Below are 55,524 nucleotides of genomic sequence, written 5' to 3'. Positions count from 1 at the left end.
GTGTGAGCGTGAGCGTGATCTGTTTCTGTGTGGCCCCGCGATGAGCTGGCGTCTCATCCGGGGTGTACCCCACCTCGCACCCGTATTCAGCTGGGACAGGCTCCAGCAACACCCACAAGAAGGATAAAGCGGCTATAGATGAGATCATTTAGGTACTGTCATTTTCATAAGGATGAATGAATGAATGAATGAATGAATCACTAGACTGAATCACTAGAAGTGCATTTTGATGGCATTCTTATGGCTTCGTTTAGGCTATATTTTTATTGTCATGCTTTTACTGAAAGTCTGCAGTCTGGTATAGTCTTGTTTTGTGAAGTATGCGATTTGATTACTGTCGGAACAATAAAGTGAATGGCAAATGGTCAGGACTGTGATGTTAGAGGGGGGGCAAGGATCACTGTCATACTGAACTGCTGCACCCTGGAGATGATGAAAGAGCTTAAACCAGATCACAATTACTGGTGATGCAATGGCGCACAATGGCCTGATCACGCACACGCGGTTGTATTATTAACAGAATCATTGGTGATAAGGTCGGACATAAAGTCTGCCTTTGATTTCATTTGCATCATCCCTCCTATTCAACCCCTCTTGAACCTGTTGAACCAGATGTTTTATGCACGTTAACGCTTGTTATTGCATCTTAATAACACAAATATAGTCAATAGGAACCGTCTTAATGCACGGCGCTGATGCCTTAACCATGCATCATGTGAAGCTGTCTTTCTCTTGTCTGTGTTTATCTTTGTGAGGCTTTTCTGGCCAGGAAGGGGAGGAAACAGCAGACAAAGCAAATACAATTACTGAGAATCAAATCAGCCACTAACACATGCGGTTTCCTGTCTCAGCTGCATCATTCTGCTGCACAGAAACACCTGGCTATACTTCCTGCACCCCAGCTTATGGTAAAGGTGGTTATTAAATGTCATTACAGTCAGACTCTATGCATTGAGGGAGACCTTACCATCTGATTTCACTGTAATCTGTCAGTAAACCACAGGAAAGAGCGTTAATATGTAACGTGTGCACATGTTAGAGGCAGATATGGGAGCGGCCAATCAGCAAAACATATCATTAAGTTTCAACTTATTTATTCCAGTTTAACTAGATGCTAGTAAATGCACATAACTTTCATGATTTTTTTCTTTTCATATTGCCAATATATAAACAATTGGAAGGTCTTGAAACAAGAGGAACGTCTTAGTTCACATAACTTCATCGAACATAGTCCTGTTATGAATTTTTATTTTTGTAATTTAAGCTGAGTGAAGTAGGAATGACTTTTCCAGATCCCTCTTCAGGGATGTGAAGATGGATACAAGTGGAACCCTGAGTGAATGTGTTAACACATCATTGCAGCCTGTATGAATCGTTTGCTGTATGAAGAACCGCTTGGAACCAAAAACACAGACAGATGTCTGTCAGATTGTTTTTGTGAATGTTGTGCAGAAGTAATGAGGCGGATGCTGTCCAGATTATGCCTCTGCAGTTTTCATGTTGTAATTGTGGACATCCCCAAAATGCCTAGGATTAGCCTTTGTATTAGGAACTGTTGGCCAGCTGGACGGATCGCTGCAGTTTACCCTTGTGTTTTTCATTCAACGTTTTACTGAGTCATCTTTAAACTGTCACTTTTTATTTCCAAATGCTTGAGTTGATTGATTATGTTTTTCTGCCCTGGATCATCTGATCGGGAACAATGAAAGTCATTTGAATTGAGTTGAAATGTAAATTCTAAAGTATGTTTGACGCACTGTAGAAAAGAAACCTCCGCTATATGAGCAGTAGAGAAAAAATACCAGTTTGCCTTCAGCTATCAAGAGGCTGACATCATTACATTGGCAAGTGAGCGTGAGAACGAAAATATTTGTCAGATGAAGAGAAAGCTCCAGCTGTTCAGTAATATGAACACGAGAACACAAGAAAGGATAATTTTTAGAAGCGGTGAGTGAAAGGGCACAAAGGTCAAAGTAAAAAGTGACATGGGAGCGTGAGGTGAACGTGCACCGAGGCATCCCATCCTGACCATACAGCCTCTCCGATTAGGAATAATACACTCTGCCTCCAATGAATGAACTCTGGGTGGTTTGTTTCTGCTGCGGGTTCACACACTTAAGAACCCTTCCCAAACTTAACAATTCCACTGGCAGAACACAGTTTGATCACTGGCAAAGGAAAATCTTAACAAGAGCCACATTTCCTCCCGTGAGGTACTTTTATGAAGCCATAATTGTTGTTTGGACCCCGAACAGAACACACACACACACTAAAGAGCCGAGAGGAGTCCGGACTTCTAGCACCTTCAGCACCAGCAGAGGGAACGGGTGTGTTTGGGTTCCTGAGGGACAAGGAGCTTCCAAGCCTACCGTAACATACATACATGACTGCCTCACTCTTCTGCGCTCTCTCTCTCTCTCTCTCCTGTAATTCCACACATGACCTTTCCCCAGCCCCCCAAATCAATGGGCCCTTTCACCAATCACTCTTCATAATGACCCACTGATTGAGCCCACGGATATTTGGGGAGGTGGAAAAAGAGAGCGCTTTAAGCTGCAGCTTTTTCTGTCTTGCCATTCTAGAGAAAGCTGCTGAGCATGAGATTGATCATAATAGACCAAGTCGAGGAAGCCTTGAACATGTCCTGGGGGGAACCCCTTAACGGCTTAACCCAACAAATGAATGCATCCGCTGGGACGATGATGATCCTCATTTTCTTTTTTGCTAGCAACTGATTGCTAATTGTATTTTGTCATTTTCTGTGACTTGTTTCTAAGTGCACCTTATTTTATCATTTGCCATCTTTTTTACCGCTATACCTGCAAACTTGGCCATTTTTCTTCTTCTGCATATTGTGACTGAAAACGTGTTGGACAACAAATGTTAGGAGATTAGATCACTGTTTTCACAAAATAGTTTAACAGGGAGCTATACTAAGTAACTACTCATTCGGTATTAATAATATTAATAACATTTAATTTTTCTAATCCCTGAAAGCTGAATCTGAAGCGACTGAACTTCTGTTTAGGGTTTAAAGACGTTTCACCTATCATCCAAGTAGCGTCTCCTGTTCTAACCGACTGGATATTTCAGATATTTAAACACACTGACAGCCATTAAGGTCACATATTAGACTTGACTCAAAAGCACTATTACTATTGTAACAACCCATTAAGTTCAAGGTTCAAGGTTCAAGGTTACTTTATTTGTACCTGAAGGTAGATTTGTTTTGCTGTGAGGTAAAGTTAAAACATCCAATATCCATTTAAAACCAGCAAACATACATATAAAATTTAAATTTAAACAAACCGTTAAAAGTGCTCAAATAATATTTCATTAGCGGCAGTAAACCAAGATGTCATAATAAAATTAATTAGAAAAAAAAAGTTTGCAAACCACAATGAAAGAAGTTACAAACCAAGATTTAAGACTATGATTAAAATAAAACCCGATAAAAAGATGAAGGATTAAAATACAGACTAATGCTTATTCAGCAAACCCACCGCAGTCGGGGCAAAGCTATTTTTGTACCACTGAGTTCGGCACCTTGGCACTAGTAACCTCCGCCCAGAGGCCAGAGAGACAAAATGACCGTACAGGGGGTGCAGGTCATCCCGTAACACGGAGGAGGCGACTGTACAAGGATGCAGGGCTGGTCTGAGCTTCACCAAGCAGACGGCTTGACCATTTAACAATTACATTCAACCCCTTTTTCTGTTTCAGAGTAGCCTGGCCAAACCATGACACCAGTGTTAGTGTTTTCTGACTCCACCCACCTGCCAGTCAGAAATCAAGCAGCCTCTTGGGCGAGAGGTGAAACCTCTACAGAGCCTAAACAGATTCAGCCTTCAAGAATTACCATCAGCTGATGGATCTCTAGACAGAGGGAAGAAATGATCAGCTATCAGCTCAAACAACAAGCACATCATGACTGTTTTCCCTGAAGCAAAACAAGCTTAAACTTGCATTGGACAAAAACTGCATAGAGGCATCAAAGTGTCACGAATGTGCTGCGTTAAAATCACGGAGGAAGACGGTTGATGCTCGGAGCGCCTGCTTCCCATCATCTAGAAGAAACTGGCCTTAATGACAAGTACTGTCTAGTGGAGACCATGAGTAATGCTAGCAAGCTCGGATGATTGACTTGTTAGTTTACAGAGTGTCGAGTTGCCCTATTTTAGCTTTTGGAGGGTATACAGGGGTATTAGTTGACACATTCAGCAGCACTCATGCACAAACTGGCAAGGGTGCGTTCAGGCAGTGTCATGGGGCTTCATGGGAAGTGCACGCCCAGAGAAGTGTTAAGCACCATGTTGAATTAGCTCACCTTTAAAGTAAAAGCAAAAAAGAAATCTTTCCACAATAACCTTGAACATTAGAGCGTGTTATTCTGTTACTGGGCGCGTCGACCAGCGCACATTAACATGTGGATTTGTTTTGGCTCTTTTTTTGTGACGACTGTACCAACAAAACGAGGTGTGGTTCTGAACCCATTATAGCTAAGGCTTCTTGAAAAGGTCAGATTGTCCAAGCAGAAGAAAACCGTTGAATGTCAGCGAGCAGAGACATGAACCAGAGAGACGGGGGGGATCTCTAGTCAGATCGCTAAATGACACTTGGCAGAATGAGCCAATGAGGCTTCATCATTACACTCCAACAAAAAACCTTTCTTCTCCAGAAAAGAGGACAGAGATTAGTGGGTTAACCTCGTCACACAGTATGTTTATGTAACCGCTTTAACCCTGCAGAACATGTCAGTCTCTCTGTATTTCCACAGGCAAACACACAGAGACGTTTCCGCGTTCCATGCTGCGTTCATATTGTATGAAATCAGTCCAAACCTGGGAATATTTGTTTGCGTATATATATTCGTGTCTGCTTCACAAGGCTAGTTTTCAAAAAGAAAAAGAAAAAACCCACACGTGTGTACATGTCAGTTTGTTTTATTATATTTTCAGGTGATGAATTCTTATGTGCGTTTTTCCATAACTTATATCTGTCGAATAAAAGCGCTTTATAAATACCTTTTTTTGTACAGTATATGTAGCCATCCTTCATTTCACGTGCCTCGGGCTCCTGGCAGTGCATTGTGAAATGAAAACGCCTCATCTTTCCAAGTCCTCGCTGTAAACAAGAGCTCTGTCAGGGGATAAATGTCGCATATGACAGTGTTTGTCTCGGCGTGTCTAAACAGTTTCGTCTTAGTGTGGACACATCGCAGGACTCTAAGCCTTCAGCTTGATAACAGACCTGAATTGTTGCTTACGCTTTCCTCCTTGTTGCCAAATGAGCCTCACTGATGGTGCATCCACATTATAATCTGCTAAATATATGTTTGCTGTTAAAGTTATTGTGTGGACGAACTGATTTTTCCTCAGTGAGCAGCTTATGCAAGCTTTTGTTTAACGCCAAGCCCAGTCTCGTGTCAAACCATCTTTATAATGGGGAGAGCGCAGCGTTTTGGTGTTTGCTTTGCGTCCTCTTTTAAAGCCAACACTTGTTGTGTTGTGCCACAGCGGGATGGATGGAAGGAAGGAAGACATTTTTAAACACCAACAAAAATCAATTCGGTGTGCTCTGAGATATCTTTATTTGCTGGAGAGGTCAGTGAAAGAACACAGATGAGTCTCAAATGTGTGAGTCTTCTTTTAAAAACAGGCTCAAAGCCTTGAGAAAAACAGTTTCTTCCCTGATGCTGTGAGGGTTGTGAACAGAGGATAACTCGGAGGCCAAATGCACTGCTTCCGTGTTGGACCCAAACGGGGATCGTGCAATCACTGTCACTTTGTGCAATCACTGTCACTTTGCCACTTGTCACTTTTTAATTTTGTGTATATATTTACTTTTAGTTGAATGAATGTGTGTTGCGCGCCTCGAGCTGGGACCTGAGTGCTGTTTTTCGTTTGTGCATGAGAGTGTATGAATGACATTAAAGATTTCTTGATTCTTGATTCTTGATTCTTGATTCTTGATGTCACTTCCTCGAATACTTTGGCGCTTCTGATCAAACCATTACTCTACTGGAGCATTATTGCAAGGTCATCAGTCATGCTTTAATGTGGTCAGAATCTATCCCATCCATTCAAAAAGCAGCCACTCATTGCAGCTTTGTATACCTTTAGAGCAGGGGAGGGCAAACATTTTGACTCGCGGGCCACACAATAGGTTCTAAAATTTGACAGAGGGGCCGGACCAAGAACAGATGGATGGAGTATTTGTGTGAGATAATATAAATGACACATGAAAGCTATTGCATAAAAGGATTTGGCCTTTTACAGGTAGCATTACAGGGAAAAGGTCAAATGCATGTGGTTTAATTATAATACAATTTCATTTAATGATATAATTTGGACAAGTTTGGCGGGCCGGATTAAAAAGACCAACGGGCCGCATATGGCCCCCGGGCCTGGGTTTGCCCATGTCTGCTTTAGAGTGTATGACAGAGGGGACATGCAGGCGTGTGATGTGGAATGATATTTTACTGTTTTTTATTGCAGGAAAGGATTATGGGCGGTCTGTGTCAACATGAGGCCACACAGAGAGAGTCACAGATGATTGCATGGAAATCATGGTCTGCATTGAAGGACAGGCTCAGTCCAGCTAATCCACATATCAAAGCGCTGCATATTAAATCAAGCAAGGAACTTGATTTATATGTTTACTGGCTTGTTTGCAAGAGGAAAATGTCCATAATCTGCGACCAGATTTTAATGAAATTTAGTGCAAGGATATCCTCTACATGCTGCGGATGCACGGTGTTTGATTTCCAACTTTAGCCACGTCAGCATTGTGGCTCTGGAAATAGAGTGTCAGCCTACAGGTTGGTTCTCTGGTCTAACCTCTTGGTCAAGACTGATTGTTAGATGACAAATGCCTGTTGAATTGACATAAAAACTGGTTCAGATGCCCCCGGGCCGCAGAGATGTATCCTAGCAACAGTGGCGATGCTCTGGCCTTTTCTCTGGCACCACCAGCATGTTAATATTTGTGATTTGCAGTTAAACAGAGCGGTTTGTGGCAACAGGTGGAAGAACTCCGTAGATGAACGCTGGGTGCTCAGACTCAGTTCCCTGACCGTGACAGTTCAGCACGACATCCACATTCATCCTGAGGCTGCGTGGACGATCTCCCGATTCTTTGACTGCATCAGTCAGGACAGTAACTCACTTTCAGCCCCAAAACTCTATATTCCAGCAGCATTTCAATTTCTTTTGTGTCAACAATATGAAAAAAAAAGAGTTGTTGTTATTAGCTGAAAAGTAAAGTTTCTTCTTTAAGCTTGTGGCGGTTCTGTGACGCCTGTATTAGCAGCAGGACTGTAGCTGCCTGTTCATTTGGACATAAGATTCAAAGGAGCACGTGTGACTTCAGTCAGCCTTTTATCACACACAGCCCTGTTTCTGAAAGCTGGCATGCTGACCATTTACCCAAATATTTACCATCAAAAGAGGCTGCATATGGATCCAAGTGAGAACTTGAGCTAACTGTCTTCTTAGGGTTTATAGATCTATTTACTATATACTGTATTAATGTTTGTGTATGCGTGAGAGTCCTATCAGATCAATGGTCATCTGTTTAGGGGGCAGCAGAGCTGAGAGACCATTCAGTTGTCAAAATAAAGCCCAGGGAAGTGAAGTGTGGGTCACTGCAGCCCTCTGACGTGGTTTATTCGTGTGGTCTGAGCAGACGAGGCAGCGTTAATGTATACGGCTATACAGTATACCATACAGCAAACAGGGCTCCGGGGCCACCGGGGATATTTCTGACAGAGCTGGTTTTTTTAATTTAAGAGAAAACAAATCATGGATCGGGCAGCATCATATAGATGAATCCCAAATAGGGAGCATTTTGAGACTTTGCGAGTCAGGGCAGATGACAGCTCAAGGATGAAAGCAGGCCTGGAGGCGAGACTCCCCAGAACTCCTTTCAGACTTCCATTTGGATCCATTTGCTGCTTTACTGCTGAAAAGGTGGGAAAGGTGTCATCCCATGCACCCAAACACAACTAATGAAATTCCTGGATCTTGGCTCCCAGCAATAAGCACCCATCTGCCACAGCACAGCTAAGGGACCACTTCCCCTGAGGGTGTGACGCCAGGCACAAAAGCCCCTCTATCCTGTCCTCGCAGCCCTGACCCCAACCAGAAATATCACTCACTGCTTTTCTATTTGGTAGCCACGGGGCAAGGAGCACAGGCAGCGCTCTCTCTCTCTCCTCTGTGACCGTTGACCTTGAACCGCCCTGAAAACAGGAACTTCTGCTGTGTTTCTGTCTGCATCTGTGATTGTTGTGATAACAGGAGTCACAGTTCATTATGGCGTTGGGATGCTGAGTGGCTTCCGACAGGAGGGGAGCATGTTGTTAAGGATCCAGTAATAATGCAACAGGATTCTCTTGTTGAGTCTGCCCCCCCTGGTCAGTGCATTTCTCACAGGAGGGAGAGAAGCAAAATCACCTGTTTCCATGACTTCCTCCAGAAAGTTTCCAACTGTATTCAAGAATTTCCTAAAAAAAAAAAAAAGAAGAGAGGAAAAATTAATTTGTGACACAGATCTGGCTCCTGGTGCGTCTCTCTAACAGCAGGCGGGCTCCTTGGTACGGAGAGTTTATTGGAACTGAAGGTGTCTGGACAAACATTTTCAACTGACATCTCCTTTTCCTTTTCTTCTGACATAAATATAAGTTTTGACAGCTCTAACTATAATCCGATCCATTATTGTGTTGAGTTGTCAGTTATGAGCTCATTGCTGAGTTCTTCATTATTTGTCCCCTTATGTAAATAAAGAGTGTTAGCATACTGGCTTCAAAGTTATTTTGTGTTCATGCACATTGGCTTTTTTTTCCAAACACTTGAAACAAAAGCAAATTGTTCCAAATTCAGTTACTTCATCATGTAATAGTTTAGAGCTTATTGTGGCCTTGTTTTTATTCCAACCACAATCTTGTCGTAAAATGCATTTATTTAGGAGGCTTCAGTAATTTGACAAAGATGGTTGTGAGTATTGAACCTACCTTCATCTTCTAAATGTCAGCTGTGTGTGATTTCACACGCGTTACATTTCCCCACTCTTCTAATATGACGGGGTAAAATTCAGACTCTGAGAATGTTGGTCTTGTCTCTCTCTCTGTCTCTCTCTCGCTCACACACACACCTGGTGCAGGTGAATGTGACAGATAAATTCCACAAATATAACTCATTGCAACTTCCTCCAGATGTGCGTCGTCACATTCCCTCTCTCAGTCTGTTCCTTTCTCTGCCTCATTACGCATATTTTCTCTTTCTGGTCTTGCCTCATTGGGGCTCCAGCCTGTAATAATGGCTTCCTTCCAGTGTGGCCCAGAGGCCCTGCTTCTCTCTCCTGCAGGTCTGACCGTGCATTAAACTATATGAAGTGGTGGACAATGAGCAGGACTCTTGATTTTGACAACATTGGTCTGTCTATATTAGCTGTCTATTAGCAGGATTGCTCAAAATGTCATTAAGACATTGTGATATGAATTGGAATGATCCCTCATATGGTTGTGATCCAGGTCTGGATCCAGAGAAATCTTCATCCCTGCATGACAGCTTAACCCCTTTGACCTAATATGGAAACTGAGCTGGCAGACTTTGGATTCTCTGAATCTGTGCAATTTAATCTTCTGCATGCAAACTTATCTTTACTTTATTGGTTATTGCACATTGTGATAGATAATAGCTCCATGATTAATGAGCAGCTGCAATAAAATCTTTCTTGTAAAATGAGTCACTGTGCATATGACTATAGGCCTGATTAACTTTTAAAGCATACTCTCCACTGCATTTAGACATCTTTGTTGTGCTGCTGAGATATTTATATATTTGTGGAACTAAGCTTTTGAGGCAATGTCTGAAATCTGACCTCGAGTTATTCACTTAAGTCGGTGTTGTTTGGGTAAATGATGGCTGCAGGTGTCCTAAGGAGAACCTCAGCATTTCATCTCTGCCACTTCTTGCTCCGCCTTCTGTCTTTTCCTAAGAGCCAATGCATATTATACAATATATATATATAGCAATAAGCTTCCATAGATACCCATCTGTATATATATATATATATATATATATATATATATATATATATATTAAAGCCTCAATTATAAGTAAATGGGAAAATCCGGATTTTATTTTAATTTTTTTGTATCCAGATGGGTATCTATGGACGCTTATTGCATTCACGGACGAAAAAAAAGTTTTGGTTTTCCTGAATTTCTGAATTAATGAGATAAATCATTTCTTTCCTGTTTTTAGAGGTATTTTTTCTGTTTTTCTGAAATAATGAGATACATTTATGATAAATATATTTTTTAATGTTATTAGAGGTATTTTTTTCTGTTTTTAGAGGTAATATTTTTCTGTTTTTAGAGGTAATTTCTTTTCAGTTTTTTCTTAAAGTTATCTCATAAATTCAGGGAAACCAATTTTTTTTTTCTTCAGTGAATGCAATAAGTTTCCGTAGTATCCAGATCGCTCTCAAAATTTGGATCTAAATTTGACCACGACTCATCTTCAGACTCATCAAGATCCATCCAGACGTATTTCCATAACCTCCTTGGCGGAGGTAATGAGCATGATCACTGCTGTCTGTTCTTTCATGGTGAATAGGTGCATTTGCTGGAACCTATAGGAGACATCCGGAGTGTGCGGGTTCAGATCCTGCAGGCTGCGGTTCACACGGAGCTCAGAGCCCGCTGTCGAAAGCAGCGGGACTCATTTCCTCGCAGGTCGTCTGAACGGCCCATTGATGGAGGCGCTCCTCTTGCTGCCTGCTGGAGGCTGGCTTCACCCTCCCCAGCTTTATCGGCCTCTCTGGTCCCACCCATATGCGAACAGCTTTTGTCACCAGAGAAAAAAAAAAGTCCTTTTCAGACTTTTCCCCGTCCCCTCCCTCCATCCCTCCCTCCATCCCTCCTTCCCTCCTTCCCTCCACCCCTCCCCTTGCCTCAGCATCAAGTGCAGTCTGAGCGTCCCGGCTGCGACTTTCTCTCAGCCTCCTGGAAGAGGCCATGAGGAGACGGGAGTCGTCGCCCTGCTGACCGCGTGGGATGCGCTGACAGCCGTTTGTGTTCTCGTCGGATCATATTTGTGTATCTGTTGGGGAAACAATAGGCTACACTGCGGATTTGTCATATCCATCAATCGGATGCAAGCAGGTAGGGCGGCTTGGTGGATTTGCGCAGCTCAAACGCGCTCTTGGTGCTAATTTCTTTTTTTTTTTTTTTTTGCAAGACTTTACGAACAATTTGATAATCTAATTTTTGCTAGATTTATTCCAGAGTGAATTATGAACCATAGATTCGTTTTTGTGTGTTTATTGCCAGACGTGTGATTGCATTTAGTTGTAATTTACGCACAGCTTTCCACTCATGTTGGAATTTTAAACAGTTTAATTGTTTTCAGGTGCGTTTTTTCAAACGGTGATCTTAAATGTATTACTTTTTCTTCATTTTTTGCTTTATTATTTTCTTTATGTATTAGAAATAAACAATTCAATCAATCAATAGACATGGTTATTGCTGACTCTCCATATACGCATTTTTCTTTTTTTTTACTTTATGTTCTTTGATTTGGTAATAAAGTTAAATACATTTCTGACAGCGACATCAAGTCATTTTTATGAAAGAGAAATTACACTTTTTAGACTTTTGCTAAACCTATTAAAATTTATCAGAATTAATATTTTAACCAGAAACACTATCGGTGTCTGTTTCTGTGGTTGTTTTTTTAACAAATGCGATGAAATTCCGAGATGTAAAAGGCTGAAAAAAGGTCAAAACTGATGAAAGCGCCTCTTTGAGTAAACTTCTAGATTCGAGAAGACAATGTGGACTCTTGCCTGGCAAGTCACAGCAGCTCAGCTGCACCACAGCGCCATCTCCTGGTCTCGCGTCTTCAGGCCGCCTTTGTCGGCTCCTGTGGCTCTGCCTCCTCTGAGGGATGGAGAGGCCACATCTTCTTGTTCAGCTGACTGCAGTGGAAAATATTTAAAATGACGACCGACAGCCACCGTGGCTACGTATCAGTTTCCACTCTGTGAATAATTGCAGGTTTTCTGGAGTTGCGTTGTCTGCGAGTGTGACGCCGAACAGAATCTAAAGGTCAATTCTGTGTTCTCATTTATTGAGACTGTTTTACAGCTGCTGTGGGCTTCTATTTTATTGCTGTCTGTGTCGGTGCTGGTTAGATGTTGACCACTGGGTATGTTTTATGGGTTCCGTGTGGTAAACTCAGGCCACGCTGTCTCCAATGCAGTTGGACTCAGCTTGGAGGACGAGCTGGAGCAGTTTCAACTGAAAGATGGGCAGTCAGCATCTCTGCAAATTGCAGGAAAGATGATGCGTGTAGGTGATGTAGGCTGTACGGTGTATTCTCACTGTCAGATGAGTCTAATGTGATTTATAACAGTGCACTAACATCCAATCAAAACATCATGTGTGCCCCCCCCTCAGTTTAGAAATCCTGGATATTAGTCTGTCTGTGGTATGTGAACCTCAAACAGTCAGAATAATGGATTTCTGTGGTGATTCTTTTAGAACTCTCTATAAAATAACTATCGGATGTGAACTTCTGCTGTAATTTTCTTCCGTGAACGTCATCCAAATGATTTTCTTTCCTCGTGCTGAGAATGGTTCAACTTACTTCATGACCACAGACATGCTTACGAGATGAAGCCCCCCCCCCCCCCCCTACTCTGCACTTAAGCAACGGTCTGCTGAATCTATTAAAATGTACCCAAAATGCGAGTTTCTTCATGGAGTATCTGTGATTATTAATAAGGCCACAGTCATACAGCAGACGCACGGACCAGCAGGCGGCCTGCAAGCCCGCACAGTCTCAAGTTTGATGTCATTTGAATGCATGCACAACGAATGGACTGGAGCTCTGGAAACCAGATATGGTCATTACTGAGGGAGAAGGTTAACCATTGTGGCAAACCTCCAAGCCACTGTCTCAGCTCATTCAGAGGAGCAGGGTCCATCCTCTCCATGACTCAGAGGACATAGAGCCCCTCTAAGCCTTGCAGCTTAGGAATCAGCTTGATGGAAATGCATTAAGATCTTTAGATTATTTTATGCAGTATAAAGGTTCTTCTAATACTGCTTGCCTTCTGCTATTTAGAGGAGTTGTGGTCATTAAAAGTGCCTCCTGCCATGGTCCAAAGCGCTGATTCCGTTTGACATCCCTAATATTCTGGGATACACTGCCTCTGTGTGGCTGTAAAAAGAGAGGTGTTTATTTTTCTAGACCCGAAGGCATTGACATTGAATAGAAGACTTTCCAGGTCAGGGGAATATCATTTTTCTTCCACGCGAATGACTAAAGCCGACTCCAAACAAGCTCATCTGTCTGAAGAACAGTGTTAAACATCGCAGAGCCTTTATGTAACCACGATGTGAAAATTCTGCAGCAAATGGGCGTTTGCAGAACCCGTTCTGTTCCAGAAACAGATGGAAACAGTCTGGAGCAGTGTCATAACATTAAATCATTACATGAGGCATTATAAAATACTTAGCTGCTGAATGCATTTTGTAAAGATTTGTTTTTAGTAAGACTATATATAGAGATAACATGTTAGTATATAGACACATCACTGCATGTGTCCGTGGATATGAATGTTGTTCTTCCTGTTCGTCAAAGTGCCTCTGTCTCCTGGAAGCTGTGAATACAGTATATCCAATATTGCTGCAATTAATTTAATCAATGTGGAAAGTCATAAACTTCACAGTTTATTCAGTAGCTTTAGAGATCTCACTAAAGAAAAACAATATGCAAGCCTCGTGTAGAAAGTAAAGATGAAGAGTATCGCAAGTAGAATACATCCCATAGTTGTGGAGATATTTCAATCTGGACTAAAGTCACGGACCAACCAACATTACCTTCCTCAGAAGAGAACCCTGTGCCACTGATAAATCACACGTTCCGCTTATTCTTTGTGCCTTCCCTCCTCCACTCGCTCACCGATTGCTCCTTTGTCTCTTTACGTTTCAGAACCAGGCCCGACTTAACAATGGGCCTCTTACCCCTGTGTGTCCTGCTCCCAGTGACGGCGCTGGCTGTGGCGGTGGCGCTGGCTGCTGGGGAGAACGCCGTTGATGAAGAGTATACCTGGCCGCAGTGGAAGGTGCCTCTGGTAAGAAAGAGACGTACTGTTCCTCTCAGCAGCCCAAACTTCTCGGCCCGTCCGCAGCTGGAGAAGAGCGGGATCTGTGGGATCGAGTGCCAGCGTCGCCATCCTGCCACCTCTCTGGATGACCTGGAGCAGTTCCTGTCCTATGAGACGGTTTATGAGAATGGTACGCGTACATTTACCTCAGTGTCTGTGCAGGGCCTCAACGAGGTGGCTGCGTGGTCTGGAAATATCTCGTCCAACTCCCGCCGGAAACGAGAGGTGTACGGCACAGACACCCGCTTTACCATCTCCGATAAAATCTTCTCCACCAAATACCCTTTCTCCACATCGGTGAAGATCTCAACAGGATGCTCTGGCGTTCTCGTGTCACCCAAGCATGTGCTCACCGCCGCCCACTGCATTCACGATGGCAAGGACTATCTAGACGGGGTGCAGAAGCTGCGCGTTGGTATTTTGAAGGAGAAGTCCAGACGGGGGAAAGGGGGCAAAGGGAGAGGAGGACGGGGAAAGGGCAGAAGGAGAAAGGGAGACCAAGCTAAAGAGGAAGTGCAGGAAAAGGAAGAGAGTGAAGGAAATGCAAACCGTAAAGGAAAGGGGAAAGGTAGAACGAGTCGGAGTCGGCGAAGTGCAGAGTCGGAGAAACCTTCCTTTAGGTGGACCAGGGTCAAGCAGACCCAGGTTCCGAAAGGCTGGTTCAAAGGTGTGGCTGACAGACTGGCTGCGGATTATGACTACGCTGTTCTGGAGCTGAAGAAAGCCCCCAAAGTCAAGCACATGGAGCTCGGTGTTATCCCTTCACTCAAGAAGATCCCCACTGGGCGAATCCACTTCTCTGGGTTTGACGATGACCGGCCTGGCAACCTGGTGTATCGGTTCTGCGCTGTCTCTGAGGAGTCCAATGATTTGTTGTACCAATACTGTGATGCCAAACCCGGCTCCAGCGGCTCTGGGATCTATATCCGCCTCAAAGAGCCCGGAAAGAAGAATTGGAAGAGGAAGATCATTGGGGTTTTCTCTGGCCACCAGTGGGTGGATGTAAACGGGGACGGGACGCAGCAGGATTACAACGTGGCGGTGAGGATAACACCTCTCAAATATGCCCAGATCTGCTACTGGGTCCACGGGGACTCAAGGGAGTGTCAGGTAGCCTAAGACAAGGTGGGACCCCCCCCAATAACCACCCTGTCCCAGGAACCATCGATCTTCTCTCACCCCCAAATGACTGCCTCTCGTCAGTCAGCAATACCACACACGCACGCACACACACCTACACATGCACACACACACGCACACACACACACACAACAGCCATACAGACTCTGAGTTAACAGCAAGAGAACTGTGGCTTAACTTTTCTTTTTATTTATTTGTTTTTAAAAAATAACAGAGAAAAATATGTATGGGATTTATTTTCAGATCTGTCAGATCTGTGGTTTTGGTTCATATTTGAATGGGGTTTTTTTAGATTTCATTTTTTTGTTTGGATATTAAAACTCATTAAGTGTTTGAGAGCGAAACATCTTATAGTCTGCAGGTTTTGTATGGTGAGATTTGTCATTTACAGGTTTTCTCCACCACTGTTAACAGCTTTGACAAAAGACCCAGGATATATATTAACGTAACTCTTATTTTACAGATGACCTATACACATAACTGTTTCATTGAACAAGCTGGTGTTTTGCATCGTTTTTATTCAGAACTTTCCACACTTATCTTTTAAAAACATTTGTTTCTGTCTAAATAGATGTTGTTAGGATGATTTTTGTTATTTGTGAGATTCAAAATCTTTTCTCTGTTCTTGCAGTGCAGTGAAATCTGATTTCATTGTTGTGCACATATTTTGTACCCTTTATGCACTACTATCGGTGCTTATCTAGACAACGTGGTGCTAATTTATGGAATTGTTTTTTTCCTTTTTTTGAGGGAGGGGGATTTCTCAGAATATAATTTTGATAGCCTAGTACTGTAACTATGTATTTATTGTGAGGCTACATATTTGGTTTGCGTTGGACGCGACTGACCCATTTAACAATTTTACTTGAGCTGTTGAAATGTCTTTAATAAAAAGGGCTAATTGAGATTCCAAAATAATAATGTATTACATATTAACGCATTCTGATCAGGAATGTGATACTTTTTACTTTTATCCCTCTGAATACCAAATACCTGAGATTAATGATGCAGACTGAAGACTGCCAACTATTAAACCATGATTAATTATTGTGCACGTGTGTTTGTGATGGCAATCCTGCTTATAAAAATGATTAAATGATTATCATAATTTGTATTACTAGGCAAAACTAAAAAAAAGAAATTACGATACCATTCAATGCCGCTTAGTCCCCACTAAAGCTGACTTCATTATGCTATCAGTCAAAAACCATATGTATCTGTTATTAAAGATGAATTAGTAATGATAAAAAACACATAAAATACTACTAATAATAAAATTTCTTTTGACACACAAGATTCTAACTATTAATGGATTAAATACATTAAAAATTAGACTCTACCACAGAGCTCTTCAAAGGAATTAATGCAGCATCTACAGAAGTCTATATATTAATCTTCTCACAGTCATGCAATGACCCTGCACACTTTTAACTTTGAGGTGGCATTTTGAACTTGGTGAGTTGTTCTAAACCGCTATCATAGTACAACAACATCATGAAATATGAATTCAAACTGACATTCATAATATTTTCAAATATAATGGGAAAAAAAGGAAATCCTTTGTGGGCTTTTCAATCCTTCATTGAGTTTATTGCACCTCAAAGGGTTTACATGCACTGGGGAGGTTGAATGAAAAATAAAATAAATTTACAACCAAACAAAAATAACATCTGAAATTATTTGGTAATGAAAGTTATATATATATATATATATATATATATATATATATATATATATTCTCAAAACCAAAAGCAACACAAAGCTTGAGAGTAATGAACAGCACAGGGCTGGCACCTGTGATACAGATAACTGTGAAAATGCACATCCACATATTGATTCTGGATCAGAGGAACTTTATGTCAGGATTCTTCTGGTGAACCAGATCATGTCTAGATGATGAGTGGCCTCCTGTGGATTTCCACACTGCATGCATTGTTCTCGTGTGCAAATATGATGTCTAGACAACAATCAAATTTGATTATTCTTTTTGTCAGATCTCAAATTTGTCCCTGCAATTTCAGGTGAGCAACAATAATCTGCAATTGCAGCAAGGTTACAGCAGCAGAGCAGAGATTCCTGCTGTCATTTGACCCATTTAGCACTGGCTGGTTAATGATGTAGAACTTAAAGGTAAGTTGTGGAGTTACTAGTTTCAAGTTCTTTTTTTCACTAAAACTACTGAGTTTTAAGGGTCACTTGAAAATGTTCCTGATTTTGACTTTTTTGAGGTGATTTTTTTTTCATCACTAAGTACATAAAGAAATTCCACAGGACCACCATGTTAGGCCGCCGCTGTTCCTTAACATCTGGATCTCCATTTCACAGCTCAAACGAATGTGAGTATAGCAACGGAATAACTTACATTGAACACAAAAAAGCCATGTTGACTTGGTCAAAGTTATAATGAAGGTACAGGCAACAGCTACATCAACATTGTTAGTGTCAAAACTACAGGAAGACACATATTGTACAGTTAAATGGAGGGACAGTCTGAGTTTAACTCTGTGACAATCAGCATTTCATTTGGGCCTCCTTGTAAAATATGTTTGCTAAAAGAAATGCCACCAAATATCGACAGCAATCAGGAGCAATGTATTTTCTTCAAATGTAATTATCAGAAAGTGCCGCAACATGCAACCAAGTTCCACAGCTAGACTCTGATTGCGTGTTCACGGCAAACATAATGTTAATTTGAACACATACCAGTGTAGACGTGTATGCCAGATGAGTGAATGATGAATAGTGTGAAGACAGTAAAAGTACATAATCTGTGTCTTTGCACGCCAGTTGAAAAACTTTGGTGAGACACTTTTATAAAGTTGTTTTACAAAAAACCTTTCAGCATCTCGCTTCTCTAGACATCACACATCCAGATCCCAGAAATGGAGGTAAGAATTTAAAGGCCTTATTGGCAACAATGAGCTCCATGTAGTGACAGATCAGGAGGCAGTTGGAACGAGCCAGATAGTCACAGATCTTGAATAAAAGCTTGTTAGTCAGAATCGCTGGTTCTTCCACAGACCCCAAACATCAAGCAGCCAAAAAGAGTAATAGTTTGGCATTTCTTCTGCAAGCAATCCAAGTAAATTTAAGCAATTTTATGGTGACATTCCTGCCAGTTAATTAAAGCCAGGCCAAAATTTGCTTTGTGTTCAGAGTGAACACACCATAGCTGGAGGCAGTTGTTCACGTTTCCATGCAGCACACACTGTAACCTTTTCCGCATCAAGGCAATCCAGGAAGGATTATTGTTAAAGAAACAGAACAAATAAATAATACTGGAAAAAGACAACAAACGAAACATGGAAAAATGAGCCACAAGTAAAAGAAGATAAAAGATTGCTCCCTGGTCGGGAATGAGTCTGAAGCCCATCGAGGTTGTGTCTTAATATACAGTGTGCCAATCAGATTTGTTTCCAAATGCTTTCAAAGGATGATGGGAAATAGAAGGATACTCACATGACTTCTTACAATTTCACATTTATATTTCTCTTCAACACACAGAAAACAGACGCAATCCTCACAAGAGAAATCTATGTACATCAAAGAGGACCTTCCTGTAAACAACGCACAACATATTCTCCAAAAATCTATCCGGCCTCCATCTACCACTCCCATCCAGTCACAGAGTGACAAAGGAAGAGCTCCTCCCCCTTCCTGCATGAGGAGGCGGAGCCGTGCACGGGACGGTGGATTTAGGTTAGGACATCAAAGCACATCCATCATTCAACGCAACAATAGAAATGAATGTAAACACATACAACTTCACCTTCTCTCACATTTTTCTCAAGGTTTTCAGTTTTGTTTAGACCAAGATTAGTACATCTATATAAGCGCACACACACTTGAAATTATATGCATATATATATCTATATATATATATGTGCTATTTCACAGTCTGCTACGACATCACACAGGAGTAGGGCGGGGCGTTGATGAATGGAGGAGAGGCTCTTCACTGGCATCCTGAGATGTTGCGATGACAGACACCAGCTTCAGATGGTCCTGCTCTGGAGAGGACAGCAGCTGGAAGACAGGAAGTAAAGAACATGATATTCATTCATTCATCCATTCAGTCATTCATCTTCTTGAAGACGAGGTGATCGTAATTGTCTCATTTTCAGCCGCTTAGCTGTAGTACGGTTGGTGGGTGTTGCTGGAGCCTAGCCCTGCTTACAGACACGGGGAGAACATAGAAACTCAGCACAGAAATGTCCCAGGTGGAATCGAACCCGGGACCTTCCTGTGAGGCAACAGCGCCACCAACTGCACCACCATGCTGCCAAAGGACATCACATGAGCATCATATCTCCTGGTTTTAATCAAAAATGGTTTTCAATGCTCAAAATTGTAACACATCTTGAAATATCTGACAAAATATCAAAATAAGTGAAATGCTGTTCGTTGAAATCGCAAATGCAAAAGTATGAAATGAGGAGTATCTGTAGAAATCACTGCATTCGTTTTTGCTGAATTTAAAAGGAAATAATTTGAAACAGCATATCTTAAAAAGGACAGCAGGATGTGAGGAGCTCAGACTAATCACAGTAGGTGTAAATATGAAAACATTACAGAAGAAACAAAAACAACCATTTTGATCCCAGACATCTCACCAGGGCCGTTATAAGAAGTCCTTGAGGTCGAGTTCTGCCAAGGGGTCCTTGGGTTTTTTAGGGCTGTGGATTGCAGGTCCGTGGGAAAGCTGAGAAAACAGGAAACAGAGTTCAGATGTTGATCACCCTCCAGCATATTTACAAATACATTTTCTCTATATCTTTGAGCGGCTTTGGCTCAGTTGGGTTGTCCAGTGATCAGAAAGTTGGTGGTTCGAATCCCAGCTCTGACTGTCCACATGTCGAAGTGTCCTTGGGCAAGACACTGAACCCCAAATTGCTCCCAGTGGGTTTGGCAGCACCTTGCATGGCAGCAGTCGCCCACTGGAGTGAATGAGTGTGTGTGAATGGGTGAATGTGAGGCTTCATGTAAAGCGCTTTGAGCACCGGAAAGGTGGAAAAAGCGCTATATAAGTGCAGTCCATTTACCATTTTCTATTAGTCTACTTGACATAAAGTATACTATGATGAACAAAGGTCCTGCTGACGGAATCTACTTTGTTGGCTCTGTTACCGGTGCTCCTGGTGCAGCAGCTCCGGGTACAGCTCCCGCCACCCCAGTGTAGGGAGGTCTCATCATGGGCTGTCCCATCATAGGCTGCCCCATCATGGTTTGCATAATGGGAGCTCCAGGCCCTCCTGCAGGAGGCTGTTAAGATAGACAGATTACCATTGATGAAATCTATTCACATTAAGCAGCAAACACCAGTGCAACGCCCTGATAATCTGGACAGATGCAGTGTTGAGTTAAAAAGATGCACACAGCACAGCAACAATGAATGGTGTAATCACTCACCATTCCAAAACCAGACTGTGTACTCATTGGCTGCCCCATGGCTGCGCCCGGCGGAGCTGCTCCTGGTGCTCCTGGTGCCCCTGGTGCTCCAGGAGCTCCAGGAGCTCCAGGGGCACCAGGGGCTCCGGGGGCACCAGCCTGGAGAGAGAGGAAGAGAAGGATTGGCCAGCTAAATAAACAAGTTCCTAAAATCTTTGTAGAAAACTCTTTTTTGCTCTTACCATGGGGACTCCTGGTGTACCCCAGCTGGTGGGAGCTACCTTTGGCATCCAGTTGGCACCTCCTGTGAGCTTCTTCTCACTCTGTGGGTCCCTGAAGGATATCAAGCACAGGATTCACCCCAGGCTCCAGTGTGCAGCTTGTCACCATAGACGTCTAACGTTTGGATTGCTGACTCCAGGAAGTCAGCAACAGGTTAGGAGGTGGGGAATGCATATCCTTAAATCTTTAAACACACACTTACTTTTTCTTTACTCCAAGGTCTGAGAAATGGAAGGACAAGAAAAGAGGTTTATATTTCTATTATGAATTGTGATTACTGAGCAGCAGACAAGAAGATCTGGAGTCTACCTCCAATCAGGTTGGCCAGCGAAGAGTCCAAATCTCCTCCAATAGTTTTGGTGGCAGGGGGAGCAGCTGCAACGCCTCCTGTGACAGGCGTGCCAATGCTGCCGGCTGTGCTTCCAGCAGCGCTGCCCCCAGTGCTCTGGGGTGTCACGGCAGGCATCAGCAAGTCGCCTAATCCATCAAACACTTTAGGAGAGGGTGAAAATGGTAGGACATCAAAAACACAACATGGATTACTAACCTGCAAGTTCACTAATCTATAGCCATGATATGAGTAGAGATAACACAAGACGTGCAAAGAAGATTAAAATGCAGATGGTGCTGCATCAGTAGTCTGCTGTGCATCACATGCACAATTTAGTACTGGCTGCACTTTCATAAACTGGTGCGTTCAAAGAGATGGGATTAGATTTGTGCTGGTTGTGCAGCTGGTTTACCTGATGCTCCATCAGGAACTCACTGGTTTTACACTGGGTGAGAATAAAACAATGCTTTATTTTACCGTCAAGGTCAAAGACCTCACAAGTTTCCATCCCAAAGAACCGCCACAGAAGCTTTTGAAAATGTATCTGAGCTAACAATCATCATTCATTGGTTATGAACTGGATATTATTTAAGACCAACGCTATATTACACTGCAACGGGAAGTGACACTTTTAGTTTAGTCGTTTTAACAATTTATCAATTACTTAAAACGATTGAAACCTTTCACCCATTGCTTTAGGCCATTTAGCCATTCATCCATTACTCGGGCACGCTTTCAATGACTTTACTACTTCAGTATTATCTACTGCATCATTACTTTCACTCAGCTAACTGAGGAGCTAACTATCTAACCTTTACTCATTGCTTTATTGTCAACATTTATCCATCACTGTTTGCACTCTGTGTTTACGTGCTAGTTTTCCGGCATTCATGGTTTTGGGGAATTACAGCGGACTCACTATGCGTTTGGTTGTGAAATCATTGGATAACCTACACATTAAGATATGTACTTGTTTTAAAGGCTAAATAAGCGTCAGGTTGAGGTTTTGGGGCTTCAACAATGTAGCAGACACCTCTAACTCATAATTACAGAAAATAGTTCATGCTTAAGATACACATTTAAATGATTGAGGAATGAAAACCCAGAGGCTTTACTGCAGACTCTGGCCTTAATAGCATATAGTTACTATAAACTGCCTTAAAAGACAAACAGCAAATAAGGCATTGTGCATAAACAATACAGTAAGTCGTGTCTCATGCAGGAGACGGACAGGAATCCTACTGCAACATGCATGATGCAGAGACGGAGACTTGTCCAAACTGCACATGCTGCAATGCTCTGCGTGGTCCAACTCACCATTGACAGATTATAGAAGCAAGCAATGACCCAGGAGAGTGGACGGAGTGCAGATAGGGTTGAGTATGGAGCAGCGGAAAGATTACAGAAAAGGGTGGGGTGAGCAGGAGGTGGAGAAAGTACAGCGTTTATAAAAGTGTGAAAAGTACAAGAGAACCAATGGAGAAGAAAAAGAAGACAGCAGCGCCACAGAGTTAAGCAGTCTGCACACACAGGGAGGAGCAACAGCGGCACACATCAGTGAGCCATTCATGCACTCTCAGCAAGAAGAGGTCATTAGGTCATGGTTCATGTAGCTCAGTTTCAACAAGCTCGATTATCACACGTCAAGCACAATATATATATATATATTCTCTACTATTTGTGCTGTATACAAGGCATGAAGGAGAATGAAAATCACGGTATGATCCGCTTACTGGAAGCATCATAGCCACCAGAGGGCGCTGGTGTGGCAGCTGCTGGTTTTGGTGCAGCTGGTACAGGTGGTGCTTGGGAGGCTAGGGAGCCCAGAGAGTCAAAGGCCGACTCCAGGAGGTCATTCTGCACCGGAGCCAAGGCCTGAGCTGGAGCCAGGGCTGGAGCCAGGGCTGGAGCCAGGGCTGGAGCCAGGGCCGGGGCAGCAGTGGGAGCCAGCGTGGGGGACATCAGGCCTGAGGGGAATAACAGACTGAGCATTAGTTTAACTGACACAACTGAGTTGTTTTCAAAGCAAAAATAAATAATGGTTATTATTGAATCCATCCATCCTGGATGGATGGATGCATTTGTGACATATCTCAGGTCAAGAAAAGAGATTGAAAACAAAACAAGACAACAATGAGCATGCAGCCTTATCAGCAGCATGAGTACATTTACTCAAGTTATGTATTTCACAGTGTGGGTGTACCCCTTGCTTACTGGAGTATTTCCATTATGAACTTTATACATTTTTGGTTGAGGGATGGGACTTCTCTGTCAACAAGATAACTCAAAACTTTAGCGGCGATCTTGATTAACTTTTTCAGAAAATGTTGGGAATATTAATTACCATGATAAAATTTTGAACCAGAAAAGATCCTGGATTCTTGATAACTTTGACATTTTCTGTGACATTTAATGGAGATTCAAAATTTGTTCCTCAATATATTTGATTATTGACCGATGTTTATGGAATTTGACAAGTCATGTAGGGTGGGGATCCCACCGAATTTCATCTGGATCGGATCCAGACTAAAAAATATATATTTTATTTTATTTTAACATTTGAAACCCCCCATTTACAGATTCAAAAATAAATTAAAAAATCAACTGTGATTCATTCACCTATTCATAGGTGTATAAAGATACCAAGAACAATCTAGAACCTTTTGATGATGATGATGTGAATCTAATTAGGAGGGGAATGAGCTGCTTTAGTTGGCTGATACTTTCAGTTATTCCTTATATTCTTATAACGAGTTTACCTGAATCAATAAAAATTACTGGTACACGAGTCTCACCTCCCAACAGGTCATCTCCAGGCCCTCCAGGAGCCGAGCACTTCGTCTCCTCCACAGAACTACTGAAGGAGTCTGCAGGGCCGTGCAGTTATCCCCAATGCAGCATGGAGGGCAGAAAGTGTGAGAGGTCAGCCCTGGACCACACACTGGGGTATATTGAATGGCAGGAGTCAACATTATCATGTCATCATCATCATCAATAACTAAAGAAGTGTCAAAAGTAAAATTAAATTAACAAAGAAAATAGTTGTGATGATAGAGAACATTTTCTGCCATGTTAAAGATTATTCACCTCAATATGCATGTAGCATGAAAAAGGTGCAGGACTGATGCACAGGAACAAACAATTTTTAGTGAAAGCATGCTGTCCAGCAGAAATGGTTGCTGCGTGAGCATGCTACTTTTTGCTAATTAGCATTAAACATAAAATAGAATAAAATAAAATAAAATGCAACTGTTGGAGAGTCCAGCGCTGTATTTCCTTACCAGCTTTGTAATTACTGAAAACCTTTCAGTAAACTTCATACATCCTTTCATTCAATCAGTCATTCATTTTTCAACCGCTTTGTCCGTTATCGGGTCGCGGGCCAAGCTGGAGCCTATCTCAGCAGTCAATGTGCGAGAGGCAGGGTACACCACCACACTCACACACCTACAGGCAATTTAGTGTCACCAATCCACCTAATCTGCATGTTTTTGGTGGTGGGAGGAAGCCGGAGAACCCGGAGAAAACCCACGCAGACACTGGGAGAACATGCAAACTCCTACACAAGTCGGATTCTAACCCACAACCTCCTTGCTATGAGGCAACAGCGCTTACCACTGCGCCACCGGGCCGCACATTTTATAATCCTGACTCATTTTTGAACACCTCCAACACGAGATATAATAAAAGAACAGAGGAAAGAGGAGAAACCCAACATGGCCCACCCCTACTCATTCCCAATTGTTTTGTACCGGTGCATTCATTCATTCATTCATGTTTCAAAAAAAGACGCCTGTAATCGGCTCATCTTCATCCGAAAAAAAGCAAGAAAATATGAGGAAAAGGTTAACCTATAAATTTAGCATAACAACTATCCATCTATCCATTTTCTTCTGCTACACAGGAGTTGCTGGAGCCTATCCCAGCTTGCTATGGGCGAGATGCACCCCGAAGCATGCTGGCTGGGAGGCGACAGCACTAACCACTACGCCACAGTGCCATCCACATAACAATGGAAAATTGAAAGTGATCCCAAATGAACCAAATGTAAAATATAAAATGCACAAACAGCATTTACAAATCAGCTACTGACACACGTCATGCGTGGTCACAAAGCACGCTGAGGTTTTATACCCAGCAGGTCAATGACAGGAGTCGGCTCTTCTGGCTTGGGTGGAGAGGACGCCTCTGGAGCAGGAGCGTCAGCCACAGTGGCAGCCGGAGCAGGAGCAGAAGCAGAAGCAGGAGCAGGAGCTGCAAATGAGTCTGAACAGAAAGAACCAGTAAGGGCTCAACTTACTGCATTAATCAGTGAAGCCTTATTTCCATTTGGAGCAATGCATTTCTCATTGACAGTTGTTCTACTTGTTCGACATGCAGACAAGAAGCAGGAAAAGAAAGCAGGTGTCCTTGCATCTTAACTGTTTATCCACATCCGTAAAGCGTGCACCCTTTTGAAGTAGCTACAGGACTGGTGTGCATGTGCATGCAGACACCAGAACCAGGCAAGAAACGTTGTTAAGTAGAGGCTGGTTGCACTCTTCATTAAACAGGAAGGGAAACAGTGATGCAGTAAAAGTAAAGCAGCTTCACTCACCAGTCACAATGTCTCCAGCCGGAGTGGGATCGGGCAAAGGAGAGGGCCCGCGTGAAACAGCAGGAAGGTCTAATTTACCGACGTAAGCAAGAAGCAGAATACGAGAAAGAAAAACGTGGAGGTCGGGAAGCAAAGAAAAGTATTAGCGTAGCAGGTAGAAAGACAGCAAAAATTGATAGATAGAAGGTTTGACGAGTGAGTGACATGCACAGTTCTCATTCCACTATGGGGGACAAACCAAGACGTGTGGGGTGGAAGCATGGAAACCAGAAGCGATATACAGGTTCCACACAGAGAGAAAAATGGATATCAACTCCTGTACCTGCACCAAAAAGGTCTACGCTAGGAGTTGTAGCAGCTTTGGATTCTGTGGTAGGGCTTTGCTCAGGCATAGAATCAAACATATCTATGAACAAGGACACACAATCACATGTATATTGAGATTTCAAGTGCAGTGCATCAGTCCAGCATGATGAGTTCAGAGGGAGAGCAGAGAGAGCAGAGAGAGCAGACAGTTCGTCAAACAGCTTAGCTGCAGTGCAATCTGCTCAGAGCAATGCAATAAGAAACAAAGGTATATTGCCAAACGTCAGAATTCAGTTTTTCAGTAGTCTGATTACGAACTAAAATATGGATTTATATCTTTGACATGGCAAAGATGCAAAATTAAAAATGAGAGCATTCATCCAACACAAATGTCAGCAGAAAAATGAATGACAATCATTCAGTTGTTGGGATTTTTCATTCTGGACTAAAGTGGTGAACTAGCATTGCTATCTGCAGGGCTAAACATGCAGAGTAAGATATTAGCTCAGGTCCATCTATCCATCCATTATCCACACACAATTACTCTCTGAAAAATGGAGCTGGATCCCATCCCGACTTAGCATTTGGAAGCAGTGTTGGAGGAAGCCCATAGCATATAGGCTATGGATTCTGACATTGAGCAATATCCCCTTTTAACTAAAGTGCATAAAATAGAATAAAGCATTCTCAGCTATCAGCATCTAAAGATTTAAAACAAGCAAGAGAAGAAAAAGAGTTTTCTTCCCTCCAATGTTGGGAAGTTTCTCAGTTAGTAAAAGGTTAATAATCAAAGCAAGTTGAACCACCTCTATTGATAAAAAAGGATAAATGTTTACATGTTAAGAGAATAAATTCACACTACTATACAATTGATAATTGGTCGTTACATTTTTAAATAGAATACACAAGTGACTTCATTGTAGATTAAAAAACAAAAAAGATTATTTTAGTTGTCCAGAGGAGGTCAAGATGATTGATTAATATGATTAAATGATCTCTGAGGAAAGGTATCATGGAAAACAGAAAAAAAACAAATCAAATGTAGGGACAGTATTGTCATCAACACTAGCAACACTCTGTATCATCATCATCATCATCATCATCATCATTGTCACAATGCAGGGCAATGCAGTGAGAGGCAAAATGAGAGCAAGAGGACTTTACCACCAAAGATATCTAGAGTCGGCACGGCTGCAGACTCTGTGGTTGTGGTGGTGGAAGAAGGGGTGGGGGCAGCGGGGGCAGCGATGGGGGCGACGGTGGTTGGCGCCTCACTACAGGTGGGAGGAGTGATGGCGGTGGAGTCTGTGTCTGCAGGCCTCATAGCGAACAGGTCCAGCTCGGGGGCAATGTCCACACTGCCCTCCGTCGTAGCGAAGGGGTCTTCAGGAGAAGCAGCAGTGGGATGGGGGGGGGTGTTTAGGTTAGAGGGGTTAATGAGAAGATGGGAAGGGTATGGTGGGTGGATGGGGAAGGAAAAGGGGGAGTTGGGGGGTTGTTAAAGCAACAGACACTGTAAAAAGCATATTTGTGAGGCAAATACCTCTAAAGCTACAAATGAGTGTTGGATGCAAAGAGAGTCACGGACACGACCACCCAACCTCTGCACCCCCCAACGAGAAAAGAGGGCTGCCTGCTTTACCCAGGACCCTAGTGCATTGATGACTAGCAGTTAATTCACTGGGCAGCTAAAACAGTCTAAATATGAGAAAACTATCATATGTAATTAAAAGTAAGGATTTAGCGTAAAATAAATATGATTGAAGGATGGAAGACGGAAGAAACAGTTAATTCAGTCTTGATACTAATTACCAAGAATGTATTCACCCATTCTTAAATAAATTATAATATTAAAACTATTTAGCAGCACAATGTAGGGCTGAAGCAGATGAGAAGTGCTGCAGGTATTTGATCCAAAGCAAATGAGTGGACAAAGTCAAATCTTAATCCTCGTGTTGGTGCTGTATGAAAATCTTAGTGCCTGCAGAGCCAGATGGTTCACCCTCTGGTGATTATGACTTTTGGGGATTTTTGGGATGCGTGGATAATTGAACCCATGGACTGGCAATTTATATTTATTTATCACTGAGAAAGTAAATGGACAAATGGGAAACAATTTCTTTCTTTTTCCTCAAATATATATTTCATGCTGCTGCTGTGGTTAGCATGCTATGCACAATCTAGATGTGAATGTATTTCTAATTTTTTTTTAAATGGCTGAATGTGCAAGAGCCAAACAGAAAGATTAGATGGAGTACAAAAGTAGAATAAAAAAAAAAACTATTCATGTTAGTTAGCATAGGAAAAAAAAGGGGAATTATTTTTTGAATTGTACAGTTAATTAGTGCTTTTTACTGCTCTTGGTGAATATTAGGAGATGAGGGAGGCGAGGGTCCATGACTGGAGCATTAGCACTGGATGGGATGAGACAGTAGGCCCCGGGGACATGTTTGTTCAACTGTCTCCTATGGAAGCACAAGCAGCTTTAACATAATAAAAGCAACACTTTCATAGACAAACACACACAAACACACACGCACACGCGCACACCAAAATAAACTGTTATACCCACCAGATCCACTAAATGCATCAGCGGCAGGGCCTGCAGCCACAGCAGGAGGTCCGTCTCCTGGGGAAGGTGCAAATGCATCTATGGTATTGCAGACGAAAACAGTCGAAACGGAAACACAGAACAGAACACCCGGTCCGACACCGCAACAGACACATGGACGTAATGAACAAAAGATGAACAAACAGATGGAGTGGACAGGAAACAAAAATGAGAGGTCAGCATCAGGAAAAAGCTGAGAATACAAGAAATATGCAGCCTGGTGAAAGCCGCCAATGATGGATTGTATCATAGGAAGAGCTTCGAAGGGCTGCATAGTGCCGCATTCAATGAGTGTGCCACCTGTGCACGCTCGTGGAATGAGAAGTTGTCACAAGTTACTTTTAATGTATGACAAGAGGGAAGATTTAAGGGATGGACGTGGCAAAGGCAGTTAGTCAGAAACTTCTCCAATGTCAGGGCCAAGGAACAATTAAAGCATATAATCCCGTAAAATCAATATAATGTATCGCTGAGAGTGTTTCATTAGAAATAAATCCAGTAAGGGTGATGAACAAAAAAAAAAAGCAAAAAGCTGCAAATCCCCAAATGAGAATGATGAAACCAGATAATTAGAATGCAGTGACTTTACTGAGGTGCACAGGATTAGAACAAACCCAGAATGATTCAAACATTCATGTCAAAACTCATTCGTGTTTTGTTCCAGCGCTGCGGCTTTAAGAAATGCAAGTCATCCGTTATACTGGCTTAGTTTGTTTTTTTGGGATGTGCCACAGATGACGACTGACACGCTGAGTGTGTGAAAGGGGACATTATGTCAGTGTGTTAGTGTACATGGTTGTCACAAAGAATAATGTAAAAATGTCAGGATAGTGAAACTAACGTGTTTGATGTGGAATACAATATATAGAATATATAAAATGTATTCCCAATAATCTGGACAGGTTTATAGCTAGATAAACCTGTTATTCAACAACTCATTTTCTAATTATAAATATGCTTTGCTTTATAAAGTGCTTAATATTGGTGCAGAATGATATTTCTTTCCAATATTTAACATTTTCATACAAAATAATACATTATATTTGGTGTTTGTTAGAACAAAAAGTGTGAGGACTTATTAAAGGCTTAAAAATCATGTTGCAGAACAAATAATTCTTCATCCAGGTGGTGATAAGACTCTTCAACACCTTCATTGCTGCAGTAAGTGGACCTCAGATTCTTTAAACAAGCCTGGCCACTAACTCGAGCGGTGCCATCTGCTCACTGATACACTAAAGTATTTACTCAGCTATGCAAATCATTGAATTGTGTGTTCCAATCGCTTCCACAGCCACAGATGTATATGTATGTAAATCAAGCACCTAGGCATGCGGACTTCACAAATGTCCTTTTGGAAGAATGCTAAAAAAAATCCCTATAAATACACTCCTAAACTTTGTGGAAAGCCTTCCTAGAAGAGTTCAAGCTGTTATAGCTACAAAGGCTGGACCGACGTCTAATTAATTATATGGTTTAAGAACGGTGTCAAGTTCAAATGTGGGTGGAAGCAGGCCAGCGAATACTTTTGGCAGTGTAGTGTATGTAGAACAGCACATTTAACTTAGCAGGAGGTTTCCACGATGTTTTCATGTTGGATGAAGATGCAGGTACTTTAGACTTATCCTATATGATGCACACATCATGCACCTGCAGAATTTTATACAATGTATGTATAGGGAATGTATAGGGAATGATAATAAAATCCTAGACTGATTTTAGACTGAAGAAAGCCTTTCAATAAATGAGCAAATGAAGAAGGGCTCTGTGCAGACAAGCAGGCCGGCCGCAGTGCTCTGGGTGTTGGTCTATAGCCGATCCTTGAATCCCACTGACCTCCAAAAAGGTCAATGTCTGTGGCTGAGGCGGTGGCAGGAGCTGAGACGGGCAGCGAGGTGGGGGCTGTAGGGGTGGGGGCAGTGGGTGGGGCCACAGCGGGGGCTGCAGCGGCTGCCGTCTCAGGAGCTGCAGACGCTCCTTCAGCTTCGGAGGCTTCAGTTCTGGCAACCGGAGTTGCTATGAGGATAAACCCCATAATTCATATGAAGCCACCCGGTCAAATCCCAATAAGAGAGGAATAGAGAAAAGGAAATGGTAGGAATACAGCAGCGTCAAAGAGACGGAGATTTATCACAGGCTTAGCAGATAATAGGCTAACTAAAAGGAGAGTAATCATCAAGTTCAGTTTGAAAAGTTGTTCTGAGATCTGGTGTGTCATGCCATCCCTACCCTCAGCCAGGAGATCTGCAGATAGAGAGAGAAAATGAAAGACAGCATGAGCAGAAGAGCGACAGAAATCAAGACATGCATGAACACAGTTCAAAGATAAAGCACAGCGTAAAGCTTCTTAATGTAATTTAAGACTCTGGCCTTCATTCAGGGCATTTCTAGAGATAAAGAGAACGCATTACTACTATGTATCCTCCTGAAGGGAGCAATAAAAACATTTTTTTTATTGTTTTAAATCACAAACTTGAGATTACTGGTCACAATTTTCCAAACCGTAACATAATTGTATTTTTTTCCAGCCTCTACTGAGCCGTTAATGAAACTCTGGCACTGACGTCTTTTTACAAAGCAGACCAGGAGTTTGTAAAAACTACAGATTGCCAAGAAACCAAGGATGGGTCTTAGACCAGAATAGAATCAATTTTGTCTTGCTGCACATCCAGATAAAGGGGTGGATCCATGGATAATATTTTTTCATTTTAACTTCTTTAAAATTGTGAGAGTGATCACTTTCCTTCATTTCTTTGGGAACGTTATGAACAAATGAGGCATATTTACAGATTGGTACATATATGGAGTATGTGCATCTAGATTTGCACTCGTGTTCATTCAGGGCTGTATGTTCTGAACACTATTGGTACAGGGCCTATGGGTTTGACCTTTGATGAGGCTTGCCTTGGTGGCGAGGTCTGACCAGGTAAATGCCATTCTAATGCAAACGTAGAGAAAGCAGACAGTGCTCACCGCCCCAGCCTTTCACTGAGGAAGCTGCTGCAGCACCTCCTGCTGACGAGGAGGACATGGGGTCTAGATCCAACAAAAAGCCATCATCAAGTGCACTAAATCCGTAGAAAGACAGGGAGAGCCAGTGTCTATGTGGGCGTCCAATACGAATACAACATTGATACTCTTTGATAATACTGAATGACACTGACTTTTTTACAGCGGCGGTAGTGGGGGCTGTTGCAGTCGGGGTTTTAACGGGTGGAGGAGGTTTAGCCGGTGGCCCGGGACGAGCAGGCGGCACGGCAGCAGCAGGAGGTGCAGGCTTGGGTGGTGCGGCGGGAGCCGCAGCAGCCGCCGGCGAGCTGTTGTTGGCTGTCGCCTCCTGCTGCAGTGCAACATGGTCACCAGCTTGGTTATGTAAGCCGGCATGATTCAACAGCTTTTCAACACATGGATTCACCCGTCTCTATTAAGAAATGTCAGAGGTGAAGGTAAAGGTCAAGCAGATGCAGCTATTAAGTATCATTAAACGTAGCTTACCTTAGTAGGTGACCTGCAGAAAAAATGATAGCAAATGAGTCAAACGAGTTTTATGATGCACACGCTGCAACATAATGGCTGTTACAGAGATGGGAGGCAAAGTGGCAGCTTAAGCGTCACTTCAGTGTTTTAAGGCAGGCAGCAGTTCAATTCCATTTAGTAAACATCTGCAATTAATGGATCGGCGCTGCCGTGCTGGGTAATAACGCCTCAGCTCCAGCTCCGCTCCAACAAAGGCTTTCAGCGTCACAGAGAGGAAGAGCTGTAAAAGCTGGAGCTGGCTGATAACTGAGATTATTACAAAGATGATTGTGTTAAGGCAAGACTGGTCAATGATTATGCAAATGCACGAGCAATGCAGCATATTTATAGAAAATGAACTGTCTTCTATAGAACTGCATCTTGAACAGAATAGTGAACCACAACTGTTAATGTCAGTCATTTGTTCAGATGTATTTTATTTTAGTGGTACAAATGATAAATTGGGCAAATGGTATAATCATATACCCACAGATAGACTATACTTACTTATCCTCTCTGAGTGGAGTTAAGACGGAGGAAATGACACGTTAGAACCGAAGCGATGACAAAGACTCATCGCTGATGAAATACTGAAGCAGAAACATGAAAGCGCCAGGTTTCAGGAGTATTCTGCTACTTACGACTTCTTCCCCTCCAGTGTGTTGAGGTGTGTCTCCAGGGACTCCAATAGGCTCTCTGGGGCCTGTGGAGTAATGAAGAAAAAAAAATACAGATTAAAGTATGGCTATGGTAGAAACAGTCTGATTATACCCCATCATTAATAGATCACATAGAAAAAGAATTTACACTGAAAATGTTTCCACCTGCTCAGAAATCTGATGCCATTATTATCATATTTTAAGATTTTGTGGCATTAATTTGTTGAATTATGGGAAAAGGAAGCACTGACGGGGATAAAGCCATAAAAAAAAACTCAAATAGAGATAGAAAAGTGTTAAAAGTTTTAATGCCGATGCTAATTGAGAGAATAATTTTCCAGTTCACTGCAATTCAACCCTGCATGTTCAACCAGGATTAAAGGGATCGCCTCCCAACAAGCAGATAAAGGACAGCACAATATCCAGACATTAATTCCCGCTTAACTTCCAGGAACAATGCATTTAAAGCTGTCTATTATTAATATATAATATGAGATTTAATTGGTTGATAAAACACCTCTATTAGTGAAATACTTAGAACTCTCTATACCAGCAGCTCTCTGAGGAGCCAATGTAAAAGCTGCTGCTCCGCCTCCCTGTGGAAGTGACACCAACAGTCCTCCAGGTGTGTGGTTGGAATATGACCACATACGACTGCCAATACTTGCAGGGTGGTTCCTGCATCTAGTAATGCCTCTAAAAAATAGCACACCACTGTACACGATGACGTAACGGCATGTGCTGAAGCTGGCAGGATGACAGGATGAACTGATAATGAGATTAATCCCCCATAGTTTTGGGGATTAGATAACAAATTTGCACTCCTGGACAAATTAATCAGATTTTACTAGCCATACAGAATGAAATTGTTAGAGTGACAGCCACCAAGGTACACAGGACAGTGTATTAAGATTAATGATGTTATATTATAGAAGCAGAACAACCTTGAAACAAAAATGAATATAAATAAGGATTGAAATAATTCAAAATATAAAGCAAAATACACTTTAGTTTAGCTCACAATGATGCAACATGAAACTTTATTTTGTCATTTAGTTTGAGTGCAGATTTAAAATTTTAAATATGATTATTATATTTTATTTTATCATGTGTTTATTTATGGTTTCATCTTCAGACAGAAACAGGCTCCTTTTTTCACCCAGTTTCAAGACTTTATGATAGGTGTAGCTAACCACCTGCTAGCAGGCCATTCACGCTTGAAGAGTGTGAATAATAATAATAATAATAATAATATAATTAATATAATAATAATATAATAATTAATTAACAGCCATCTCCACCTCAATTAAGTGTCATGTGTTACAGAATGCTTAATTTCTGATCTTACATTGATGTAGCAATTCTAGAAAGTTCACAGCACAATATGCTGATGACACTCCGCTGTGAAATGCAGTTTTGACATAAACTCTGCTAAATTCAACAAAACATATTTGCAGCAGCCTCCTGACCAGATTCTTTGCTCAGTTTATCACGTCTTATTCAGTCAGCTCTTGCGGACACATCATCCATCTTCATCACGGTGACTAACATTTCTCTGCTGTGTGGGCTCGTTGTTCAATGCGCTTCCATTCAGATTAATTCATAGTTCAAATGCTGACCCCCCCCCTGATGATGTGCTCACTTCTCACATGCTCATCCTGCATATTCAACCTGCATCACTGCATGTGGAAGGAGAAGGGGGCCCGGGGGCCAACAATCACCAGAGAGCGGCTTGTTCATGCTCCACAAGAGAACAATGTTGTGTTGAGTGAATGGCTGCTTGTCATCACAGAATGGAAATGATGGCGAACACAGCAGGAGTAAAAACATGTGCTGGACATTCAAACGGCATGCAGTACAGGTGGAAAAACACAACGCTGGCATAGTTTCAGTACGAAGCTTTGGAAAACTCACCAGATTCAATAAAAACAAATTGACAGGAATTAATAAAGGTGAGGAATAGCTTCAGTGAATCTTACCTGAGTGAGTTCAGGTATGTCGTTTTTGTCTATTCCCACTTGCTGTAATATTGAAATGTAAAAAGTTACAAAGCGGTACGATATTTAGCTGCCTTCGGTGGGCTGTGTTCTCCGAGCTACCTCAGCGATTTTGAAGAACTCTGAAACCCGAGTCATTCGTGTCAGGAATCTCTTGTAGATTTCCAGCCCGTCTTTACACTGGCTCCTCTTCATCTGGAAAAACTTTTCTGAACAACAAAGGTTTCGAAATGTGCATCTTTATCCTCTTTATCCAAATACGCATGAAGCAAAAAAAAAAAACAACATCCAATATCTGTCTCATGATTTCTACAGCTACAATATTACAATACTTTAAACATTGTTTAAATATCCCTAATTACAATATTCTGAATATATGAATTTGCAAATATTCTTCATTTCACAGATTTAACTGTTTTTCACAAAATGTCTCCCATTTCACTACAAAATCCAGTCGCAGATTAAGTGCGCTTGAATCATGTCTGTGTGTTGAATTAGACCGGGATTACAGTTTTATAGTGTCAGACTCATCAATCATTCTGCACAGTAAATCCCAAAATATTCTGCTTTGGAAACAAGAACCAAAATACATGTTACTGCATAAAATATAAAATTGCATATATATATATATATATATAGAGATAGAATATAACATAGCATACAACATCCACACCCTTTTAGAATGTATTACATTGTACATTGATCAAGCATAAAGATGGAGGTAATCTCTACCCAGCAGGTTAATGATGCCGTCATTGTAGCAGGCATATAACTTGATCAGATCTTTGAAGAGTAGAAGAAAGCAGGCGTTTATCACTCCATTGTCCAGATCCTTGGCATGAACCTGCCAACACAAATACAAGCAGACATACACAGTTTGAGTTCTAGCTATCATTTAATTCAACCCCAGCCCTGCAGCCTGTAATCCAAAAGCAGCACAGAGCTCCTGTGTTTTAACCATTATCAAAGGCAATAACCTTGCAGAGTGACTTTGCACCCCATTAGTGTGTCACTCACATCAAAGTCCAGCAGTGCATCAATCTGACTCTGCAGGGTGGGCATTCCTTTCAACAGCTTCTCTACTGTCATGGTCCTCATCACTCCCTCGGCTCTGGCATGGAGGAAGAAAAGGAAAGTGTGAGCTGTCGGACAGCAAGACTCAAACCCACGCTGTCAACAGCTGTCTATTCAATTGTCTGCACATTTGTTTTTCAGTACAGGTTCATGCAGCCAGAGCGACCTTCTGTATATATCTGCAGAACAAAGTTGTCGGCTCTGAGCAGTGCAAACCCACCCTGTATTCATCTTTGCACTCAGCTGCCAACGTGAGGCAGGAGGTCATTGAGTTAGAAGTTAGACGGAGGCATGCCGTTTTCCACATAAACCAAGAAAACCGTTTTATAAGGCTGAAATTCAATAATAATGCTGAAATAGTCAGTGGTGCAGTGTCATGAGATGCAATACCCTTTCTTGACTCGCACAAAGTCGAAAGCCATCTGTCTATAGGCGAAGGCCTTCTCATTCAAATAGCGGCTGTAGCGTCTGATGAACGTGGACATGTCGTAGCCTGAGGAAGATACAGTCACATAAACAAACGCACAGCCTCCGATGTCAAGCCTGGGTATCAGCAGGATCCTAAAAGATTTACAACCTCCCATTCCCACATACATGTTATTTTCTACATTTATTGAAGTGTAATTATCGCCTGTATTTTCTGTATTCAACTGTTTTCTTTTTAACCATATCTAATGCTCTAAATGTATTTTTTTCCATGCCTCATTAAAAAACTTTGTCTTGCTTTGTGTCTGAAAATGGGGATATATAAATAAAACTTGTCAACATGTACCAAAACTTGAAAATTTAAAACATTTTAAATAATGGAATGCTAATGCCTTCTCTCTCGCTAAAGCAAGGAGCCGTTCAGCTTAGAAGCAGGAGGCTCTTTCAGAAGGTGAATCATTTAAATAACTTATCCTTCATGGAATTATCCATATCAACTGTATAAGCTAAGAACAAACAAACAAACAGACAAACAACCATTAACAACATCCTAATATACTAATAAAGATCAGAAACATAAATGTTCCTGAAACAAGACTGATGGAGAAATAAATGTGTATTATATTAAAAAAAACTAGAACACCAACAAACCAGGACACAATAAACAATCCATAATAAACTACCTAGACCAGATCCATCAGTACCCGGCAGTCTCTCTCGCTCATAGATCCAGAGTATTTTCACCCTAAAGTGTAATTTATTTTGGATGCCAGAATCCCAATAATATATCAAATCCTCAATGTACAATGTTTATTGGTGAACCTTAACAGCTTTTTCTACAGAATGTGTTGGCCTTGCATTCAAATACATATCTAAATAAATCCAACATCTTGCAGAATTACTGGCACATTTGTTTTCCTGTTTTTCACTTTCCAGCCCAGGTTTCTAGCGAAACATCTACTATACACAGACATTATTTTTAGTAGGAATATGTAGGATGACTTAATGCATCCCACCGTGTTAGCCAGTAGGAGCTGAAGCTCAGTCTCAAAAGACAGTTTCATTTTGAAAAAAATCAAGACACATATTCTCTTTAAACTCAAGATGTTACTTGAAAACTGAAAACTACTCCTTTTCTCTTCCTGGTTTTACAAACATGCATCCCAAGGGAAACCTCTCTGACAGATAATAACAATCATTCCTTATAGTGTTTATCATTCTTTTAAGCGGTGCAAAAAAAAAAAAAATGACATGAGAATAAACAACAAGGCCTTAACCAGCTGCATCAGACGAGTTGTGGAACATGGAGAGTCCACTAAACTGAGACACAGACAGAAAAAAGGTTGTTTCCCATTATTATGACGCCTTGCTTAGACATTTTATATGTGATCTTTATTGGTCTTAGTCCTATAAATGTGTGCAGTCTTTATACCTAATCAGATATTAAGTAACCATAGCTGATAAAACGTCCAGATCAACAGACAGCGTTCCTGGTCCTGATCACCAGGGGAGATTGCATTAATTACCATGGAGACGGGTTTAATTGAGGGAAGAAATGGTTGTAGATCTGAAGCACAGATAGAGGAATGGTTTTGTGGGTTGTAACATGTGGTCTCACTCTGATGCTGCACTTCCTGTAACTGCTTAGAAATTACATCTAAATCATCTTATTTAAAAGTCAGAAATAGACCGTACCGGTATATGGATGAAATCGGGATGAAAATGAGAGGAAGAAAAGAATTACGACCCACCGTGGGAGCCAGTTTTGTCCAGGAAGTTGCTGAGGTTGAATAAGGTGTTTCTAGATGCCAGGAACTGCATGAATCTCTGGACATAAAAACAAAGCAGTGACAACATTTAATTCCATTTTAGTTCCCTTCCTGGCATTACAACAGTGATTATGGTGATCTGCTTCTAGATTCCGTGAACGGAAACATTTTGCTGCTCTTAATTTGAAAGGATAATGCATCATTTTCTACAACCACTTATCCATCACAGGGTTTCTACCCTCAACAAAACTAAATTAAATAAGGATTAAACACATCATATCACCGAAGCCGTGACTTGTTATCTTTATGCTGGTTTCCAAACAGATGGTCCCATCTTAAATGATAATAAAAGGTATCTTGGTCAATGATTAGCACTTTTAGCACTCAAGCACAAAGCTGCCTGAGGCAAAAAGGGGTCGTGACTCAGAGGTATACTCCTATATTTCTCTTTGTCTGCAGCCTTAGTGAGTAGGAGTGTGAATACCTGATCTTATTATCTGATCTGAGCATAATAAAGACAAATAGACTCCTTCTGCAGACCTGCAAGAGCAAATTCACACAAAAAAAACACACGCAAGCAAGGCTGCTTATGTTCCCTCAGTGGGTCAATTTACACAAACAACCAGCATGAGAGGAGGTTAAGAATGAAAATTCCCCCGAGAGGAATGAGCCACACATCACCATCCCGTCTTTGATTCGATCTCCTGTCAGTGCTTTCTCTGCCATCAGCAGCAAGCATAGCAAAGCCTTGGCTAGCAGGTCTCTGGAGACAGACAATACCTCAGGAATATGAACACATTATGTTGACAAACACCTCCTGTTTATGACGTGTCCCTGTGACCATTCGGAGGCAGGCAGTTTGACTATGATGGTGGGCAATCACGATGCTCGTGTTAATGTCTCTGAGTTTTTTCTTGTTGCACAGTCACGACTGCTGCAGTGGAATTATCTCAGGGACTGGCTTCTTGGTCCAGACCCGCTGACCCAATTGATGTTCTGACAGCACTGCCCTTCTCTATATCTCTACTGCATGGGACATGCAATAACACTACTGTGGTCAGACGATCAAATAAATGAGCGTGGAGGGAGGATAATTGCGTACTCATGTCTATTAGGTACATTTTACCACACATGACAGACAACAACAAGCACAGGACAAAATAATTAGTGTGTGTAAACAGCATGCTACAACCTTACCTCATTGCCATTCACCATGAGGTGGTGCGTGGTGATCAGAGCTTTGAAAACCACCACCCAGCTGGCATTGCCGACCCTCTCCATCAGTGTGTCAGCCATCTGGGGGACGTTCACAGTGGTCTCCTGGGTGGCCTGGATCAGAACTGAAAGGCGTTGGAGAGAGGATGAACAGGAGGTCAGGTGTTAGATAGCAGGGAAAGGTACCACGTGTCCTGCAGCTTTCTATTCAAGTACAAGCGTCATAAAAACTACGGTAGGGAGTGTGTGAGGAGGAGACAGATGGGCGAGATTGTGCTAGAGGAAATGCAATTATACAGAGTCTGGGCGTTGCTGCATCTCACAGCTGCATCTCCTGCATTCAAATTGATTTCAAATCATCATGTGTGTTCTTCTAAGATGTGCTCGTTCAAATACCCCCTGAAAATCTGAAATTATACTCTAATCGGATTTTGTTTTTGCTTCATCAACCTGTTTCTTATCATTGTTTCAGGCATCAAATGCCTGATAGATTAGCTATTTGGTTGAAAATCTCTCAAATGATAAGAATGTGTTTAATAGGCAGAAACCAAATCTGCCAGTACGGAGAGCGAGTATTTATCGACAGAAAACCTCCGGGTGCTGCCTTTTACCATTTTGATGGTTACATCAAAATGTAAACTCATTTAGTGTTTAGTGCAGTGGCTCAGTGGGTAGGGAACTGGAGAGTTCAAGTTCCAGGCTAGACAAAATTTGCAGTGTGCCTCTACCTCCAGGGCACTGCCAACTTGCCCTTGATTAAGGCCCCCCCTCCCAACTGCTCTACATCGGCAGCACCGTCACTCTATGCCAGCTCCACGCATGTTAGGCGGCACCTATAGATACATATGTGTGACTTGTTTAGCGGGGGCTCAGAGGAGTCAGATGAAAATGCAATTATTTCTGTATTTCTCACTGTTGCCTCGTCTGAGTCACTCAAGCTATCACTTTGATGTGGCTTCTGCAGCAAGTCAATAATTCCAGCACAGAGAGAGTATTCCACAGCAGAGAGATGGAGAAGGGTGGGCGGGTGGGGGGGGTTGGCGGAGGACCAAAAGAGTAGAAGTTACTGCATTTCTGTTTCTGGCTGGGCTTCCTCTGAATAGTCACCCAGCCGCCTTGGTGTCCCGATGCTCAGGAGTTACCTGGGGTCGGTCCACACCGCTTGGAGAGGGCTGGACAGCTGTCACAGCTACTGGATCTGACTCTGTGGCCTGGAACCGGCCAACATAGCAAAGTAACTACACCTTTTACAAGTATCAATATCGGTAAAGGAGGCAGAGGAGTAGCTAAATTTACAACACTGAGCAGGAGATAGGAGAGTCAGAGGGAGAAGACATTGCTTGCATTGGTAACCACTTTAATAAGTTAGTTAATAATAATAAAGGAACTGTGAATTGGAACATCCAGAAACGGTTAATATTACAAGTAGCTGTCAAATTTATGTGGGAAATGAACACAAATTATTAATTATTTAAGTAACAAAACAGCACACAGTCAAACAGACAGGAAGCGACAGAATACACTCACTGAAGTACGTACGGTGATTTGTCAGCCCACAGTGCCAGTGAATTGAATGTAAAACATAAAGGACGGAGAATAAATTGTGTAGCCGGTGGCTACTATTGTTTGACTCAGATATTTCCAATTATGTCTGAAAAAGAAATGTCAAATACATGTGTTTTTAAACAAATGGCACATAGAGATTTATTGAAATCTATTTTATAAATAAATACAGTGTATGTCTGTGAAGACATCCCGGAGCAGCGGCAGCAGAGTGACGAATGTTAGTCCGGCGATTCATTAATGATGTCAAATCCATGCCTGCGCATTGAGAAGCAGCTGAGAGGGGTCTATTGAATTTTCCTCTCTGGCTTAAAATAGACTAAATGGCAGTTTGCCTCGGTTGTGGAGGGTTACTGCCTAGAACCAGGGAGAATAGCTCTTCCAATGCCAATGTGCCCAACATCTGACCAATCCAAAAACATTTTCTGGAATCTAGAGTGTGTCTGAAAGAAATATGTGTTCTCACAAGTGCTCTTATTAAATACATTATCTTCCTCCAAATGTTTTAATCTCTTAGATCTTGATTACGAATTGGATCAAATGGTGTGTGGGGAAATAAAAATACCAAATCATGGGTTGTGGATTTTGGGTCAATACATCTGCTCCTCAATTGACAATGGAATTACCTTCTGAAGACCCTGCACTAAAGGATTTCATGGTTAAACGAAACCCCCGTTGATTGACAACTTTACCCTGTGATGCATTGCCAACGCTTCTGGTTTATGTCCCGCCTCTTGCCCATAGAAAAGATGTTAAAATGAATTGATGAAAAACTGTTTATATTTGCATACGTATCGGCCAATATACTATATACTGAATATTTGTACGTACACACTCATTTCTCCGCTGCCAGTGCATTCCGTTCATCGTAACAGCGATTTCTTGTTGCTAAACGCATACGTTTAAATTTTGGAACGCCTGTCGTGACTCCGAGTCGTCATTGAACGAGTACGTCGGTAAGTGGGGAACACTTTGCACTGTGCTGCATTCTATGTTGCTCCTTGTCCTGGTGGGTTCGGGCCTTTGTTTCTTTTCTGCTCCAGCAGTGTAAGTATCTGGACCCTCTACCAGTCATTTAGACCTGAAGAAGCCTCTTGGATGAGAGGTGAAATGTCTTCAATCAAACTTGAACAAGGCCAGTTGATTTTTGATTTTTGCTTTTCCTGTCTGGTTCTGTACCCTCTTCTGCCTAAAAATCCAATCGATTCCTCCTTGGCAGAAGATCCGAAAGTGAATTCCTGTGTCATTTTCTTTAATGTGGGACTCAAGCGTTTGTCTCTTGGGCGTGTGAACAGAGACACGTGGTCAACGATTGATGCGGATGTGTTTACATACAGTATGAAGAGTATGAGAACAAGCTCACTTTCTTCACTATCTATTGCTGTGTAAGTAAATATAAGGTCTAAGAAATACATAATTTACTTCATTTTTGGAGTTGAATTTGCTAAAATTTACTTTTTGTTAATTTTTAAGCTCATGCTGTGCTTCTTTAAAAGGTTTTGCATCTTCAGAAGCAACAAATACACTTACGATCTGACATGGTATGGTAATTACGGTAATTAGAAAATAGGTGAGCTGATATACTGACCAAAGAGTGTAATCAATAAGTATTAGAGATTGAACCAACCTCATCATATATGTCTGTCTACAAAAAGCATCGTACATCATCAGCAACTAATTGATGGACGATAGTTCAGGTTTATGAAACCGTTTACGAGTTCAACTGCATGAAAATGTGCTCAAGGTCACTTTGCTCTGGCAGTCATGCTACAAGTCCGCTAGCAATTTAGCTGCCTCCACCATGCTTTCATCACGTGGGGATTTATGTGCAGTAACGCAGCAGATGCATGCACATTAACATGCATGCATGCTTGCACACGTAGAAAGGTATCCTACAGGGCTGATGAGTCAGCAGCCTACATTATCAGATGCTTTTCATCCCCTCTGTCTCTGAAGTGCTACAATCTGCATAAATACTTTTCGTGAATCTGCTCTGTCCATGAGAGTTCAGTAAGAAAAAGAATGCACAAGAGAAATAATAATCTACATGAGGATTAGGACTACATTGAATTTGTGGGATCAATGTTCTTGACAAAGTTGTGAAACGTTAAAGCACGCAGCAGATGAGAACGCTCTTCCTGTTGGGCTTGGCTCTGATTGAGATGCAGAGCGGCATCGAGCAGCAGCTCCTGACTCATCGTCTCCCAACTTTCTTCTCAATTATTCATAAGTGTGAAGGCGAGTAAGTCACAACTCGCTATGTGGCCCTTGTTGAGTGTGAGCACACACACTGTCACAATAATAATCTCCACATATACAAAAACTGAATTCCAATAGTGGGTTTGCTTAAATGTTTAGTGTATTCTGAATGAGAATTAAAGTGCTCCAGTGATTTCATCTTGAATTTTAATATAGCTGGGGAAACTTCAAGTAGACTGAATTTCTGTTTCAATGGCGACCCCCCCCCCCCCCCTTCTTTTTTTACAGACGATCAAATGAGGGCAGCTGTGTCTCAATTCAGGGCCTGTATCCTTCAAAGGCCGTACTTGAAAACCAAATGTGTCACTAAAGGCCGGGCATTACATTTCAAAAGCTCCTTTAAATGTGGCCCATAAATACACTTCCTATCCAGCAGCTTTGAAAGTTCCAACCTGTGGTGGACCTGCTTTTTCATAAAACAGCCTTTACAATGGACACCTTAGCAGCTGAGGACTGGAGATGTATGTTTGACTTTATTTGGATGGCAGGAGCCTGTCTCCAAATGAATACCAATGTTGCTGCATGTCTGCTGGATATGTAAATAGACAATAAATGTCATATGCACGATATTGATGGTAATGTTCTGTTAACAGCTTTTTACATTGCCCTCAGATGGACAGAAGATCTACTCAGTCCCAACTGTTAAGTTTACTGCCTGATTTTTGTGGGATGATACTGGAATTATATCCAAGAACATGATGACAAGGAGGTATTTTGTCACCTCATGAATCTGCCCTGAATCTATTTGCTCTTCCTTGCCATGTTTGCCCCCACATTCAGTCATGGGTGATGAGAAGCCCACATTAATGTCCTCAATGCTCTGCTCCATTTTTATGCACTGCCCATCTTGACTGTATTATCCTACAAAAATCCGGCAATGATTTAACGCACATCAGAAGTGTGTCAAACAACTCAAAAACAGAAAGTCCTGATCTCCAGCTTCCTCTCACCACAAAAACAAAGCAATATATGTGAAACTTGCATCACAGCAAGAAGGTTCCAGGTTCAATTCCTTTCTGTGTGAAGTTTGTATGTTCTCCCCGTGTCTGTGTGGGTTCTCTCCGTGTTCTCCAGCGTCCTCCCACCTACAAAAGCATGCAGCTTATGAGACTTGGTCACTCCCAATTGGTTGCATGTGTGAGCGTGAGCATGTGTGTTTGCCTTTCGTGTGGCCCCGTGATGAGCTGGCGCCTCATCCGGGGTGTACCCCGCCTCTCGCCGGCTGGAATAGGCTCTAGCAGGCCCGCGACCCGCAAGGCAGATAAGCTGGCATAGGAGCGGCGATCACAATCGTCTAGTCGTCAATCGCTAATGTGCATTGGGTGTCTCGGGTCAAAAAGTTATGTAGAAGTATATATATATATGCATATATATCAAATATAATTATTAAATGCATCCTGGCTAAACATTTTGGTCAAACATGAAACTATCCGTATCATGTGCTAGAGTAAAATTGGAGTTAAACTCTAAGGATTTGTAGCTGTTGTGCAAGGTTATTCATGAGCACAGGACTGCAATAGCCTCTAAACTATGCAATACATTTATTATGTAACATGCAATAACAAAAACACATGTTGAAACACATCCTCCTCCTCCTGTGTTCAGCCGAGCCATCACCGTGCAGCGGAGAAAGCGACGACAGGAGAACCGTCGGTATGACATGTTCACATATAATGAGAGGAAGGAAACACAAGGGGGAAGGAAGCCTGCCATCCAAGACACTTATCCAAACATGTAGTGCACATCTGCAGACCATTATCTCACCAGTAAACCACACATGAATCAATATTCTGTCTGATGAACGCAAAGCTTCTGCCTGATATGAGGCCTGAAACAAGCTTCCAAGCTAAAATTGTACCACTGATGCTGTTTCTTGTGCTACACTTTCATTTGAACGTCTCATGCATGCTCAATATTATTTTCCTGTTACCATGGGCTAGAAGCTGCCCATGCCAGCGGGCATCCAGTAAGGTAGTTCCCTTCAGCAGGCGACACCGATCAAATAACGTTTTGGATCTGTGGGCTCTTCTCACCACAGTGTCATTCTATCCCACGCCAGGATGCCCTTCAGCATCTGACACAAAAACACACAAATGACAGGGTTCGAATTTCAAAAGGCGCTCTCTAAATGATCAATAACTGAAACTGAAGGTACTGCAAAGCATGCATGGACAACAAAACCCACTCAAACAAGTCTGCATTACAAATGGATTTTTAAGTACCAAAGGGGACCATATGGTACTTAAAATGGACCATATCAAGGTGCTTTCCAACGAGGCAGCCCCTTATATTTGCAGTGGTATCAAATTCCTTTGAAATCAAACATAGCCAAGTTTACCTGAGTCCCAAAACGGGTGAAAGATTCAACAGTGAATTCACATAATTTCATGCAGATTTCATAGAATCGTGTTAAACAGGCGACTCGGGCACAGTAAAAAGGCTATGTGCACGAGTGATGCCTTGTTGAGCTACACATGAATGCACCATGAAGCCACAGCATTTATTTATAGCTCCTCTCACCCTCAAGGAACATTCAGGGGTGGGGGGAATACCCAGAATGCACTCTGTCCCAGCAGAGCATAGCACCCAATGTTGTGTGGCAGCCAAACAAAGAGGGAGCCACTGGGATCCTGACACTGTGAAGACTGTAAGCGATGGCAGGGAAAAAGCTGGCATCCCACACAATGCTAACCAATCTGCTGCTAGGCACAGATAGCAGCTCGTCTTCATGAAGGCACTTTGTCAGCTGATGGTAACAGTTAATTTGCTGTGATGTAACCCAGGGTTACAAAGCCTTCCAATCATTGCATTTGTACAGGATGGCTAAAAGGAGGCGTGTCCAATGTGGATTATATTTGATTACATATTTACTTCCGTTCTGCTGGATGATAGAACAGCTAAATTAGCTCATATCAACATGACTGAGGATGAGGACGGCTGAAGGTGAACCACCAATGATATCATGGCTGCACTGCTGCATGGCTGCATCACACACACACTCACACACATATATCAAGACAGATTCTCAATAATTCTGTCAATTAGTGACAGCCAAAGCTCTGCCTCAGTGTTGGTGAGCAATATAAGTTAACTCAATGTTAATTACCTGCATGTGATTCAGCGGCATGAATGACTGCAGCTCGTTGTTCCTCATCCAATTTAGCATCCAAACAGGCATTTGATAGATCCTTCATCCCACTGAACACATCTGTTTTTTGCCAGATGTGCTGACGCATCAATCTTCCCCTGATTACGCTTTCCTTTTACTCATAGCCCAAATGTCTGCCAAATGATTCCAGATCAAATTACAGCCAATATATTTTCTCCTTGACTATCACCAGTCTAGCATTTCTTCCTGCATGCATTCATTGTCCTTCCTCGCTCCTTCCATTCCATCCCTTGTTTAACTGTTCTTCTCCCGGGAGGCTTTATGTCTCCCCGAGTCAAATATAAATCTCCAGCTTGTTGCTTCTGTGTTTACGCTCCAAGGAAAGCGACACGGACCGAAATGCTCACTGTTTGTTCAGATAAATAACGCACTTGAAGCAAAGTATCTTCAAAATCTGTGAGAAATAAAAACCTGAACCTGATTATCCAAAAGGTCTTTACAAAGCCAAAGAGCAATGAAGAATGGTGGGATGCTTATCGGGAATAATTAAAATTAGGTCACCAACTATATAGCTTTGTATGGTTAAACTAGATCGATGGCTCTGCAATCGACTAGGTTGATTTGCCGTGGTGAGCAAACTCTGGGCAGGCTTCACTAAAGTGTCCTTGTGAGATACAATGAGGCAGGAATGGCGTCCGGCGTAATTATTGGGTAAAGGATTACCTCACTGTTTACAACCTTGTTCTGCTCTTTGTTGTATTGAAGGACACGTCCCTTTGTAGAATATTACAGCAGCCAGCCTCAAAGCCTTTCTCTTGTGAAACTGACACAACATTTCAACCCAATTAGATAGCATCATAAAGCTACAGGCCCATCTTACTATCTATCATGTTGTTGTTGTTTATCTAAGGAGTAGAGTGTTTGTTTCACATAGAGGCTGCAGAATATAGTCACAACTACTGCAAACTTTGTGAAACTAAATGTTCCCACATGGTCTTGCATCTGATGATTCAGTAGGTGTGATGCTTTTTCCCTCTCCTGAAGACGACCCAACAGTGAGACAGAGCGATGAAACATCAAGCAACCCAATCCTCCATGCATTATTGATGTGCAGCCTGGTTCTAGACATAGTGCTACAATGTTTGAGCTGCTTGAAGTGCTGCTGCTTACCTGAAGAGAATACCGTGTACTTTTTACCTGCCCACTGGCTAAAGCAAGCCTCTGAATGCACAGTCTGCCCATTAAGTGCAAAGAATCCCCCCCCCCCCCCACACACACACACACAGACACAACTGTACTGTAACTGCCATGTTTTATGCTCAGACTAGCCAGCTCAAGGGCACTGTGACCTCCACGGAACATCAGAAAAAGGGCTGAGAGGGAAGACGTGGTGGGAGGTAGTAAGAAAAGAGAAGCAAATCATTTTGAGCTGGTGGGTCATATTTAGTGTCTAAGGGTTGGATGGGGAATCCTGGTTCCAGCTCATTATTCTGGACACACACTGCTTGGCAGAGCAAGTTGCCTCCCACACAGTGCTTGACATTAGAGAGGCATTCTGGGCTTGCACGGATCCCCACTGTGAGATCATCACTGCAGTGCGTGGGGCGATCTCCGTTCGCATTCCTCTGCTCATTTGCCAGTGGGTGAGCGCTGCACAGAATCGTTATGGAGTAGTAAGAAAGGAAGAGGAGAGAGGAGAGTGGGCGGAGGTGCTCAAAGAACAAGGGCGATGCATGAGGACCATCCGAGGGAACTGAAAGGCTGGAGGATGGTTGTTCTCCTCCTTATATCATTTGGATTGACTCACGCTTAAACTGCAACACATGTCCTGCCTGATGCTTCTCCTTTCCAGACCAGATGAGGGCACATTTATAAGAAAACGCAGTCATGGTTCAATGCTACAGCAGAGACACATTGCTTCTCATTGAAAATGCCAGTCTGAATTTTACGTGTAAATTTACTGAAGGTGTTAGAACCAAAAGTTAAATGTGTTAACACAGAAACAGATGTTATGGCTGACTGTTAAAACACTGGAATCCAGTCCTGTCACAGGATGCTAATGAAAGCAGCATCATAAGTAGACATATGTCACTGAAGTCAGTAAAGGTGCCTTATTTTTTATTCTTTGCAACAGTTCTATGTTTCTCAGACATTTTATCCTACTGAGAATAAATTTCAGCATCAGTATTTTGTTCCTGCTTTTAGGGGAGACAAACTGTCTGAATCCGGATGAGGCTTATCTGCCACAGTATTTCCAGACTTCCAGACGGGTTGTGAGCACAACAGCTTCCACTCTTGTTTCCAGGAAACATTTGAACATTTGAACGCACCTGTCAGGCTAGCGTCTGAAGTAATAACGTAATATCAGAACTACAGAGATGCCGATGATGGTATATTTATGTTTCTTTAATGGGTGTTTTTCTGCTGATATTCACATCTGCAACAGGTAACTGTTACAGCCATTATCAGCCTTCTGATTAGTGATCAATCCTTAAAGAATGTTTTGACATTAGCGCTGTCTTTTTTAATATCTTTGATCTACTGAAGGGTAGAGCTAACATATTGTGGTCGTAGTTCAGTCTTTATGCAATGCTAAGCTAAAATAATCTAATCTTCTCCTGCTCTACCTTCATGAACCAACAGATATAAGCGTGAATTAGATCTTCTCTTCAACTTTTATCAAAATCTTGAACGTTTTTTTTTTATTAAGTTCTGTGGAAAGTTCAGTCAGGGAGACTATTCCTTTATTTTATTTTCATACCATCCTGCCATTTATACCCTACCCTCTATTCCTAAGTTTCACCTCTCCCTCATACCCGGTCTTCCTAGATTCACCAATTTCATTATTGAAATCAGTTCCTGCAGAGTCATCAGCCACCGCCACCATCAGCGTTCAGACTGCAATGGAGGGCACTCTCTCGCTGCTGCTCAGGGTAGATGCTCTCCGGTCACATTCTCCCAGAGGAGTCGAATAACCAAAGCCTTCCAACATGAATAAACAGCTCCCTTTGCTTCGTTCTCTTGTGATTGAAATGATAATTAAGACGAGGAGGAACCTTTGTAAAAATCACAGCTGCTTTTACACTTTGGCTTTTGTACACAACAAAAAAGCATAACATTAATCGCTGAGCTTGAGACTCGCTGGCAGACATTTTACCTTTGCAGGGAGCCAGCTAACGAGACTTTAGAGAGCGTTCATCGTCTACTCCCATCAATTCACACACTGAAGGTGACTCATGTCAAGGCAATAACGCCTAACGCCAAAGGGAAGCCCGCAAGCTGTTTATGTTTTCTCACCCCTCACACCCTCGCCCAACACGCAGACTCACACACAGCAGGTCATGCATCCTTTGAGTGCTCACATGTCACTAGACTCAGAGGAACTGTAGAGCCGGTGATAAATATGGGCAGGTCTTAAATATTACATGGACGCAAAGAAGAGTGACAGCGTGGGGAGGAGAATTGTGGCCTTCTCCAAAACAGTATTTAAAAGTCGGGCTTCAAGAGTTGCAGTAGATAAATCAATTCAAGAGCAGCAGGCTTCTCTTACTACATGGTCATTTTCATTTGGCATTCATTCAAACCCTTTTACATGAGCTGCAGATACTCTGTCCTCTGTCATGTCCTCTGATCCCTGCTGCGGGGGCCTTTGGGTTCACACTGAGAAGCAGCTCGGTTGTTATGCTGACCAGTCAGAGAAACGCTGCCTTCAAGTACTCATGGTAAGCCCCGGCTTGTCACGCGTGTTGGTTCATGGTAGCAGTAATAACAAAATGCCCCCCCCCCCCTCGGAGGACAGTGACATTTAGCAGCTGAATGCAAATGCAAAAACGGGAACCAGGTTAATTAATGAATTTGACAGATGTTGTTTCTATCCAGTCCAATTCAGTAAAGCGGAATCCATCAAACAGACCTGATGATTAAATCATCAGTGTCACACTGACGCACCGATGCAATTCAAAAAGAACATTTAACTCGTGTATCATCAGAAATTAAAGATGGTCCATGTCAAATATTCAACACTAATAGCCAAGATTACTAAATAGTTAGTGCACATTCTAGATAAATCTATTTTCCCATTAATGTCAGCAGTAAAATAGCCAAATCTACACACCATCGCTAAAGAGACTGGTATTCTGGGGTCTGCTCTGAAAGAGCGTCCTTGTTAACAAAGAAATGCATATTTATACTTTAATCATTATATTATTAATGCAAGCCTGAAAAGCTCAGCATCTCCTGCAAAAAAGATGCAATACAAAGATATATTTTCATGATATTGTCTTATTTATCATTCATATGTTAAAAAAAAGAGTCAATGGCTCTCAAGCATTTCCAAAGTAGATTTTTATGTAAAACCTAAATTGCCAAAAACGATTATTATTAACTGTCAATCTTCCTCTTTGCCAAAATTCCACCAGTTTCATTCATTTATAGAGCATCTCCTCTAAATTTGGTTTGAGTGTGGAGACTGTACTTTTGTAACTGCGTACATCAAGACTACCAATGTTCTCAGCGATGGTCTTGTTTGTTCACAGAAAGCATCCGGGATTATCCTCTGCTCCAACAGCAGCCTGCTGTGAGACCCACTCGGGCCATGTGGGGGTGTCAAGCAATCGGCGCTGCCTCAGCTCTAATCTTTATCTTTTATGATTGCGGCCCACATCCGATCTGTATCGCAAGCATCCGTCTGGCTCTCAAAATAAATAGCAGACGTATTCTGCCAAAACTTTCTAGAGTTTCTCAAGGTGTTATAACCAGGATTATGTTCTCTTCAATCAGCCCGACTTGACGGTAGAGTCAGCGGTTTACGGTCTGAAGACACAAACCATTTGGTCACAGTGCATTATCGCACACTATAAATAAAATCACTCACTGCGCTGCAATAATAGGTTAATTGTAGGGTATAAAACGAACTGCCTGGAAGGACATAGAACTGATATATAAGTATGTTTAAACAGTACAACGCAGACTATATAATAGTATTTATTTATTTATAGCACTTTTGATACTTGAATCTCTGAAGAAACTCTGTGACTTCTGAATTCCTCATTTTTACATCAGTCTGGGGTTTTGGGGTTTTGGGGTTTTGGGGTCACAGCGTGCGGAGCTTAATGCTCTCCTCTCTGCACGGCCCTTGAATTGGGTCAGCTGAGGTACAGATTCATTCACATTTGGCTCTCGGTGAATAGTAGATTCTTATTTAGACCGTGGACACATTTCTGATGAGACTAACATGAATCCTCAAACAGCTTTTGGACATGCGTCTAACGGATAATCCATGTTTTATGAATGTAATTGTTTAGACAGTTATATTATTTGATGGATGACTCAACCAATCAGATAAGAAAAAAAATAATCGTCCCCATCTTAACTACTCTGTCAGCCTGAGTGTAAGGAGCCACTTCCCATGTCTTCCTCTATGGTTACGATCAACTCTGCTTTGTTGGAAGAAGTCTGCTGAGTGGATCTTTTATTGATTGTGTGCAGATGCAGAGCGTAGTTTAAGCTGCATGAATGTTCAGTTGGTTTGGAGAGTTATTGTACCTGATCCATCCATCCATCCATCCATTCATCCATCCATCCATCCATGCATCCATTATAACCATACATATTCTTTTCAGGCTCAGAGGGGGTGGGAGCCTATCCCAGCAGCACCTTGGGTGAGAGGTGAGCTCCACGTTGAATCGGCCAGCATCTAACCACACCTTCACACCCAGAGGCATTTCACCACTTCCTTTATGCTATTCTACTTTTCCTTTCTCCACCCTGAGGTTCTCTTTGCTAGGTATGTTTACTGGAAGGAAGTTTATGTTCTGTGTCAAATATTTATTGTAGCTCTCGTTTGCTGCTTTCCGTGGATGTTCTGCTTCATTATTCGTCTTTAACAGAATAAATACAGATGAACACCAAAGGCATCGATGGTGTAACGGTGCACAGTGCCACCGGACTATTAAATGCTGACAGGCCTCATGCCTTGATATTCACTGATTGATTTCCATGAAGGGGAAATCTATCCAGTTGAATCAATGGCAAAATAAAATGGCAACCTTTAGAACACAAACATCTGCCAGGGCTGAACAATCTTACTTGCTTGTCTATCTAAGCCTTCCTCCTGCACAAAGCTCGTGTGGTGAACAGGGACAAGCATTAAATGTCCGATCACACAGAGTTACGTGGAAAGAATTCCTGGATCCACTCTAAAATGAAATGCGCGTCCTGCACCATCCTTCCACTAAGATTCATGGCTGTGCATGAAAAGAAACAAACAGACCAAACCTTCTTTGCTGAGGTAATAAATCTCAAAGGTTGGCAGGTTCTGACTTCCCAGTCGGTCAATAATATCATAAGTAAAATGTTCAGGGACACGTGTCCACGCCCCACTTACAGTTCCATCTGGAAGGATGCAGTGTCCGGAGTCTCCTGTGATCCGGCCTGTTCTCCTTTCTGAACACCACGCCCCCCATTATCCAGTCAGGTTTGGTGGTTGTGTACACCATCATACTGTTCACTCTGAATCAGCGTGAATGATGTCACTGCAGTATGACCGTGTGCTGCTTATCTCAGATTGATGTTTGCTGCAGGCCCTTTACAGACGCCATAGAGGCCCGTCCACATTCCTTTAAAGCCTCGGACAGTGACTTTGAACCGACACTCCATCTGTTTCCACTATCAACACATTACACCAGGATAAGATCTATCTATCTACCCAGATGCTACACAACTTTGTGCTCCACCATAGTGGACAACAGTCTCGTGTGTGCGCGTAGCAGTTACAGCACCACGTTCAACCTTCTCGATTATGCATTCACCAGCGCTCAACAGTCGGACTGAAGTCTCTGGTTCTGTAACGGCTGGAACAATGAAAGAAGCCCGGCAGCAGGAACTGGCTGAGGAACTCCTGGATGGATGGAAACGGGTGGGAGGAGTCCCCCATCATGGTGCTGGGATAGATGTGTAAGGATGGAGGGATGGATGATAGATAAATAGATAGATAGATAGATAGATAGATAGATAGATAGATAGATGATAGATAGATGGATAGATAGAGAGATGATGGATAGACAGAGATAGATAGATAGATAGATAGATAGATAGATAGATAGATAGATAGATAGATAGATAGATAGATAGATAGATAGATAAATGGATAGATAGATAGATAGATAGATAGATAGATAGATAGATAGATAGATAGATAGATAGATAGATAGATAGATAGATAGATAGATAGATAAATGGATAGATAGATAGATAGATAGATAGATAGATAGATAGATAGATAGATAGATAGATAGATAGATAGATAGATAGATAGATGGATAGACGGATAAATAAACATATAGATAGATGGATATAGATAGATAGATAGATAGATGATGGATAGATAGTTAGATGGATATAGATAGATAGATAGATGATGGATAGATAGATAGATGGATATAGATAGATAGATAGATGATGGATAGATAGATAGATAGATAGATAGATAGATAGATAGATAGACAGATAGACAGATGGATATAGATAGATAGATAGATAGATAGATGATGGATAGATAGATAGATGGATATATATAGATAGATAGAACTCACATTCCATGTGTTTTTTCTTTGGGGGGGTCTGCTCGTGTGTGGTGGCTTTACACACCGCCCGGGACACGTCGGATCCGGTCAGGCTGTACTGCGCCGCGGCGATGCGGTCCGTTAGGGTCTGACCCGACATCTTCAAGCGTGGATCTCAACCCCCCCACGGAACGACTGTTCTGTGTAATCCCAGCTGGCCTCGAACGCGCCACGGAAAAGCAGCGCACGGAGAGAAACGGGTTCCCACCCGGTGTTTCGGATTTGCGTGCGTTTCTTCCTTGTAGCTCGTGTGAAGCATGAGATCCGGCTTCGGGTTTTAATCTTGAGTTTTCCTTTAATGTTAGATCCGGGTTTGTTTTTGTTCTTCACCAGAGGATGCTCGTCGCTGCCTCCTCCTTCCTCCAGCCTGCAGGGTAATCCTCACTATCAGTCCCTGCGCGTCAGCGGGGCGTGCAGGGAACATCAGACCCTGGCTGGCATCTTCATCATCATTACCCCCCAGCATCCAGCGCAGCGGTTATTGCCTCCTCCTCCTCCTCTTCCTCCTCCTCCTCCTCCTCTCTGCTGCGGCCCACCGTCAGCCAGCAAGCCCCGGCGATGCGCGCTTCTGCCCGTGTTTTTTTGGATGGCGGTGTTCTCAGTGGATGGAGGTCCTCGTTATTTATTTATTTATGATACCCCTCAGCAGGCCCCGCCCCCTTGTCAGGTGACGCAGTATTACCAACCCTGCTGCTCCCTCTGTAATCGCGAGATCTGAGAAGAGACGAGAGCTCGGTGGAGGTGACAGATGGGCGAGCTGCTCCCATATGAAGGTCAAATACTGGAAAGCACGCTTTGGTCATGGATGAATGCAAAATAAATCTACAGCCAATCAGAGCGTCTGCCTCTGCCACTGTCCATGGTGCTGAATCTACAGCCAATCAGAGCGTCTGCCTCTGCCACTGTCCATGGTGCTGAACCTACAGCCAATCAGAGCGTCTGCCTCTGCCACTGTCCATGGTGCTGAACCTACAGCCAATCAGAGCGTCTGCCTCTGCCACTGTCCATGGTGCTGAATCTACAGCCAATCAGAGCGTCTGCCTCTGCCACTGTCCATGGTGCTGAACCTACAGCCAATCAGAGCATCTGCCTCTGCCACTGTCCATGGTGCTGAATTGCTGATATGAACCCCGTAAACTGGTTGTGGAAATAACTTGAGAAAACACGCCATTTATAGCGTTCTCTCACAGTAAGAAGGTTCCAGGTTCGAATCCCTTCTGTGCACATCTTGTATGTTCTCCCTGCTGCGTTCTTCCGACCTCCAAAAACATGCATCTTAGGTGAACTGAACGGTGCGTTTGTCCCGCGATGAGCAGGCGTTTCATCCAGGATGAATGATGGATGAATGAATGAAACGGTCCTTTAGTAATGGTTCGGTGAAAACACAACACAATCTACTCGAGCTTCAAATGTAGCATTTGCAGAATAACGGTGGCGGAGAATAAATCCTTGTTTAACACACCCGAGCTAAACTCATCGTAC

The 55,524-nt window shown here is 42.3% G+C and overlaps 2 protein-coding genes across 2 annotated transcripts; one reads left to right on the top strand and one right to left on the bottom strand.

Moving 5' to 3' along the window:
- Window positions 1-14,025: 14,025 nt before the first annotated feature.
- Window positions 14,026-15,300, top strand: prss35 (serine protease 35). The gene has a single exon (XM_068760320.1). The coding sequence runs from the start codon at window positions 14,026-14,028 to the stop codon at window positions 15,298-15,300; it is 1,275 nt and encodes a 424-aa protein (XP_068616421.1).
- Window positions 15,301-19,942: 4,642 nt separating this feature from the next.
- LOC137910776 (clathrin coat assembly protein AP180-like) lies at window positions 19,943-54,142 on the bottom strand. The gene is made up of 27 exons (XM_068755182.1): window positions 54,013-54,142; window positions 39,472-39,614; window positions 38,257-38,332; window positions 36,470-36,572; window positions 36,023-36,116; window positions 35,738-35,849; window positions 35,108-35,214; window positions 34,988-35,029; window positions 32,991-33,052; window positions 32,329-32,341; window positions 31,998-32,170; window positions 31,807-31,901; window positions 31,063-31,077; window positions 30,670-30,849; window positions 28,798-28,875; window positions 27,390-27,608; window positions 26,242-26,325; window positions 25,920-25,988; window positions 25,457-25,588; window positions 24,118-24,189; window positions 23,056-23,289; window positions 21,301-21,483; window positions 21,194-21,212; window positions 20,936-21,042; window positions 20,731-20,825; window positions 20,449-20,583; window positions 19,943-20,023 (listed from the first exon to the last, which is right to left on the bottom strand). Exons 1-27 carry the CDS (start codon window positions 54,140-54,142, stop codon window positions 19,943-19,945), a joined length of 2,853 nt encoding a protein of 950 aa, XP_068611283.1.
- Window positions 54,143-55,524: the final 1,382 nt, after the last annotated feature.

The sequence above is a fragment of the Brachionichthys hirsutus genome, chromosome 3, assembly GCF_040956055.1.
Source record: "Brachionichthys hirsutus isolate HB-005 chromosome 3, CSIRO-AGI_Bhir_v1, whole genome shotgun sequence".
Lineage (NCBI taxonomy): Eukaryota > Metazoa > Chordata > Actinopteri > Lophiiformes > Brachionichthyidae > Brachionichthys > Brachionichthys hirsutus.
This window is presented reverse-complemented; position numbering and strand designations above follow the sequence as displayed.

Coding starts and splice junctions, on each gene's coding strand:
- LOC137910776 (XM_068755182.1), bottom strand. CDS start 54,142: ATGTCGGGTCAGACCCTAACGGACCGCATCGCCGCGGCGCAGTACAGC. Junction 38,333..39,471: donor TCATGGTGAATGGCAATGAG/GTAAGGTTGTAG, acceptor TTTTATGTCCAG/AGATTCATGCAGTTCCTGGC. Junction 33,053..34,987: donor ACATACCTGAACTCACTCAG/GTAAGATTCACT, acceptor ATTACTCCACAG/GCCCCAGAGAGCCTATTGGA.
- prss35 (XM_068760320.1), top strand. CDS start 14,026: ATGGGCCTCTTACCCCTGTGTGTCCTGCTCCCAGTGACGGCGCTGGCT.